Source organism: Aphelocoma coerulescens, chromosome 2 (assembly GCF_041296385.1).
Source record: "Aphelocoma coerulescens isolate FSJ_1873_10779 chromosome 2, UR_Acoe_1.0, whole genome shotgun sequence".
Classification (NCBI taxonomy): Eukaryota; Metazoa; Chordata; class Aves; order Passeriformes; family Corvidae; genus Aphelocoma; species Aphelocoma coerulescens.
This window is the reverse complement of record NC_091015.1, coordinates 68,340,732-68,405,511: the sequence shown is the minus strand read 5'-3', so window position 1 is coordinate 68,405,511 and position 64,780 is coordinate 68,340,732. Positions and strand designations below refer to the sequence as shown.

At 40.3% G+C, this 64,780-nt stretch overlaps 3 protein-coding genes across 5 annotated transcripts; 2 read left to right on the top strand and 1 right to left on the bottom strand.

Moving 5' to 3' along the window:
- Positions 1-6,658: 6,658 nt before the first annotated feature.
- Positions 6,659-10,140, top strand: CCDC201 (coiled-coil domain containing 201). Of its 3 annotated transcripts, XM_069007906.1 has the most exons (4): positions 6,659-6,797; positions 8,504-8,815; positions 8,930-9,072; positions 9,977-10,140. In XM_069007906.1, exons 2-4 carry the CDS (start codon positions 8,524-8,526, stop codon positions 10,061-10,063), a joined length of 522 nt encoding a protein of 173 aa, XP_068864007.1. In that variant the 5' UTR covers positions 6,659-6,797; positions 8,504-8,523; the 3' UTR covers positions 10,064-10,140. The 3 variants fall into 3 exon arrangements, with proteins under 3 accessions (XP_068864007.1, XP_068864006.1, XP_068864005.1); XM_069007905.1 differs by having other exon boundaries at positions 6,676-6,806; positions 8,504-9,072; XM_069007904.1 differs by having other exon boundaries at positions 6,681-6,797; positions 8,504-9,072.
- Positions 10,141-24,274: 14,134 nt separating this feature from the next.
- IGFBP1 (insulin like growth factor binding protein 1) lies at positions 24,275-30,384 on the top strand. Its single transcript, XM_069007903.1, has 4 exons — positions 24,275-24,710; positions 26,412-26,590; positions 28,183-28,311; positions 29,466-30,384. The coding sequence occupies exons 1-4, from the start codon at positions 24,320-24,322 to the stop codon at positions 29,595-29,597; spliced, it is 831 nt and encodes a 276-aa protein (XP_068864004.1). The 5' UTR covers positions 24,275-24,319; the 3' UTR covers positions 29,598-30,384.
- Positions 30,385-38,076: 7,692 nt separating this feature from the next.
- On the bottom strand, positions 38,077-55,777 carry IGFBP3 (insulin like growth factor binding protein 3). Its single transcript, XM_069007902.1, has 4 exons — positions 54,785-55,777; positions 50,360-50,586; positions 47,657-47,776; positions 38,077-40,783 (listed from the first exon to the last, which is right to left on the bottom strand). The coding sequence occupies exons 1-4, from the start codon at positions 55,167-55,169 to the stop codon at positions 40,658-40,660; spliced, it is 858 nt and encodes a 285-aa protein (XP_068864003.1). The 5' UTR covers positions 55,170-55,777; the 3' UTR covers positions 38,077-40,657.
- Positions 55,778-64,780: the final 9,003 nt, after the last annotated feature.

Genomic DNA, 64,780 nt, shown 5'->3' with positions numbered 1-64,780 from the left:
TCTCATTTGGGCCATTATGATGGAAAAAAAAGAGTCATAGCTGTAAAGTGTGCCACATATTAGAGATTGTGACATTTTTGGCTCTCATGAAACCCTCTAAACTGTCAAGAGTGCATTTAAGGATGGGGATCTTGAGGTATAGTCAGGCTGCTGAGGAGTCCTGGTATGATCCTAAATATCCAGTCCTGTGCAGATTATTTCTGCTGTCAAGTTCAGCAGTAGTTTGCATAGATTTCCAGCTTCAAAGCTCAGAGAATAGATACTGGTTTTTAATATTACATTAATATGAGTCTCCCAGGTTTACACTGTTCCTATATTTATAATCAGACATTGATTAACCGTTATTATATTTAGCCATAGAGAGCTAGAAAGGAAGAAGCTAGGATGAAGTAGTCATTATTATCAAGAACATTTACCTTTTCATTTACAAGGCACACTCTGAAGATGCAAATGATGGCTTTCATAGAGGCAGTGTAACATATAAATTACTACACCATCACAGTTGAAGCAGATGAGCTTGCCCATCAGAAGTGCTCTGCTTCACTAATTCAGTGGCACTCTGATGAATTAATTAGCTTTCCTTGAACTTAGACCGCCTGGGGACTGATCTGCACAATTCTAATGCAACGAAAAAGAGCCACTTATATTCACCTGGCCTTACTTCCTGCACAGGACTACACTCAGTCTGGCCATGTGACTGCACTGCACAAACACAGCACTTTTAGTTTATTACTGGATGTAATAAAGTAAAATAAATCCATCATTTTCTGGTTGCTGAGAGATTTGAAGGTAGACATTTGTTTGGCATTGGCCAAACTGGGCTCATACTATTGCCAAAGGTCGTGAAAGCAGCACCGACTGTTTTCCCCCAAACTCTATAGTTACTCTGTATGTTTATTGAACTTTGGCAATACTGTTATGTGCTCCTCAGCAGCTCTGCCAACATAATTAAAAAGGAGCAGTTGTATCAGAAAGACACAGCAAATTACTGAGGAAAGGTCCCAGTTGAACATTAACTCAGATTGACTTGTGGGATGTAGAAACACGTAGAATGTGTATAGGACACCGACTAGTGAATAAACAACATGCAGACAGAACATTGTGGCATTCTGGTAAGACAAGAGTGTATAAGCATATAATGAAGTGGAATCACTGACGCAATTACAAAGGCAGTGGTAACATATTGATTTCATCAAGGTCAATGACCTCTGCTGCTATTAAAGTATACCTGACTTCTTACTACTGAGGTAATTAGATTTTTTGAAGTCAAATAGGGATCCTCCAGACTTCTATATAAAAAAGCTAATTTTTCACAATTTGACATCCGCTGCAATGGTTTTAGACTGGCTACTTGTGTATTATAACCTCATTTAACAAAGAGAAACAACAGTTTTTAATGCTTTAAGCTTTTATAATTTATCTTAATATTGTAGCATCTTTATATGTGTACAAACAAATCTTCCTCTCACATAGACACCAAACACTGTATCTGAGGGCAGAGCTGGTCTAAGCTGAGGGAGGATGTGGCACTGAACTTGCCTATAAGGTGCAAGTTCCTTAAGGAACTTGTTTCTTCAGTCCTACTATTACACTAAAGCAGAAAAAAAAATTGGCTGTTAGAATACTACTTCCAATTGCCTGCAATTGGTGGACCTTGGTGAAAAATTTGTAACACCAACACCCATATTAAAAGCTTTCAAGACTATTTGAAATGGTTCAGAGACAAAGAGCCAAGTCTCATTGTTCCTCAAATTCTTATGGAAATGAATCATATGGAAGATGATTGAGACATTTAAATAAGGGTTTGACTTTCTGAGCAGCCATGAAACCCAGTAAGTATTTCAAGACTGTGGTTTTAAATGCACAAAATTGGATTTGTTGTCCAGTTGGACAGGTCCAGTCATAGCAGTCATAAGCAAAACCTGTAGAAAGGTATAACCTGAAGCACACATCATGACCCAGTGTATTGCTAGTTCAAAGCCTTTTTTTTTCTGACAGGTTATGAAATCACTAAACCTATTTATCCAGGATTCCCTAAAGCCTTACTCTCAGGCTTGTTATGAGGTGCTCCTATGATAAGATTGGAATGAAAATTATGGCATACATAGGTCTGTTCCTGGACACTGTAGACAAAGACATTGATCTTGCCTCTGGCCAGGAAAAAAAGTCATTGTCACACTGAAAAATGGGAACCTCCAACACTTGCAAAGGTACCACTTTCACATTACCATCATAAATAACATGAAGAAAGTCTTCCAAATGGCAAAAACTTTAAAATTGCTGAAGAGCAAGATTGTATATAATGCTTTTCAGGCACTGAAAAGTTTGTTTAACAGACGACAAAGGATTCATATTTTCCTTGGTTTCTGGGGGTTTCAGCAAAGGTTTTGCTGGTGAAGGGGCTGGCAGACATGTTAGCTGAGGACACTGGATTTGTCTAGTTTGGAGAGAAGGAGCCTGAGGGATGATCTCACTGCTCCCTACAGCTTCCTGAGGAGGGGAAGGGGAAAGAGAGGTGCCAATTTCTTCTCCCTGGTAACCAGTGCCAGGGCATGTGGGAATGGCTCAAAGCCACATTCATTGGGGGAGGTTTAGACTGGACGTTAGGAAGCATTTCTTTACCAAGAAGGTGGTAACACATTGGAAAAGGCTTCCTGGAGATGTGGTTGATGCCCCTTACCTGTCAGCCTTTAAGAGTCATTCAGACAACACCCTTAATTACATCCTTTAGCTTTTGGTCAGTCTGAAGTGTCAGGCGATTGGACTGGATGAACATTAAAGATCCCTTCCAACTGAAATATTCTATTCCTTTCTATTCTAATCTGTTCTTTTCTATCTACACTAAAGTGTCTTCCAAACACATATATAAAATGCCTGTCCCCACTGTTAACCTTGCAACAAAACTCAGGACTCTCAGCGGTGTCCAGACATGTAATTCCCACTAAAATAAGTAGAAATAGTGCTGAGGTGCTTTCGAAAAGTTCCACTGGATTCCTCTGTGCAGCTTTATGCACCTGAAGAGATTAAGTCCACAGAAAATCTTGCAGTGTTTCCATTTCAATGTCTGGCTGCCCAAGAAGCTTACTGGGACAGAATCAATTCTCCTTTTGCCCACTGTATCATAAATGCTTTCCTGTACCAAAGGAGGCACTATTCTGCAGAGGTTACTTCATTATGAGGCTCTCTGATCATTTTAGACTTAACATTAGCAAATAAAATGTTTCACTCCTATTTTCACTAAGGAGCTTGGTCTGATCAGCAGCCTTAGAGCATTCCTGATTGACTTGCCTATATACAAAACTCAGACACGGGAAGAATAGTTTATGTGAATTTGAATCAGATCTGTGTTTTTATGGAGTTTCATCCATAAACAACTTGTAATTTGGGCCCAAGTCTTCTAAATCACTTAGGAAACAATTTAATTTCCTTTCTTTTTTTATTTGTTTCTTTTGTTTTGCCCACTCTTTTTATCTTTCTTCTAATTTATTCTTTCTACCTGAGTCTAAATTTAGGAAAGCATTTTCACATTTGTGCCCTTCTCTTAATTTCTTCTTTTGCTCCTCACCACAATTTCTGTGCTTTCTCTGGCTCTTCCTTCTTCCTTCTAATGCTTTGAACAAGGGTTTTGCCACCACAGGTGATCAGACAGAGTAAAATACTGAGCTCTACTTACCAGCTCCTCTTTCTTATTATGTACTCCTTTGTGGAATCACCCTCTATGCCTGAAAACATCAGACAAATTGCAAGAGCAGAGAGAGGGCCTCTTAGTGTTCCACCCAGGAAAGACTGCACCTAGCTCTTGCAGAGCACCTAGCTTAGAGAATTATGCAAGATTGGTGACTTCACAAACTAGAATTATATATCCAATTCAAGAAAATATGTTAGGGAAGCATATGAGCAAAGGATTGGTTCAGAATACAAGCTGTCTTCAGGAGAACTGTTTAGTGACATCCTCAGAGTGGAAAATGAAGAGATTAAAAGAGCAGCAATTGAAGAATTGCAGTCTCTCAAAACAAACCAGAAGACAAAGGGAGAAAGGTGTCCATTTTTGTCCCCGTATGTCTATTATTCTTAGTAAACTGAAAAATAATTCCAGTTTTGCCCTTTTCCAGATGAAACCTTCTCAAAATTCCATGTCTTTGAAGTGAATTCAGGTATTTGAACTGGAATGAAAGGGCCGAAATTTGAACAAAACACTGTGTGCTGTTATTGTATTCCCCACTTTTGTTGTTTTTGGAAATAAAAATTTCAAGAATTAATGTTTCATTTACAGGAAAGCAGTAACCTATGTAGGTTTTATATTTTGGAACAAATTTAGAAAGAAGATGAAATTATCTCCTAAAATGAGATCAACAAAAGAATCTTTCAAGATATAAACATAAAGCAGTGGGAGGTTCGATATACTATATATGGAGATATATAATAACATTGCTAGAATTGAGTGCCATCTTGCATTATGCAACAAATGAGAGGAATATTGTCTAAATATTGGCCAAAATGCTGTATCCAAATCTTTGAAGTTATTGCTCAAAATGTCAAGTAGGCAATTCTAAGGATGATTATTCCAAGGAATGTAAATTTAGTGAAGGAATTATTAATAATGAATAGTTCTGAGTGCAGGACACAGTATGTGCCATTCTCTGAAAGTTGCAAGAAGCTTTCAAGGTGTCACTCAAGTCAGAATTTGGCTGTTTCCTGTTCAGATATAGAACATGGCTACAGATACACTGAGACCAAGATAATATCATCACTGCAGATGTTCTGCTGAGCTCTGATTCTTCCATTAATTTTGGACTCTTATCTGTTTTATCTCTGCACAGTTATGTATTTCCTATTCTCTGTAACATCCTGTCACCACCTGATAAATAGATGAATCTGTAGGACATAAGATAAACATTATTAACAGCAAGAACAATTTGCAAAACCTCTTAATTTGTATCTTGAGAACATTTAGCAAGGTTCTAGAGAAACAGAAAGTAAAGGTTTCTTAGAAAAGGGAAAGGTTGTTTTTTAGGAATTTTGCAGAAAAGGCTATGGAGGGTAGACATAAAGATGATGAAGCTACAGATAGCACTTGCAGACTGTGAGATACCAGTGAAAAGGGCATAAAAAGTAAGGGCAAGCACAGCAAGGAGTGCCAAGCACCAGCTGGGAGGCAAAGCCATGAGTTTTTGAAGGGGTCCAGTGAAATTATGTCAGTTTTCTCAGCACCCCAAAAAGCTTCTCACTCAGGTTCATGCTGCTCATTTTTGTTTGCACCACTGCCTTGCTGGGAGAGGTGATATTATGCCCCACAATACAGCAGGACAGCACAAACATTGTGACACCATGTCAAGACATGATTCTGTGCTCTGTACTATATAAGGAACTGGCTTGCTGGACCCTGCAAGACACATCATGGCTGACCTGGTGGGTTTGGTCACCAAGCCACAAGGTATGAAAACTAACTACAAATACTCAAAATGAGGTAAAGGTTGGTCTATGTTTGTAAAGGACTAAGAATTTTTTTTTTTTTTTTTTTTTTGCCCAGCCACAAGTATCTCAAAATAGTTTTGTTTAATTCTCAAAATATTCCTGTAGGAACTACCCCTGGGAATTCAGAAAATAAATAGCTTATCCTGGACAGACTATTTATTTCCAAAATGTTTACTCGTGCAATCCATGTGATTGTAATGTGCCTCCATTTCTCAAGCTCTCTTTCAGCTCCTTAGGGGCACATAACTTAAGCCTAGCAACTTTACCCATATACTGACAGACTGTTACTTCTAAATATTCAACTGGTAGCTCCAATTCTCTATTCATAGTGCAACTATTAATGTGGCAAGAGAGAGTGGTTTATGATTAAGTTCGAAATGCCCAGACTCCCTGGAACCAAAAGTTCAAATCCCTGCGAGATCAGTGCTTTGCCCCTCTGTCTGCAGTAGATGCACTCTACAACCCCAGTCATCCCCATAAATCCCTGAAATTAGCTCTGTCTGATCAGCTTAAAGGTCCACAGGTCATGCTTTGTCAAAAGGGGCTACCCCAATATTTGTGCACATGCTCCCTCACACCTGTTCTTGCTCTACAGCATTGTGATAACAGCTGTTTACTGTCAGCTACCACAGAGCTGACTTGCAATTCAGCAGGACTGGTGTAGTCCAGCTGCTTTTCTGTTGATAAAAATTACAGTCCTCCATCTAAAGCATACCATTTCAAACCAATGGAATTCTAATCTAAGAGCTGATACTTTGAAAGCACATGCTTCAAGATAAAATGCTGTCATTAGCTGTTAGCTGCAAACACCATGAAATTCACACTGAAATTTACAGTTTTTCAGTTTATTCTCACTATTTTCCTAAAAGAAGAGCTTTTTCATGGTAGATTTAACATTAATTTCCAATTTATTTTTTGAGCAAGGAAAGCAGTGAGAAAATAAAATCAGGATGGCAATATACTTCATCAACATACATCCATCTTGCAACAGATCCTCAATGTGCCTTAAGCAGGCATGTGAAGCCAATTAACCACTAGAGTATTTTTGTGATTGAAATAGGCAGCAAGCAGCAGAGATTAAATAGCAATAAACATAGTACATAGATAAGTTGGGTAGCCCATTTTCCTATGATTAATTAATCCTAGATTTCTATTTATTTATTTAGAAGCACTGCTGATACTCCCAAAAAATGCTAAATGCCTTAATTAGGGAGTGTCTGCAGCAAAGGATAGCCAGGATGAACAGGTCTATAAGAAGGGAAGTAGCAGCTAAAGCTAGATTGCCTAAAAGAGGAGGGAAGGAAGATATCAGCTAGAACCTGGTAGGTCTGGTAAGCCTGCTATATTTTGTCAAATTTCCTGCAAAATGTGTTCTCTGTGGTAACTTTGATATTCTTAAATATTTTATATTTCTCTTTTGTTTTTAAACTTCTCTCTTTTATCTATAGTGGTGTTAGAGCAGAAGAAAATCTGTTGCTTATATGTATTTATCCTTCTAAAGCATGGAGAAATGTGAAAGAAAAAAAATTGTTGTTTTCCACAAAAGGTTTGGTTTGAAACATGTGTTAAAAGCTAATTTGAATAAGAAATAGCTTTTAATTGACCATTTAATGGTGAAGGGGAAAGCTTTAAAATAAATAGCTGAGGATAGATTTGGGGGAGGAGCAATGGCTGCAAACTCCTTCTTCCCTTTCTAAGCTCAATCATGTAAGCTTACTGCCAGTAAGCTTCTATGATAAAGATTAAAGAAGTCAATCTGTCTAAACAAGAAAGGAAAAAGGCAGTGTCTGTAGATTGAGTGCTGCTTATGTGTCAAGCTCACATGGTTAAAAAGTGAGAGAAGAAATGTGTATCCAAAGAAAAATTATTATGAAGTACTCCTCCCTCTTTCTAACGAGAAAAAAACCCCACAAAACACCTGACTCCAGCTGTATTGACGAGTCAGTGCTCTGTCTCTTGCTGCCTTTGTGTTTAGAAACACAAAGTGGATGTGAAACTCTACTGGAAAACTTAGATACTACACAGGTGCAAAACACCGACAAGGAATAGAGAGCTAATGCCTTTTACTTCAGAAAATATACCTCTCTGCTTCATCATATCCCTGTTGTCTTGCCCCTCCAAGGCCTTGATCTATATACAGCTTAGAATATGGGGCAATCAACCTGCATGAAATATCTGAACTACCTCATGAAAGCAAAGAGTTCAGTAATTACTAGAAGTATTTAACTGCTTACCTAATTGAGATGTTTATCTTAAATTGGATATCTTTATCTTGGGCTTTTCTGCCCAAGAAGTAGTAAGTGTAAGAAATAGTGTTTCTTTTTGTTGGGGGTTTGCAAATGGATAGGGATAATGCTACTAGCAAAAGTAACCTTGCCATTGTAAATTCAGTTGAAAATAGACTTGCAGAGAACATATTTTTTTTTTAGAATCGAAGCTTAGGATCAGCTGAAGTAAGACAAATGTCAAGTAAATAGGAGGGAATTAGAGGTTTGTGAGCCCCCTTTAAAGGAATTAAGGGAAATAAAATTCCAATTTGACTAAGAGACAATTGGTGAATCCAGAAATTCTCTGCCCATCTCTTTAGAGAACTTGATTTTTTGCTACGCTATGGTAGTCCCTCTATCATCTAATAGTTGTCAGCCACATACAGTTGAACAGTTAGCAGCTGAAACCCCAAAAATATATTATTTATATGCTTGGAGGGAGAAAACACTATCTTAATGATATTGCAGTTAATGAAAGATCTTTTAAAATTCTGGCATACTTGGACCTCCTCATGCAGAAGGCTGTGAGAGGAGTAAGTGTTGGATGTGTGACCAGCTGTGTTCTCATGGTCTGTTTCCAACATGGCTCTTCCAAATGCTTGAACAGTGATCTACATAAAGGATAAATTCCATGTAAAGACAGAATGTAGACAAGAAAATAGGAACACTTTGGATTTGATTTATCAGCTTGCTGCCAAAAAGCAGCTTCCATCGCATCTCTCACAATGTGAACAATGACACAATCTTCTTATTTTCTTAAGGCAGTAAACCTGATTTCAACATGTCAGAGGAAGATGATTCTTTTCTGAATGTTAAAAGATCTCTGAAGAAGAGAATGGTGAAACACAGCACCCCAGTGGACTCAATGCTTTCAAGAACAATTCCATCTCTTACAGATCTGACAAATCAGTCAATCAAGGACCAAGATGCCACAAAGAGAGTTTATGGATCTCCAGTGCCAAAGCCAAATCTAAGCAGATCATTATCTCAAGTATCATCAGTATGTGTTGATGCATACTTCCCTCATATGTCCCCAAAAAGGCTTTCAACAACATTTGATTTGCAAGAACTAAGTAAGGAGAAAAGCCAAACCTCTCGGCTTGTATTTTCTAGAAGGAGGCTTTCCACTGTGTTGGCCTCTGATGAATCAAATCAAGAGCCAGCTTACAATGTTGTCCCAAACACAGAAACTCAAGCTACCACCAGAGCATCTGTGGATGCTGCAGTAACTCCCAAGAGTGGACCTTCATGGCTTGTTTCTGGAATGCCAGGGATAAAAGATCCCCCGCTACCAAAATCAAGAAAGAAGAACATTGATAAAGCTCTTCAGGTAAAAACTTTCTTTTAGTTATGCAATAGCTAAGTTACACAAACTTCTACCAATGCTGAATATATACAGATCTTTCTAGTAAAGTGGGAATAGTTTACTAATAGAACATTTCCACAACTTTAGCTGTGAGGACATCTGTTTATGAATTGGGTCATAACCTGGTAGACTCTGTGTCACCATTCCTAATCACAGACAGAATGCCATGCAAACTTCCAAACTAGCATTTGCTTCAGCTTGTGAGCTGGTATGACTCATTGTGTACCCTAGTGGGAAAGTATATTTTTAAAAATATATCTTTATTTAGAAGATATTTAATAGGAAGAAATCAGTAATTTAAATTCTAAAGTTTCTTAATGCTAGCAAGTCAGCTCAAACTAGAGAAATAAATAATCTACTCCTTTCTCTGTTTAATCCAAATTGTAGTGCTTTATAAAAAAGAATGCCAGTCATTGCAAATGGGATCTTGTGAGCAGTCCTTTTGACTGATGTACGGTTTCCTGGGGAAAGCTTAGATTAATAGAAGTTCTGCATGTGTTGGTTGTCTGTGAAGCACAAGAACTCAATTTTCTGAAACTTTAATTATTAGCAAAGGGCCTGTGGAAAGCCCACAGAAAGGATAGGAAGGCAGCAGAGTTAGACTCTGAAGGTTGTCATGTCAGAGTGAAGCGATCAGGTTCCATTCTAGTTTGGTTTTTCCTCTGTACCATATTGTTCTTGAGTGTGTTAAAAACTCAAGAAAACTTGCCATCTTTGAAACTAAAAGCTTCTTTGCTTAAAACAAATGGAAAACTTCAGCCAAAATCAAGTTGGATCATAAGTCCTTTGTGTATGTTGGTTTTTTTTGAAAGCAGGTGGCATCTAAATGGATTAGCTTGATTAAATAATATTTTCTCTTCTATAACAGAGAAAGAAAGAAAGAGAATGGCTGCTTCGTCAACTTAAAAACATTGAAGAGGCAGCTAAACATGAGCTGACAATTGAAGAAGCTTGACTGGGCTACCTGTGGGTAGTGCTGTCGTGTCCATCATGTGGGAATGGCTAGTTCCAATAAATCACACTCTTCATTAAGGTGTCTGTTAGACCTCCTCTTTCCTTCCAAAATTTTCTTCTTCTGTCATTTATTTGTTTTATCATTCTTTCCTCTTAAATCTAAGAGAAGTCAGGTATAAATTAAGAAGAGTCAATGTTTACTCATAATGGCAGAAAGGCCTAAAACAAAGAAGGGAGGAAACACTTTCTGTAAGAATCATTCTTCACCCTGCCACAGCTTTTCCTGCCCATATTCTTTCGTGTAGCATTGAAGTCTTATAGGGTTGCTGATGTTTCTTAAGTGACAAAGTCCTAGTGGTCACATAGAGTGTAATCCTGGTTAGCCAAAGGAGAAGCTCTTCATCTTAAGGGTAATCAAAGCTGATGCAACCTGGAATGTTTTTGCTGCTACCTGGCGAGATGAGGAAATACTGAGAGGCATCAAGGAGGGAGGCCATTCTTTAGAGATTACTAATTAATGACAGCTTATTTTGAAGTTTTGGTTCCAAATCAGTTTGTCCCAGCCTTAGATTGTAAATGCAACTCACTGGTGTATTTGAGATACTTAATGCTTGGCTGTGTGTTTTGAGCAAGTATGGGTTTTCTATTTGTTTCTTTCCTCTGGAGCGGCTGCATGGAGGTCAAGGAGGGTGTCTTACCTGACAGCTGTATTGTCAAAATAGTAATTCAGCTCAAAGGAACTTTCTGAAGCATCAGTCAAGAATTTATGCAAAAGGCACAATATTCAAGTTAGTTCCTACTGCTGTCTGTTATTGAATCTTTAAACAGGCAGAGTTTATCACTTCTAAGTGATATGTGGAGTGTCAACAGCTGGAATCCACAATAGATTTACCACCTACCTACACACATTTCTGCACTTGTGTGGCTCTGGCATGTGTGCTTTCCTGGCTTATACTGGTTTTGCAGCTGTTCCAAGCACTCATTACCCCAAAGAGGAGAAGTCACATTCAAAAGAAGCTGCCATTAAGAATAGAGGCAAGGGACACTTTTGCATTTCCTTTCCAGACACTGTAACTTGTAATCCCTCACATCCAAGGTGGCAGAGGAGAAGTATGTCCCATGCCAACATTATGAGGCAGGCCAATCAATAGCATCTCTGTTACACTTCAAAATATAAGAGTGGAGTTGTGGTTTTACAACCTCTCTCAGGATTTAAAAGGAATTAAGATGTTTTTGCTAATGATTCTTGAAGTGAAATTCTTCAGAATTCCTCAGGAGAACAGCCTTATCCTCAGACATGGGTTTCTGTTTAGCCAGGCAGTGGGGTGATGCTGTCCTTCAGGTCATGAGCCAAGTCACGCTCACTTGGTTTCATGTTTAGTTAATGTTCTGGAATTTGTTTGTGTGTGTTGCCCAGGCTGCTTGTCTGGCCTCCACAGGTTCCTCTGGCAACCAGAGAGCTCCTGGCTGGTGTAGCTCCCAAGCTGCTTTTGAGATAAAATAGGCATGGTTGCAGATGTGCTGCTATTCCCCTTGAGCCTGCAGGCATTTCATCAGTATCTGTGATTTGTGCCAGGAGCTGAACTAAGATCAGGCAAGTGCAAGGTTAGCGTAAAACCCTCCTCTACCCCTGGGACAAGCACAGATTAGTCTGGCTGCATGACCCAATGCTTAATCCAAATGACCCAGTTCTGCCTTTTGTTTATTTGTACCTTCCGAGATAGTCAGTTCCAGTTGTTCCTTCTTCACGCTTCTCATCCTAGTCTCAGGAAGTCTTGATACTGTTTCTGCTTTCCTTTCTCACAGTTGCCTCTCAAGTCACTCTTGGCTCCTGCTTATTGAGTTTCTTGGTCTTCAAATGTCTTCTTCTAATGTCTTCTCCAATTTGGCCTCTAGTTGCTTCCTTCCTTATAAGACATAGAGGTCTTTTGTCTTTAGTGCCTGGTCTTCACTGCTGGATTCCTTGCCCATCTGATACCCTCTGATATCTGACACTGGTCTTCTGCCAAAACTCAGACTCTGTTGTCATACCCCAAAGTGCCTTTGTCTACTTAGGCTGATGCCCTCCATGATGCTAGGCCAAGTGGGAAGGTCATGTGGGACAAGTTCCAGACATTAGGAGGCCAGGGGTGTAGTTGCTACAAAATTCCTTCTAAGGCCCTGCTTTGGGCTACATTATATGCAAAAGGGATCCAGGGACTATGGCTACTTAACATATAAGACATCTTTGGCTTCATTCCAAGTGCAGTGCAAAACTTCTGAAATTCAGAGCACAGTAAATGATGGGAAAGTCTTTCAGGGAGCAAGGTGCCACCCTGTCAGGTTCATGGAAAGAGTTGGTGTCAATAAAATCACAAAGACTTTCCTCGGTGAAGGAAAACAAACTGTAATGAGAGGTAACACAGAACTGACTTTGGGTCTTTCCAAGTTTTCAAGCTATATCAGGCAGACAGATGCAAAAAACCAAGGGGTCTCATGATTTTGAAAACTACTTCTATTTTCTCTCTCGAATGGTTAAACACGAAAGACTCTATAGCATTTGTTTTGGAATAATTTAGGTGTTCATGAGTTTGCAAAAGTTATAAAACTGCTTATAGTATTTAATGAAAATATTAATACAATCAACTGGTTCTTCAGCAGTTTTTCAACATCTGTCTTGACATTCTACAACCACAGTATCAACAGTTAATTGCATGTAACAATCCCAAGGGACTTCAACCAGGCCTCTATAGTACAGACCTTAGTGAAAGGTGTTCCCAAAGAAAGGTTTGTCTCTAATTTATAAAATCAGGATGTTAGAAAATGTGAAACTATATGTATCAAATTGCATGCACAAAACTAAGCTGCTATTATTATACTTCATGTGTAAGCATATCCATAGGGCAAAAATAAATTTAAAAAACAACCACAAAAAAACTAGTATTCCTTTTGTTTACAGAGCTTCAACTTCCTTTCATTTCTCCAGTAGACTCACAAGTCTACTGGAATTAAATTTTTAAGTTTAAATGATACAGTTAGTTTTGTGTTATACTATGTATGCATACTTTGAAAGGAATAGCCTTTGGGAGGAGCACTAGTAGTATGCAGTTTCACTCTTGTTTAATCCTCTAGTGGCAACAATGGCAAATTACTTTTTTGTTAGTGCTTCTCTTCATGCACAAAGTTCCCTTATGAATATTTATAGTAAAATATTATGGTGTGGAAAAAAAGAATTCTTAAAGGGAGCTGTAGAGTCCAACACCTCTAAAAAAGAAGTCTTTCTAATTATTAGAGACCTTAAGGATGGATTTCGGGTGCTGAGGCTGAAATAGGTTGGGGACTACAGACACCAGATCCTTATGAAAAGATAATTCCCAAGACGTCCTGTTCTGTAAAATAAAAAGCCCTTTCCCTGCACGAATGAATGCGAATCAGAGTTGCAACATGCTCTTGAGCCTTGGTGTTGTTCTGACTTTCAAATGCAACATGGACCCATTTGTAAGTTCAGAACAGCCTTCCCATTGAGAATGTTCTTTTAGGGCAGTATTTTTTGTTTTGGAGTGAAGCTATGACCTTGACCTATGGAACTGTTTTCAGTACACTTGTCCCTGAATAGATATTACACAACCTACCTGCTGATGGTGACTAAGCATGATGTTGGAGGGAGAGAACAAAAACATTACCAAGAACAGAGGGAAGAGACAGAAATGTCTTCACCCTGGATTTATGAGCTCAGCCTTGTTCCCACTGAAGCAATGCTAATACTCCTGTTGACAGCACTGGGAGTGCTCTGCCCAGCTGCAGTACTTCTGTAGGAGGCCACTTTGAAAAATGCTTAGCACATATATTTAACATATGTCAAATTTATGTAACACACAAATGGAAACTAAGTCCTTCCTTTGCTGATCACAGCTGAACAATTTTAGAATAACCAGGAAAAGTGGAAAACTTTTAAACAAAAACAGATATTTTTTTTCCTCTGAGTTACAACATCATTACATTCCTGCTATGGACAAGACCCTTAGTAATAAATCACACAACAGTGTCACTGACCTATAAGACGTACAAGCACAAAAGTCTCCCTTAGCTCCATCTGCTGATGCACTCCACCATGCCTATTAAAATAGCTCATTCCTCAATATTTTCAACTTACAAGAAAAAAATGAACAAACACTGAGCCTAGCAGCACCTAGAAAAGTTAGACCAGTTGAAGCAATTGGGTAACATTTTCAAATGTTGCCAAAAACTTGAACTAGGCAGAGCTCTTACCACCTCCTTTAGTTTGTAGACCTGAGCTGCCCACCCTCACCCTGCCCAAATCTTGCTCAGGCTTTTGTGCTACTGTGTAGGTACCTAATGCTCCTATGCAATTAAATGGTGCTTAACAGTGCAGTCAGTCCCAATAGGCACGCAAATCCTGTAGAGCTTGACAGTTGCCAGTCTCTTGGGTCTACTCATACATGTGGCTTCACAGCACTCACAACAGCCCCACCCCTCCAACCTGAAATGGTACATGTGCATGCAGATGGGCAGCAGACAGCAGTGAGATAAGAGTTATATCGATCTGATTTTAATTCCAGCAGTCCACAGTATAAAACTCTGGGAAGTACAGACTGCATTTCAAATCCCCTACTCACCTGAGATAGGAGCTTGAAACCAAATGTCCTAACTCACGAGGCAGTAACCATTGTCTCTAGGCTTACTATGAAGTCAGTGCTTTTAAGTGTTACCTGTCAAAGTAGCTCCACTTTGCCTAAGCTTTTATTAAAAGTAAGATTGAACTTGCATAATTGTTCTGTCATTCACTGTCCTCCATCTGTGTTTTTTTTATTTCTTGGCAGGTTTGTGGGAGGTTTTTTTTCCCTGGTTTTCTTCATTTTTATAGCAGAAATGGAAAGAGGAAAAATATCCTCCATATCTTTTCTGCTTCTTACTGTTGCTGCCATTTTGATCCCTTTTGTTGTCCTCTACTTCATACTTTTGGCCTTTCCTTGCTCTACATGTCCTACTATAACTGTCTTCTGCTTTCATCTCTTCATATTATTGCAGGTTTGTCCCTTGTAGTGACCTTCTTCTACAAGCAGATACCATAACCCTCCTAAAGCTTAGATCTTCTCCTAAAGAGGAAGTGCCAGCAATGATAGGGGAAAAGATGGTTCTCTTCCAAGAAATGGAATATTTCCATTTTATAGTATGGAAAGCTGACGTGAATTCAAATACAGGAAAGAAAGTATGTGCAGGATTGCTAACAAATTTACTCGGAAAGGAACTGAATCCAAAAAAATAGCACCTATAAGATGCCCAGGTAAAATCAGTTTCAAAGTATACTTCTCAGCCAAGAGAGCACAAGCAATTCATTGCATCATACGGCATGCACTTTAAATCAAATTGGTGTTGTGTGAGAGTATTCAAACAAAGGTCATGGATGTTTTAGTGTTTGTTACTCCTCTCAAAGAAAAAAGCCACACAAAGCCCCAAAACCTGCACAAACCATAGCTCAGCAACAGCAAGAAGCTTTGCCACCATGAGAGGGAAGACATTGCAATTAGATGGAAGGCTTGCAATTGTAATCAAAAGATTTATTTGCAACACATGCTAATGTGGATATGTGTTAAAATTATAACTGTGCTAGAAGGAAGAAAGAAGGGGTGGAACTGGAATGGTGGAAAAGAAGTACGGCATCCTGAATTCCTCTGGGTAGCTGAGAAAAAGTTCACTAAGACTGTAGGACTGGCAATTATACCACAAAGGTTATGATGCAAGCATGCAAATCAACAGTGTATCCTGACCTTTACTAGTATATTCAGTAGCAGATGGGTTTTTTGGCCACAGCTGGGCGACGATAAAAATTGATTAAAGAAAACAAATCACAGAGCAAATTCCTTGTGTAAGACCAGCAAAATGAGAAGTCTATGATGACCATATTTGGAGAAGAGATGAATAAGAGAAGCAAAAACACTATAGCAGACTTACGACACCTAAAATGTCTGTTGGCTATTACAATTTCTGAGAAATCAAAATCAGTGAGTTAAAAGAAAATAAATCTTGAACTTCATATTTTAAAACGTGTCCTTTTTTTGCATATACTTAATAAATCTGTAAAACAGGTTTTTTCACAAGATGGGTATCTTTGAGAAAAATATCAAATCATAGCGGAAATGTACTATACATGAAAATGTAGAAAATAACATTATAAAGAAGGAGGTGCTGAGGGGGTTGTTTATTTTTATGTTGACCATTTCATGGTCACCCAGTCATTGATTGTAATAACAGCAGCAACAAAAATAAAATTTAAGTCCTACTTTTACAGTTATCCATATAAGCATTTCTAAAACAGCTTGATTAATCAGATTTCTCAAGAGAAAATCTTTTGACACATATAATAATTCCTCTCTGTGTCTATCTTAGTTTTTGCAACTGCTCCATCATCACCAAGCTATGGGTCACTAGAAGTTTCATTCTCTTCCATGTGACTTTGTTATGGAAGGCAAAATCACAGTGATTTACCACAGGTAGTCAAATCTTATTTGTAAAGAGAGGTACTCTGCTTTCATCTGTAACAACATGCTTTAACAGTCTAATCTTAGCTTTTTGCTTTGTTTCATTCTCATTAATTAAATTGATTTTTTTTTTAATCCAGCAACTCTGCATGATCTTTGTGTTTGATGGCAGAGACTATTTATACAGTAGGTAGGCAAATATTCATGCGACATTCAATCTTATCTCCAGTGTGATTTTGATATAATAACAAGTTGCATTAACCCCTTCACATCTCTAGTTGTCCTTCAAGGAGCCCTAAAACTGCTGACCAGTACAGCTGGAAGCTTCAGTTTTCTGTAAAATGCTTGTTGAGTTGTATTCAGTAAAGAGTAGGTATCACATAGGGTGACCCGTCTAACTGAGGGTGTTGTGCCACACACTTACTTTGTCTTTATGCTGTTCTCCTACCTCTTCCCACAGAAAGTAAGGTCTGCCCCACTCACACCAAAAAGTTCAGGGTTCCCAAGCAGAGTCTAACTTCTTCAGAGAATTTTTGATCCTCTGGACAGTGTGAACTTCTCTATAGCTCACTGTGGATCCCCTGCAAAGAATTTGAAATACTAGATGCTTTTAGGTTAAGGCAGCAGTGAGTATCAAAAGCTTTCCCACTTGATAACTATCTGTGTTGGTTTTACACAGCCTGGTTTTTGATAGCGGGGGTGTCACAGAGGTGGTTTCTGTGAGAAGCTGCTAGAAGCTTCCACCACGTCTGACAGAGCCAATCCCTGATGGCTCTGAAGATGGACATGCCACTGGCCAAAGCTGGGCCAATTAGAGAGGCTGGTAACACCTCTGTGATAACATATTTAAGAAGAAAATCAAAACAAAGGGACACAGTTTTAATTCCAGCTAAAGAAGAGGAGGACGTGAGAACATGTGAGAGAAACAACACGGGGACACCAAAGTCAATGAAGAAGGATGGGGAGGAGGTGCTCCAGGAGCCGGAGTTGAGACTCCTCTGCAGGCAATGGGGGATGCAGAGATCCACCCGCAGCTTGTGGAGGAGGTGCTCACACTGGAGTGTGTGGATGCCTGGAGGAGGCTGTGATCCAGTGGAAGACCCAGTGGAAGACCCAGTGGAGAGAGGGGGCCCCTGCTTCCAGGCTGGAGCAGCCTGTCCTTGGAGGACTGCATCCTGTGAAGAGTGACCCACGGCACAGCAGTTTTGGGAGGACTGTTTGACCATGAGAGGGACTCACATTGCAGCAGTTTTGGGGGGACTGCTGCTTGTGAGATTGGAGCCACGTTGGAGAAGTTCACAGAGAACTGTCTCCCATGGGAGGGACCCCATGGTCTCACAGGGAAAGGACTCCTCTCCCTGAGCAGCAGCAGCAGATCTCAGGTGCCAAACCGACCAAACCCCCATGCCCTGTCTCCCTGTACTGTCAGTGGGAAGGAGGGAGGGGCTGGGGGAAGAAAAGATGTTTTTATGGGCTTATTTTACTTCTTGTTATCCTCCTCTGATTTTGTTAGTAATAAATTCACTTTATACATCTAAGTCAAGCCTGTTTTGCCCTTGGAGTGTTATCTCAATTCATGAACCCTTTGTTAATTTTTTCTTTCCTCTGAGCAACTTTCGTGAGTGTCTGGCATTTGGCCAGTGTCAAACCACTACACTATCAGACACTAAAGCTCAGGCAAACCTGATTCTCAGCAGCAGCTTACCTGGTTTCAGCTCTCTGTGCAAACCTCAGGCTTTCTAGAACTGACTGAAGTCCCAGAGTCCAGTGTCTTGACCTCTGAGAAAAGAGTAGAGGCTCTGAAACCTGAAAAAAGTACTCTTGGTATTACTGTCAACAATATAATAATAATTATTATTAATACAAATAATACTGCTGAAATCAGAAATGCCCCAGGACAAAAGGCAAGGACAGATTTCCTGACAGAAGCAGCTGGGCAAACTTTTATTTTTGTAAGAACCAGTGCAAATTGAATAACCTAAATGTGAAAAAGAGTTTTAATTGATAGAGAGAAATGTGTCCTCCTGTTTTATCAGCATTTATTACTTTGCTGTCAGTAACAACCCTCTTGTTCTCTTGCTAAGAATTCCAGACTGCTGTCTTCTGCTCTGCCTGCAGCCCAGGCCCTGTTCATGTAGCAAGCACAGTTCTGGCATGTTTGTACCCCAGCTTTGGCTTTCCACTTATGGGACAGATGACCAGAGAAAACAGACCTCTTGACTTACTCTGGTCTGGATCCTATGACTATTCCTATTTTTATTAGCATTTTAAAAAGATAAAAAGATGAATGAATGGCACTTTAGGTTCAAGTATTAAGAGCCAAATACATGCATGGAGGTTAAAAATCTCCATAAAACCTCACCAGAAAAGATCAGGAATTTGAAACATCAGGAGCTCCTCCAGTTTTGGGTTAGCAGTAAGTTTCTTTCAACATCCAGTCTATCTACTGTCAAAGAGAATATCTGCTGTTGCACTTAATAAGGTAGAATCCAATATAAATGAATTTTTGCTGGCTGTTGTCCTCCGGGCACTTTTCCTCTAATTTTTGCAACTGGTTGTGATTATGAAGGCCCTGGTCTGGGTCTGGATCACCCTTTTTCTGTTAGAACTGCCTACTCTTCTCCCTACTACATGTGGAAATGCTTGTGCCTAGAAAGTCATGTATTATTGTTATTAGTTCAGGGAGAAAGGGGAGCTTCATGTGAATCCTGGCATTTAACCCATGTGACAGACCCAGACATTAAAGTAAGTGGTAATCTTTTGTTACTGTCTCAAACTTCACATGAGATGCTTTAATATGTATTTGAAAGTCCTATTATGTTTAAATTGCTTTCAGATTAAATCTCTGGGGAATTTGCCTTTTCCTTTATCAGCATGAGATAGCAACAACTTCAGCAAGTAAACCTAATGGTGGTGAGCACTGGAGTCTCACTCCATCAGTGTCTACAGCCCTCAGGGACTGCAGTAAAGGGCATATCACATGGTTAGTGGTGTTCTTTTCTGTTTCTGGGCTCTGAGAGACACAGTGGCTGAAGAATACAAAGAGATTTAAACAGCTTATCCTGGTTTAGATGCCTGGAGCCAGCACTAAGGGGGTAATTTACATTTTTCAAAGTCCCTTCTAAGCTATAGCTCACTGTGGTAGGCACTGAATAGCCTTTATTTCTATGGTTTATCACAGAAATACCCCTACCTGGGTTTAGTAATGCTGACTACAGCAGAAGCCGTGAAGTAAAAGTTTTTTATATTAACTGTCCACACAGGAACTCATACTCCACAACATGCTTTCAGCTTTGTCATACCACAGTAAGTCAAAGGGTTTCTGTATTATTTCTCCAGCTAGGCAAACTGAGAGAGCAGCCGCCCCATGGAAGGATGGCTAAAGGACTTTAACCTCTCTTTCCAGAAGAGTGCAACAGTTTGTAGAAAATAGTTTTCCGGCTGGTCTATGTATGCACAACATTGCAAACAAGGTGTTTTGCTCAGTGCCCAGACACTTTGGGTGCCACCAAGGATATAAACGACTTTTTTCTCTGTTTTTTTCATGACCCATGATTTAATGCAGAAAGTCCATAGAAGCCTTCCCTTGCTAGACTTGCCATGAGACAGCCTCTCACTAGACTTTCTGCAGATTAAGTTTTAGGTATTCATAAACTATTTTCCACATTTTAGCAAAATTAATTGCTGGGGGAAAATAGCAAAAGTCAGTCTGCATCCAAAAGTTAGAGCAACACAAACTTGGAACATCTTCTCTGCATCCAGAATTTAATTCTAAAAGTCATACCTCTCCAACCAGAATACATAAATAATACTAAATGGCTTACATGTCACTGCCACAAAGTGACAACTCTCAACAATTGTGTGAATCAAATGATTCATTAATAACCTAAGTACAATCAGTTGACTAACATTCCCAATAATCCACACACCTGAAATAAAGCATTTTTTTGATATGGAATAAATGCAGAGAAGAAACTAAAGGTTTTTTTTATTTCTATCACAGCTGTTTCTCTTCATATACTTGATGCCGTGTGCATGCGGTGTGTGTGTGTGTGTTCATGCATCATAGTGGTTTTGGATATTAAGCTTAAAATTCAGAATTATTTTCTTACCTAAAAAAAGATACTGAGGCTATGCCACTGGTTATTTGGGGTTTTTTTAAAACATATCCAGAGAAGCAGTCCCAGTAGAAAATTATTTGGCAAGTCACTTGCATTTTTGGTAATTAGTGGATAAAGATCACTTGTACCCAAATGTATACAAAACGTTACATTCTATTAATCCCTCCATATGACTTTAAAGAAGAAGAATTTAAAAATACCAAACTTTATTTATCATTCAAAGTGAGGTCATTGACTAAGAATTATTGAGAAACCAATGGGAAAATCTTGCAGAAAAAGTAACCCTTGCCTAGGATTCATGTGGTGTCTTTTGAAAAGTGGTTCAAATTAGGAGTCAACAGTTGGAACACCAAAAAATTACCGTCAAAAGTCTTTAGTAAACACAACTTTACATCATGAATGTTTTTAACCTCCTGACTCTTATCTGTTTGTGTTCTTTAAAACAATGTCAGGGTCAGAGATGAGGATTGGTAGATGAGTTGTAGTATTACATCAAACAGAGTCTACATAAACATATACACTACTTTCACTTCGTTGATGTCCCATGGCCTATATAAAAGCATTGCCTGGTTGATTGATACTGCCCTAAGTTATCATAATCTGTTCTAACACATGTTCATTACATTTACATAAATTAAATATGAAGGGACTGATTTTTTATGGGTCTACCTTTTGTACTGAAGAACATCTCACAAAGTCTGCTTTAGCAGACTTCTAGGTTTCCTCAATTTGAATTCACAAAAGATAGCAAGGAAAAAAAGGGCTGGGCCACCATTTCAAGTTGACCTGGAACTATAAAGGAAAAAAACTAAAACCACTTTCAAAATGTTTTATAATCTATGGGGAGGAGTGTTGTTTATCTTTTGTTTATCTTACTGGGTAGACTGAAAAGATCTGACTTCTAAAAGGCTGCAAGTTGTTAGGAATTGCCTGAGCAGTTCAGATACTGCCAGCTGCCTGACAGGAAAGAAAAACTTGCCAAAGACCTGAAAACATGATGGTGCATGGGAAGAATGAGATTTTTTTTAAACTAATGGAAGTTTTGTTATGTAGGCCTGTACATTATACAAGCACGTTGTTCTTGCATTAAGTGTCTCTATCTGGTTGCTTAAAAATGATGGTGATGTGTGGGGTATGCCCAGCCCTTGCCCTGGAGGGATCTCTGCTGAGACAAGAGATTTCACAATCGCCCAGCAGGACTCCCTGGAAAGGCAACCACTCCTTTGGGTCATGTCGAGGAAAGGTGGACCCACAATCCTTTGGAAGACACTATGCTGATCTTTCTGTAACCCATTGGTCTGTCCCAGACCCTCTGTAACCCACTGGTCCCCCACTGATCACCTGTATCCCTATAAAAGGAAGCCCCCTGGCTCTGTGGGAGGGAGGGAAAATCTCATCCCTAGCTTCCCTTCGCCAGAGGGGACCAACAATAAAGCTACCTCTGTGCGGAACCAGCCACACGAGTCTCTTGTCTCTCTCTGGTCTGGCTTGGCCTGGAGGTGCCCTGCAGAGCTGAGCTGGAATCACGAGCTGACAATCACTAAAGAGCTGACAGCTTCTGCAAGGGCCCCTCTGCCAGCAGCTGAGAGGAAGACACCGGACCTCGGCAAGGCGATTCCTTTCGGGACCATCTCCCCGGACCAGTCATCTCTTCCTGGGTCACAGCCTCGGACCCCATCACCAGCTGTAATAGTGATGCATTAAAAAAACCTTTTTAAAAATAATTTTACATTTATCACCAAAAGATATTTACTCTCAGTTCACCTCAGTTTTCTTAGACAAAAAAACTGCAGGCAGGACAGTGGCAGTCTAGAGCAATTTGAGAGGCAAGTAGCTTATGTTAAGCAGTCAGTCAATGATCCTCAATTCTGCTCATAAAAAGCTGTCTAAACAGCAAAATCCATAAATAGATAACTGAAGGAATACATGCATACACATATACAAATGCATATGCGTTCTTTGAGTCTTTGTCATTTTTAAAACTTGGTCTACTTTCCATTCGTAATTCTTTTTCATGTTTCGCCATGAATGGGACTTTGTTTTGCATTGTTTCCTTTTTCTCTTTGGGAGAGGAAACAGACATATTTCTGTATATTTTTTACTTCATTTTGAATGGTAAGAGAGTCGTAGTTTTCTAAGACCGATGTACAAGAAAAAGTAGAAATTAAAGGGGGGAAAGAGCTTGAAAAGTCTAATTGCAATGTTCTGTAGAAATTGTTGTGCCCTAAATTTTCAGCTAAATTTTACTCCCAGACATGCGAAGTCCAGAGAATTGTTTTAAAATCTGTAAAATCAGATTTCTTTAAAGTACTTAAAAATACTAATGAGTTTCAACTTTGGTGTATCTAGATAGGGATCCCCAAAACTATCTGAATTTTTAAAAAAAAAAAGTAAAGTGAAAATGTGTCAAGTCTGTAATCAATGAGAATGCTTTTGAGAACTGACTTATGATATGAGGGGTAAAAGATCACTATATTGTAAATAAAACCTTTAGCATCAATATCAGAAAACAGAGTGAATAACATTAAACATGCTCTGCAGTTCTGCTTCACTTTCTTTCCCATAAATGATGTATTTACAAAAGAAGATAAATAAATGTAAAAAGAACCAAAGAAACAACTAAATGAAAAATCATGCTGCATTAGATGACTTTGCAGTGGAATGTGCTATTTCAAGCTTGGTACATACTGTGCATACCAGAATAAAATGATCTGTTCAGCACAGTGAAGTCTGAGTACTTTTTCTCTTACTGGAGTGGCAGCTGTTGCAGGCAAAGGAGAAAAGGAAAGATTTCCCACCTACACCTCCCCTAGGTGATACGGGAGGAGATGGAGAGTGTTAAAAGGACAGACAGGTATCTCATTTATTTTTGGACTGTTTGACAAATACTGGTTTCCCTGAAGTGTGTGTTTTGAGGACTGATCCTGCTCTCATCCCAGAAGCAGTAGCAAAACTGAGCCCAGGCACAGGAGATCCTGCTTCAGCTGCACAGCCCCTCCCAGAGGTTAATATAAGGACTCGTACGTGCATGTGTGCAGTAGTTACAAGATCCTGATGGCTTTATTACCCTTGAGGCCTCCTCTTTGGCATGTCAGTGTACTTCTAAGCTCCAGCCACATGACGAAAATTAAACAAGGGGTTTTGTATTTTTTTTTGCTCTGGAAATATGAATTCAGTTGTTTCAGTTTCAATGGGATTTCCCTCCTCTCTCCCCCGCCCTCGTTTTTTGAACTTTTACATTTTTAGGAAATGTCAAGAACAGGAGACATTTGTGACAGGGAAAAGGGGAGGGAATAGCCCCCGTTCATCCATTCCCCTCCTCCAATTTCACCTCCAGCCCCCACCACATTTTTCCTTGTTAACTGTGTTAGAGCAAAGAGGTGGGAGTGAGGGAATAAAAGCATTCCTGCATGTCTGGAGGAAAGAAAATAGATAAAGGGGGAAAGTGAAAGAGGAGGGGTAGAGTGACCAGGGACTTGAACTGCCAGTGAAATGATGCTTCTCCGGCCCTCCTGTTCAGATAATAGTTAACTCGGGGTTAAAGATTAATACCCAGGCAAAGCAGTGTATAAATGGCCCGGGCAAGCGGAATGTATGTAAAGTGCCTCCTGCTCCCCAGGCCGCCGAGCTGCCCTCCCCCGACCCCTGCTCAGCGGCATGAGTGGCCCGCGGTGCGCGCTGTGCCACGGCTGGCTCCCCGCGCTGCTGCTGCCGATGCTGCTGATGCTGCCGGCGCTGCCGTGCGCCCGCCTCGCCCGCGGAGCGCAGCCCGTGCTCTGCGCCCCATGCACCCCGGAGAGGCTCGCTCTGTGCCCGCCCGTCGCGCCCGACTGCCTGGAGGCTGCCCGGCAGCCCGGCTGCGGCTGCTGCCAGACCTGCGCCCTCGGGCCGGGGCAGCCCTGTGGGGTCTACACCGCCCGCTGCCGCCTGGGGCTCCGCTGCCACGTCCCCGCCGGGGAGCCCCGGCCCCTCTCCTCCCTCATCCAGGGGCACGGGACGTGCTTGCCCGCCAGCGAGGTCGGAGGGATGCGCACAGAAGAGCCAGCAGGTACCGCGCCATCGCGCCCCCGCTCCGCGCCGCCGGACGGGCCGTGTCGGGAGCTGTGCGCCGGACGCTGTGGCATAGCCCCTGCCGAGGGCAGCCGGGGGCATTGGCAGGCGAAATGCACCGCAGCTGGAAACGGCACTGCGGGCTCTGGGAGACAGAGGCTGGGAACAATGAGCGAAGTTAGGCAGGAGTTTGAAAAATAAGGAAGCTGGAATGCACTTTCCAGGGAAACGTGCTCTGACCTGTTCGAGGTGAGGTGCATCCTGGTGCCGGGCATAGGATGTTAGCAGCAAGCTGGTATGCTACAGTCTTGAGAGCACGAAAACCCTAAAGCACAGTGATGGGACAATGCAGAATAACCAGAATAAAGTATCTGGGAGGCTGCAGACAGTTTTTCTTTAGTACTAAACAGTAGCTACAGTAGGACAAATGTTTTATAGGCTTTGCTTATGTCCTTCTCTAGAAGCCATGAAAGAGAATGAAAAGACTAAATGGGCTTTGTGCCTGGTTTCATTTCAGGAATAAAATGTATCTGGAGTAGTGGAGTGCTAGTCAAACTATCTTGAGGCAAAAATGCATCTCAAGTATCTTAGACTATATGATGGGCAGGAATTTCTTCAGTGTTATTTCTTTATCTTTCCATTTATTATGATTATTATTATTATTTTCATCATCATTACTGCTATGTCCATGAATTGATGATGAAGGTGACTTGGTAGCATTACAAAAATAATCATCGTTGACTCAAAATAACAATAGCCATCAGTAGATGTAAGTGGAGTTTCTCTTGTGCTTGAGGGGGTGAGGAAGGGAGAGACCAGTGACTAAACTGAGTATTTAAACTACCTGTATTCGATTTGATTCTTTCCAGAGTTTTCTTGCTTGCTTGCTTCTTTCCTTTCTTTCTTCTTTTCTTTCCCTCCTCAATTTCTCATCTCCATTTTTTGTTTAATATTTTCAAAGGGTGCTTTTTAGTCCATTGCCCGTTTACAACCTTGATCCAGCAAGTAATTTAGACACATACAAATTTTATCCTATGATGAGTCACCTGCAATTGCAAAGAGCTTCTGTTGCTTTCAGTGGAACAGTTCACACATGCTGATTTAGGAACTGGCAAGCAGGCAGATCTGGCAGATCCAAATATTTTCTGCCAGTCCTTTGCTATTTGGTCTACTGCAGGCCAGCATGAGCTACTGCTGGCTCCTGTGAATTGCTACCCCTTCTTATTTGTCAGGCAAGAACAAAGTACAGGATACCATGGGATGAGGTCTGGAGCAGTTGGTCTCATGAATAAAACCAGAAATACATCACACTGATAAAAATCTAAATTCATTACAAGTTTAGCTTCAGTCTTTTCTCACTTAGCCAAGTTTCTACAAACCACTGTGATCAAGAAGGTTTTTTAATTTCTAACAGACTGGCTGCAGCTTCATCTTTGGTGTTCAAGTAATTTTGATGGATCGTAAAATAACCAACTTGTTAGAGAACATCTGCTGAGCCCTTCTATGAATTTGTGACCAAAGTATAATTTGCTGTGCTGCACATGTAATCTATTCCTACAAGATCTACTGTAATGGATCTGTCTTAGATGCTACTTTATTTTTTTTTCTTTTGGTTGATCTTTTTCTTCATCTTTTTAACTTTGAGAAATAAACACAAAATTTCACTGAAATTTCACAAAATTTCACCATTCATTTCCAGATTCTATTGAAGGTGATGGTATGCCTTTGGAAAGCACTGAAATAACACAGGATCAGCTGCTGAACTATCAGTTGATGTTTCCCATAGACCAGGATAAATCCATCCCCTGGAATTCCATCACTGCATATGAAAACATGAAAACAAAGAGAATATCTGAACTCAAGAAATGGAAAGAGCAGGTGGGGTTATTTTTGGAAACCTTTCAGAGACGATTTCAGTAGATCCTTGCAAAAAATTCTAGCAGCAACATTGAGATGTCAGTATTTTGGGTAGCTGGCAAACCAACTTTTGGAATGTCCTCATCAGATGCTTGAGGAACAGGCAAAATGTCTGGAGCAATAATAACAGGCGTGCATCAGGTATGTCCTACACAGACTTCATCCAGAGGCTGAATGTTTCACCACATTTACAATCAGATTATAACCTGGTCCCTTAATTTACAGGAATCCATATTAAATTCTTGGACTCCTTTTTTGTTTTAGTTAAGAAAAGGCATTTGTCACTGGTCTGACACACAGCGAAATAAAAGGGAGTCCTTCCATGTAGTTATTGATGAAACACCAATTCAAACCAAAACTTGATTCTCTCTGATCACAAGGAAACACTTTTAAGTACATTCATGTAGAAAGACAAAATGCTCAACAATTATAGTGGTGTTCGACACTGCAAAATCCCAGCAGGTAGTTGGGGTGTAGCGCCTTTGCAAGCAGGTTTCTGTTCCACTGGAGGGCACCAGAGAACCACGCTTAGACCCGCCCCAGGCAGCAGCACCTGTGCATTACGGAGCTGGGTTAGTCGGGCAGCACAGAAGTCTGGGTTCGTAATGGTCGCAGGCAAAAAAATGGTAAAGAAAAAGCGAAAATATAGTAAGCACCACCCTACCTTAGGAAGCCTCATTCCATATCCAGAAAAGGATTTAATCACTGATTTAGTTTGAACTGTTATGCACATGCGCTGTTAACTTCAGTTCTGATTTTAGGGCTTCTGCTTTTCTCACTCAGAGCCACAGATAAACCCACAGACCGGAATGTGACAACTTATATGAGGGAAGATCTTTCAAAAGCAGAGGCTATGTTTATTTTCACTCTAAAGTAGAAATATTTTTCTGTGACTTTTCCTTTCTTGCACTGATTCAAGGTACTGTTGAAGTACAGAAATTGTGACTTTGAAACAAAGAGAGACAGCAAATTGTGAAAACAGTGAATATTGCAAACAGTTCTTCATTCCCAGTTCCAAGAACTTTGGGGTTTGGTCCCAGAGCTACAGAATAGCTCCATGTTACTTTGGCAACGGTTCTGTCCTGTGCAAAAGATAACAAACATTCAGATGTTTGTTCTTGCACCATCTATATATGTCTTGCACCTATCCTCCATATATCAACACAGCAGAAGGCCATGGCAACCCAGAAAAACCTGGCCAATCTCACATACCAGTCTTCTAATGTCCACCTCCCCATAACAGGCTAGATTGTACCCTCTGAGCAGTAATGTGTTTACTTAGTACAGGTTAAATTTCCTTGTGTGGCAATTTAAGGACTAAAATCCCCATGTTTATGAGGACAGAAAATACCTCAAAGAATTAAAAACAAAGGTCTGAATGCAACACCAGAGTTTTCTGGCTTTGCTCCTGAAACAAGAAAAACACATACTGGTGTAGATTTTATGCCTAATAAGTATTTTCAGCTTTTTACTGTCTATATTCTGATCACCTTGTGCGTAGCTGATTTCCTTGTGATTTTGGTATTCACTACCTGTGCATGGTATTCTTGCAGGGTCCTTGTCAGAAGGAGCTCTACAGAGCCCTGTATAAATTGGTGAAGGCTCAGCAGAGAAGCAGAGGGGAGATTTACAAATTTTACTTGCCCAACTGCAACAAGAATGGATTTTACCACAGTAAACAGGTGTGTGTGCCTTTTTCCCCTTCTCTGCTCCCAGCATTGCTGCAACTAGCCTGATACAGCCAACCCTTTCACAGCTCTCTGCTCCCAAACTCACAAGTTTGTGAAAACAGGGATACTTAGTAGTGAGAGCAGATGGTTTGTCCTTCTCTTCAAGGTGATCCACATGCTGGGAGCTGTCAGCAATAGAGGCAGGAGTCTTTTCCCTTTACAGAACAGGTGCACTCAAAGCCTCTTCCAAAATATTTTAACCCTGTCTGCTCCCATGCACTTGATTTGTTAGCATACTTTCAGTTAACATTAATTCATAATATTTGCCATACTACCTGACAAAGCCCACTGAATATATAATAATCACTTATTTAAAAGTGGGCTCTCAGCTCACAGGCAGTGGAAAACCTACATAGGCAGTGAAAGAAAACTTTTTGGAGCAAAATTAACCTTTTGAAAGCCAAACAAAAAAACTGATTTGTGCCACCTGTGGATTAGGTTATTTGTTCATTTCTATTATACTGTCAAAAAAATCTGTTGCAAGTTACAGTGAGAGTAATCTGCAGAACGAACTAAAGCTCTGAACCTTAAGCCACACCCTGCAACCACAGGTTATGCACACAAATTTAGTATGTCTGCATAAATCTGTGTCACCAAGACTCCTTGGTTTTGGGGATAGCATCACAGTGTGACTCACACTGTGACCTGGGACCTAATCAAGCACAAATAGAAATCTGTTTAAGCCCCTCCCCAAGAAAAAAAACCCAAAACATACCAACTTATTTGTCTCCTTGTGTGAAGAGGCAGACAATTCAGTCACTGCTCTCGCCCTACCAGATTGTATATTCTGCCATCCTTCCATTTCTCACATTGGCACTGGAAGATATTGCTGTTTTCTACTGCAGTTTACCAAAGACTGGACAGTTTTAAATCTGAAGTTGCTCTTGTGATAGCTGAGCTTAGGTCTTGGCTCCCTAACTAAGTGTGTTGTTTAGAGGCTCTGTAGACCACTGCATTCAAAACAAGCCTGTGCATGGCAGGTCCCCACCTTCTGATCCTAATTCTGTCCAACACCTCTACTTGCAGTACCTCACAGGTAATCTTACAGTTACTTATTGTGTTGTTTTATTTTGTTTTGTTTTGGTTTTTTGCTAATAATATTCTAGTGTGAAACTTTACTGGATGGAGAATCTGCTGCATGCTGGTGTGTCTATCCAAAAAATGGTAGAAGAATTCCTGGATCTCCAGAAATTAAAGGAGACCCAGAATGCCAACAGTATCTCAGCTCACAAGAATAAAACTAAACACCAAGGTTTTTCACACCAGGTTTTCTGTGGGGCCTGTTCTTGTCAGGAGCCATTCCAGTCAGGAGCCATTTCACTAAAATAGTCTTTTGCACCTGATTTTTAGTGTATGAGTAATCCCATAAAGTAACATTTTTACTGCACTGAGATTGCCTAGATGTTTAAGTGACAAATATGAGCAACTGCAAGATCAAATCCTGTAATTTTGTATATTTTGTTTGTATAATATTATATATATCCTCAAATGTAAAGCTGATGAATTATTTATTTTGCAGTGCATGTATTTTTGTCTCTGTGTTGTTACTAATTTATATTCTCAAACACTTCATAACTTTATATTTAAATACTTAATATTATTGCACTTAAATGTATGCATCACGTTGGAGGAATGTTGCTACTTAAGACTTCAAATGGCATAGATATTGGGAAAAATGGCTTGTAAACTTGCATTTTTGTACTACATATTTCTAGATATAAAACTGAATTTTAAAAAATAGATTTTAGTAGAAAGCATGCTTAGAAACTTATTTAAAACCTGTTTTGTGTACATATTATGTTACTTTTGCACTTCTGTTTCAATGCCAAGCTGTTTCTTAAAAAACAAAGATTATATACTGAAGTTCCTGATGGGACAGTATTTGTATCTATTTTTTAAACATTTGCACTGGATAAACGGCAAAACATAATATGATATTCTGCAACACATTGGACAGGTGTAAGTCATTCACATGTTGACAATGGCATATTATTTAAAATGAGCTATTAAAGTCTTCTACTCTGACCTTGTCTCTTGTTTTCTGCTTGCTTCCCTTCAACAGGAAAACAGGCAAAAGTCTTACAAATCTGCCTCCTGAATTCTGCACTCCTTTTTCCTTCAGTGAGTTTCCTTCTTTTGGTCTCCCTGCCCTGTTCCCATAGTCCTGTCCTCTCTAGTCCCAGCTGTGCCATGCAGCTTCCAAGGGAAGTTATTAAATGATTTTCTGCATAGGAAAGCTGGATGCTTTTCTCCGCTCAAAAGCCCAAGGCAGAAGTATTAGTACACTTAAAAGATAACATCAAGACTAGAAAGAGCCATTTCCTGCACAGAACGTCAGAGGTTATAAAAAGGAGGCTGGAAAAAAACCAGCCTTACACTTTTTTCTGAAAGCAGAGAAGAGGGTACTCTTGGCTTGGGATATGGTCCATTTCCCTCCCCTACAAGTTCCTTTGACTTAGTGATTGTAGAGAAAAAGAGAATGCAAGTGACTGCCATTGCAGCTTCAAGCTGATTTTGTCCATGGAGAAACTGATGTGGGAGTAAGTCCCACAGGTGAAAACAGTCTGCACCAATCCTTCCTATGAAAACAGCCTGAGAGGAGAGTGATAACATTTTCTAAGAGTCTGGCAGAAGTGAAAGCCTAAAATCCTCCTGACATTTGTTGGTACAAGATTTGCATTTCAAATGGGAGAGGGAAGCAGCTTGTAGAAACTGCAAAGCCAAAGCCTGTAGACCTCTGCTCTCCCTGTCACATTTCTGTGGCATCATATGTTGCACTTGCTGACTGTGTTGGCTGTATCTGCATGCCAATGTCTGCCGATCTGATGGGGGTCTATTAAACTGCTCTAGATTTAAAAGTATGGATATACTACTGACCTCCTTTGTGAAGTCTTTTGAGATCTTTCCAAGGAAAGCACTGCAAAAAATTCGTTGATGGTATTGGTATTGGTATTGGTATTGGTATTGGTATTGGTATTGGTATTGGTATTGGTATTGGTATTGGTATTGTAAGTAACTAATTACAGACATCCCTGTAATGAGTTACTGTGAGACCTGGCTAAAACTGTGTCACAGCACCACATTCACTATCTCCAAATGCTTGGCAATCGCTGTATCAAAATAATGAAGAAGCAGCAAATTTGGGCATAATTTTGGAGCCCTTTTCAGGGAGTCTACTCAGCACTGAACAATTGTCATGGCATTGCCATGGGAAAATGGTGAAGAGAGGAAATCAGTCTCTCAGCTACAGCACACTCTTAAGAGCACTCTGACTTCTCTCACCCCATAGACCTTGTGTAAAGTTTTATCTCTAAAGAGAAGAAATTGATTCTTTTTGTTGGGATAATTATATATAGGGGAAACATTCATAGCATTAATAATAGTCTATTTGCAGAATAGCAATCCAGTGGACAGCTACTTCCGATGTTTTGCAGGGTGGAAGGTACCCATCCTTGCTGTAAGAAATTGGGATTTTCAGTAGGTACAGGGATTTAGGAGACACTCTTTCCTCTAATTGTTAAGTACCAGAAGCAGAAGTTACTTTGCACAACATTCAGGCATGACAGGCCAATTTCTTAGAAGGGTTTAGCCCCTTACATCCCACTGAAAGTTGCAGGGGAGAGGTGCCTCTTTATCTGCAATCTGGCCTCCTGTGACATCTTGCCAGGACTCACCAGGACAGACATCTGCTGAGCTGCTCTGGGATGAGCTGTCTGAATTGGACCAGACTCTTCCATATACTGGGATTACAACTAATGCAAGGAGGCAAAGCAGGCAAATTTTATCTCCCCTATGAAAATGCTGCCAGAATCTTGGACTACATTTACGCCATAGGTGACACACATCATCCTTTGTCCTAATTCTTATATCAACCTCAAACATCAGGGTGAAAAATTAAAGGTCTGCAGTTTTCCTTTGTTTTATTTTTTCTGTTTGTGGAGGATTTTGGTTTTGCTTTTTTTTTTTTTTTTTTGGGCATGTCTCAGCTGGCAGTCCTGGCTTCACTGTGTGCCTGCTGCAATGGTTCCTCCTGTGCTGGCAAGCCAAGCCTGGCGGGAATGAGTGGGCAAACAAGGAAGGTGCCACAGGATACTCTTAGTAGCTCAGGTCACCTAGCATGTAGCTGGATGTTTAAAGGGGATGTACTGATCCTTGTTATTTCCCTCCCTTCATACTCACTTGCATTCCTCCTACTCTACCTAAAAAGAAGTTAGTTGGTGGGAAGGTCTTAGATGAGCATCTGTAATGTTTGGTTCATGTCATCTCAGACCCCTACCTACCCAGTTTGTGCTTCTTCCTGCCAAAACCTTGTCAGGTTTGCTGCAGCAGGGTTTCTTCCAGACATGCCTCCTCCTGCCCATGGCCTACAGCCAGCTGCAAAAATGCTCATAGCACCGAAATGAGGTCACTGTCCTCTACACTTCATTTTCTACCTACCATTTCCCCTAAAGCTGTCCAAGATAACCAAAAATCACCTGGTATGGGGCTCTGCTCATACTGAGTCAGTTCTGCTCATTGCTTTGGTGTACAGCAGAGACACATTTGTGTCAGCTAGAGCAGGCAGAAAGTGAGGGGAGAGAAAGGAGTAAAAAAAATGGTGGTGAAGGGCAGCCAACCCCAACACTGAAAGCTCGTCAGCATTTCTGTCACTTCTCTACCATAAGAACACATGCTTTGGAAAAGCAAAACTTAGGGAACAACTTCCTTCAGACCCAGTCCAAAATGCAATTAGATATTAAGCACATAAAAATTTAGCCTTTTACTTTACAAACATATTCCTTTGATCTTGCACTTGTTAATGTGAGTCTTAAACACAGAAAAAAATTAAAAGGTAAACAGAAAATGCATCATATATAGCTTTCTTTCCTCAGGGAGAAGAAAAGTGGGATGAAAAAGAATGGCACATGGCAAAGACTCATCACAGGATTTACTGCATTTCTGGAAAGCACTCAGTTCCCACAGCTCTAGATATTACAAGGAAACCCTAACAAAATGCTAATACAGAGCAGGTTTTTTGCTGCAAAGTCAGAAGTAAAGATGTTTGTGCTTTGCCAGTAGTCGAGCAGCACTGACTTTTCAGAATTATGTTATTTTTCTACACACATCATTGCTTTGCTATTGCAGAACAACACCAATATCTAACCCCTGCTCAACCCATCATGATAATAATAATAATAATAATAATAATAATAATAATAATATTTTTTTAAAATACACTAAAATAATAAAGAACAAATGCCTTTAAAAAAAAAGATCCAAGTGACTCACTCCAAGCTAGACTCTGCGATCATGCTGCAAATTGAGTGGTCAAGTCGTATGTGTATCTTTAGACAAAACTTTTGAAGTTGGTCGACTTTTTCTCGGCTGTCACTCCACTGATAAACCACTATCCTAAACAGTCTCCCCAGGCTGCACTGAAAACAGGTCTCATGTTTTCTGTTTGAAAACACATTTCACATTTATGGACCAATTGTCGCTGTACATTGCATTGAGAATTGGGCAGGTATCCAGACTACACAGGAAAGTGGGGTATGAGCATCTTAATAAACATTTAATTGTGTTTATTTGACTCTTTGAGATTTGGGTAGGTGGTATATATTGAGTAACAGTAGCAGAGTTGGTGCAAGTGGAAGGCTTCTCTTACTGACATACCACCCTATATTACCTAGTAATTCTTAGGTCAAAGGTGGGAGGGGACAAAGAAGAAGGTGATCTGTTAGGAATACAGCCCCTTCGTTCTGTATTACCAGTAAGTACCAAAAACAGCAGTGGAGCAGGAGCCCAGACATACCAGCACTTGCACTCTGAATAATGAAAAGAGCTCTGCCAGTGAAGGCTTTATCTTCCTACTTTTCCTCCTCCCTTGACTGACATCCTCCCCCAGAGTGTAAAGTACATCTGCAAGGAAACTACTGTGAGGGTTCAGGAAGAGGGGAAGCATCCCATGAGAGAGATGTGGGAGTAAGGGTGCTCGTGGATGTTGCAGTAAGGTGAAATTAATAAATTTAAACTTAGTCTATTCCAGATCATGGCTGTTTTATTTTGAAAAAGTTTCTGCTCATCTTTTCAGACTCCCTCTTGTATTATCAAGTCTGAGTGGCAGCATGGGCAGCCCAGCAGAGACAAGGGCACACAAAGGAATGCAGCATTGGGCACATGCTTACCTCCTCGGTGCTTTCTTACCAGCCACATTTCCCATCAGGGAGAGTGCCTGATGAGCAGACACAGCTCTTCTAGTGGAGTTTTTGTGCTGCAGTTATGCTATGCTGAACACAGCATAGGCAGTCTTCCTCTTGTTCTCAGTCTCCTCCAACAGCTGTTAAGCTAACAAAAAGCCTATTTGTGGCTATACTGAGGCTTTTAGTTGCATAATTATGTGAATGGTGACAGGTGATTTTTTCTCTCTCTCACTGACAGTGCTTTGTAGTTCACCAGACTGATGTGGAGATGCTGAAGTTCTTTGGAAAAGCATCTTAGTGTGGGATGTCTGTGGAGGCCTAGAGCAAATAATGGCTACATCATCATCTTCTTTCATATTTTTTCTTTGCTTATGGTTTCTGCTTATTGCTGCTTTGGCAGCTGAGCCCTTACCATTTAGCCCCAGCAAGGGAACAGACAAAGATCAGCAACGTGTTACTGGTTGCTTGGTAATAGCAGTGTAGAAATGTATGGCAGGATCTGGGGGCTGAAGGTTGCATGCAGCACCCCTGTGATAAAACAATAATCAACTTTCCAAGCTCAGTCTGTTAGGTTTTTTTTACTGAGTGCAAGTTATATGACACATAGCAGACACAGGAAACAAGTTTCACCTTGAATATTCTCTATATGGCACAAGCAGGCAAAAACAGCCTCTGCTCTCCAGTTGCAGGGAGTGACGGAAATGCACTCTCAACCTGGCTCTTGTAAGCAAGTCCCTTCACTACTCCACTTTTGGAAGGAATTACCACAAATGGCTGTGGGAAGCAGTCCTTCTCAATGACATTTTCTTTTGAGTTTTTCAGGTTAGGTGATTTTCCTGGATGAAACCTCAGCTTCCCTCTGCAAGGATAATTTTGCTGCCGTTCTTTCCATCCCAGCTCATGGAGGGAGTAGTGGGGTGAAATTAGCCTTCATGGAGAAATACTCTTTAGGAATTTGGATAGGTCAGCAGAAGTCAAAAGCCAGGATGCATACACCAGCAGGACACACATTCTGTAAGGTTAAACTGAGATTTGCAGCATTACCCTCTGCTTTTGCTAATACCTCGTCTCCATTTTTTTTGTGCAGCAACATTCTGCCTTGAAGTCATTTACATTTTTTAACATATGTACAGGGTAAAAGCAAAAGGAAAGTTTCTTTCAATGGGATTTTCTCTAAGGCTAGTATATATACTTCTACCTCTCCAAAATTTGAACTGGAAGAAGTAAATAAAATGCAGAGTTTTAAAACTAAAGCTTCTTCTGGGGAACAACAAATTTGTACTACCTGGCATTTTACCAGAAAATTTTCTTTTGGGGAAAAAAAGTTGTAACATCTTCTCAATCAATTCATTGCATAATGTAGACAATCTCACGTGCTGGAACTTCGGACACCAAACTGCTACATCTTGATAGGCTCATAGGCTCAAAGGATGCTTGGGGTTGGAAGGGATCTCTGGGGATGACCTGGTCCACCCTGCTCTGCTCAAGCAGGGCCACCAGGGAATGGTTGCCTGGGATTGTGTCCAGATGGCTTTTGAGTATCTCCAAGGATGGAGACTCCAAAACCAAATGCCTAAATATGTTCTAGTTAGAAGATACTCAGGTCCACTGGACATACCAGAAGACTTCTCTTCTAAAAGCCTTGAACCTATTTAGCATGCTTGCTGATGAAGCCATTACTGATACCGATCACAGAAATCTTGTCCTTGGAATACTCTGATATCCTTTTTGGATCCTATTTTTGGATCTCTCAGAAAAAAAGAAAAAAAAAGTGGGAGTTGGGAAAGAAAAAGGAGTCCTTTCTAATGTGGAAGCAAGCATATTTTTTTGTTAGAAATTAATAGAAGTGAAGGATTTCTAAAGGCACAGGAGGACCACATAGAAAAGAGCTACCTATGTAAACATTTCATTTTGTATACTAATATGCTTCGGCATCCAGGAAAATTGCTCAGTACTTTTCATCTTTTAAATAAAATTCCTATTGCTAATACGTGAAATCTCTGTGAAGCCATCCTTGCTTACACAGTTTTAGAGTGACTAGAGATACACAATTCCTAAAGAGTTTGAAAAACCAATACTTAACTTCAGAGCTCAGTTCAGTAAGGAATTATGCTGTGTAGGGTTTCTATGGAATTTAGTCATAAAAAGTTCAGACTGTACTAAAAATTAATTCCATGGTTTTGGTACTCAGTGAAGTATCCTTCCCTTGTGCACAAATAGCTAATACTATGCCCTGAAAGGAGGGCGTGTCAAAAAGGTGGAAAAGGACATTCTGAGCTCCAAAAACTATAGCACAGTATATCTATTAAAAAAGGGAACTTTCTCAGAGTTTGTATGAAAATAGAGCTGCCTGCAGGCAGCTTTAACTTGTAATCTGGTCAACTTGTATTCTGCATAGGGATTTATGCAGCTATTTACCACCCTTGTTAAAATAAATACTTACAACATTCATCTGGGTTACATATGGTACTCATGTACCATCTAGAGACAAAATATGCTCAAGAAGAAATCAGCAAGTTTTGCAATACATATTGTGATCTTTTGTAGTGCCTTGCCATGCTAATATTTGAGGTGTAAATAATATTATCAGTTACAAAATTTTTTCTGAGGCTTCTTAATATTAACTCAGACTACCTTAGTTTCTTGAAAGAGCTTATTAAAAACTAGAAAACAGCTGCAGATGTTAACTTAATAAAATACACCACTTGAGCTGAAGACAGTGAAAGCACCAAGACATAAGGGATTTTCTAATGCATTGGTTTCATTTCTGTCACCAAACCCAAAGTTCTCCACTCACTGCAGCTCTTAGCAGGAATTATTTCTAACCTGTACCTGGAGAGAACTCACCTTCCTCTTAACTGATACTGACCCATACATTTGCTTCATGCTGCCCACATTCTGCTGCTTTGGTGCAGACCACAAACATATATTTGTTTGAATTGCAGTCTGGCTCCCTTAGGCAGGAGAAAAATGTTTGAATGACAAGTACTTTTGTCTATTGAATTGGACTTCTGTCTTCACAGAAATAGGAATGCTAAAAAAATAAAAAAGAAAAAAAAAAGAAAAAGCCATCACTGATTCTTTCATTTTAAAGTTATATTTTTGAAGAGGGATAATAATATTATTTTGCATTTCATACCAATGTCAACTGACAGGGACATGAGATTAATGGCAAGTATCCAATACTAGTGCAAGCAACTGTGCTTGTAAAAAATATTTAACAGGCAACTTCTGAAAAAGATGAAGCTTTAAATTACAGGTGAGACTTTATTTATGGGGGCTATTTTTAAACATGATTTCTGTTTTAATGATGTCTGTTGGAAGCAAAATAACGAAACTGACTTACACACAGATCTTTTTTTTTCCCCTTATGACTGTATGTTTTCTCTGTTACATTACTAAATACCATTAGTACTAATAAAGGAGCGGAATGCCATTTCTTAAATATTCATGTAACAGAGTGCATGCTTGACTCAGGTTTAGCTCCTTGAGATGTACGGGTTTTGGGGTTTTTTTATAAAATATGTGACTTAAGGACTTCTACTAGTCAGCTTCTTCTAGATTTATTTGTTTTTAATGGTAGAAAAAAACATTAAAAAGTTTAAATACTTGACAAAATACCCAAATCATAAAGCCTGTCACAGGCTGTTAAAACATCTTATATTCTTGCAAAATGTGTCTTGCAAAGCAGCTATCTATCAGTTTTGGCAAGAAACTGATTTTTGTTTTCAGAACACTCCCCAGATTGTTAATAAAAAAAAAAAAAAAAGGAGGCAAAATAATAACTCACTTTAATGAATCCAAACCTTATTTTCCTAACTATGAATATGTGCCCAAATATTGGTGTGTATATATAACATTCTCTCTGTGAAATTATTTGAAAATAGCTAGTTTACAACTCAAAAAAAAAAACAAAAAAAAAACCAGCCCAGCATTTAATATTTTGCCAACAAATCTTTGCAGGCATTAGATTTGCTTTAGCAATAAAAATATTGCAATAAACCTTCACCTCACAAAGCTTTCTGTAACCATGTGTCAGGGAATCTGTATTAGCCTGGAATAAGCATCAATTCAAGTACAACTTTTTTCTTACTGTGAGATTATAAAATTTCAGTTTTAATGATGATATGAACTCATTTCATTAGACAGAAATTGGAAAGATGTGCAGAATACACATAGTGCTGTTCAGCTAATGCATTTCAGGGTAAGGCTTTAAACATCTGATTTACGGTGATGGGCTGCCTCAATCCTGGCAAGCTGCATATCCAAATCTTTCCATGCCAGAGTTTCTCGATATTTGCCATTGCTGGCAAGAACAAGGATGGTTGTAATTCATGCAGTAGGAGAGGAACAGGCTTCTCAGCACCACAGTCTCTCCTCCATCAACCCCTGGCTGAAAGCCTACTGTCCTTAGTCTTCATGGAGTTCCCAACCCAACAAGAAATTACAGTGTTGATGGCTTCTTTTTTCTACAGTGACATCAAATATTTATAGTGACACATATAAGAATATATATATTTATATAAATATATAAAATATTTATATAAAATATATAAATAAATACATATACAAAATACGGCATTATTTTCCAGAGAGATTATACATTTCACAGGCCACCTTTCCTTATCCAGATCTCATTGTCATACAGAACTTTTCACAAAGTACATTAAACAATCAGCCTCAAAAAAAAAAAAAGTTGCCAAAGCCTTCCTTATGTGAAAGCATCACATACCACAACAAAACCAAATCACTTCTCTTCCAATTAAAAAGACCATATAACACCGTGGCAGACAGTGAGTTTAACTATTTTAACCCAATGGCTCTTATTATATGCTTAGATGCAGGCAAATGACTTCTACCATAGTCAAAGCAAGAAACAATTTTGTGTAGAATAAATGAAACATGTGGGTCTCAACACCCAGGGTCCACAATCCCCCCATCTTGTCAACACTGTTTTCAAAAGGAGTTCCTCACACAGAGTATGTGCTTTAGTAGAATGCATCAAGACAACACAGAACAGATACATCTTTTCAAAATAAATAAGCAAATACAAAGGGTAGTAATGTAATGGCAATTTTTTGCCCATGAATATTCTGTATTAGTGTGAGCAGTAAATGGAGGAAATGTAAGCCCTGCTGCATGAACTGAAGCAAAGGATAGACAGAAGAAAGCTTTACCAAGAGCTTCAGTGCGACTGTTACCCTTTCCAGTGGCATAATTCAGTGATGGGTACACTACAATTATCGATAAAACAATTTAAAAAAATATTATCTTGGTATTTGTAGTTATATCGAATAACAAAACTCAATCCCTTCTGGAAACACTTCCTTTGCGTCCCAAATTAATTTCTCTTACCTAGAACAGGTCAGTGTGTATGCATACAGACTTATATATATTTGTAAATCATTCCATACCCTTACTTTCTCTTTGCATACAGATGTATATACTAGAATTACTGTGTAATATTTGGTATTCACATGTTACATTTAAATAAGGTTTATTAAAAAACAATTATATTAAATACAGACTAGCAGAATATTCATAATATATTTTACAGAAAAAAATAGCTATGTCTTTATTTTAGAAATACATTTCTTTAAAAAGTTCTTTGAGATTTTTATAAAACTTTTTACCCGTGAAGACAAGTTTCCCATCAGACCTGTTAAAAAAGCTTTACCTTTAAATCATTGTGGATTTGTTTGGATTTGTTTTTCTTTTTAATATTTTTACAAGCTTAACATCTATAAATTCTTTAAAATAAAAAACCCAGTATCTTTTGGGATCAAATTGGTCACAGGTCATTCTGACCATAAAAAGTCAGTGGATACTCCCTGAATCCATTCTGAAGTGCCTTTTGTTTTTCTCTCTCTGGATATCAATAGTGCAGGTTTACATGGGAATTCAGAGCTCCTTACACATCCCATAGGAAGCTCAATGTGTGTCAGCGGCAGGGTGCAGCTGCAGCAGCATCCACAGGGGCTGCAACTCCCCATCTGCTGCAGGAGGCAGAGCTTGTTACTCCACGCACAGTGCAGTCCACAGCGTTTGCCCAGCCCCTCCAAGGTCTCTGTGAGGTCCAGTGGCCATGCACAGATGCCAGAAGAGCTGGCATCCAGACCTCATTTGCTTTCCAAGTTATAGCAGTGGACATCTCCTTTTCCCTTCCCATCATACCCAGGAAGTGGCTGTCCATATTTATCCACGCACCAGCAATAACCTCTTTTTCGGCCTTTGGATGGGCGACACTGAAACAGAATAAAAGACCCAGTTAGCATGATTTTCATTTTCTGCACCTGTAGTGTTAGACAGCAGGGATTCCTGCTCATTTGATAGCTGCACTTCAATATCCTGACCATATCTGACAGAATCTAACAGAGTATTTGTTACCACTACAAAGTATTTCAATAAAAACTTACCTCCTCTCCCAATCAATCTCTCTGGGTCTAACTACTCTGTAATAAAACCGCACTGAGAACTACCAGAAAATAGGCTTATGAAGTGTTCCCTATTATATTTGGCAGCACACCTGCCCCCTTTGAATACAACATAACAGTATGGGCTAGTGACTGGGACCCATCTTTAGAAAAAAAATTTAGCAGATATGTTCTACACTAAAGCACAGGTCTGGCAAAGATGACCATTGCAGCAATAAATACACTTGGTTTGCATCTGTTTACTGAAGGAAATTCAACAGTGTAGCTGACATTTATTAACAGATACATAATCCTTCTGTAGTGTAGTTATCATTGAAAAAACTGCTAAGTGGACTAGAACTTTACATGTTTTTTCTTTACATGTATTTTCCTATAAAAAAGTTAGTGTATCTACTGGTCTATAACATATTATCTTTAAGTTAACTGCTGGAATTCGTCAACAATGCTGACCAACCTGAAACTATCACAGGCAATAACACTGAACCTCTTCAGAAGCAGTAACGCAGTAAATATGTTAGTAAGTAAGGCTCCTCCCAAGGAACCAAGAATAGCAAAAAGTAGACTAAAGGAGGTAACATGCTGCAGGCTGCATTCAGTATGCAACTGGACACAGTTGCATACCATGAACCTCTGTGACTTCTCAAGGTTTTAACCCACTCAAAAGACATCTCCAGAATCTCACTAGGTTTGCAATGGTCAGCCTTACTGTCAATTCACAGCCTCCCAATCAGCTCATATTTTGAGATTTGCTGACACAGGATTTGCTTCAAATGCAAAACAAAGGTGGCTGTTTACTTGGGACATATTGACAAAAGAGGCAGTGACACAAGTATACCCAGTTTCCTGAGGTTTCACCTGTTGCATTACCAATATGAAGGAAGATTGGCTAGACAGGTGCTACTTATGGCCCTCAACACTGTCAAGTCTATCATTCAAGCAGAGCAAGTACTGCCTCTGAGATCACATTCAGAGTAATTCAAGTTTTTCAGAGGTTCAGGCTGGTACAATCGGGTAAACTTCTCCATTACCCCTCAACTTCTTGTTCTCCAGAGTCTCATAGGCATGGCCCCATGTCTCAGGAGGCTGTGGCAGTGGTTCATATAAGTATCTTTTCCATGCGCAGGTACACAAGGAACATGAAGCAAGTGTTGGGCTCCACATGCTGCTCAATGTGACTCATCCTTTCCATGTCTAGTTTAGTATCTCAGGTGCTATTTTGGACAGAACTGGGAATACAGACCACTCTGGGACAGCCTGCACTGGCACACTGGCCCAGGAGCCAACTAATTTGGGGCAGCATGGAGTAGGGTAGACAGTCTTCACTAAGACCTTGTGAAAGAGAGATGGAAGCAGGTCACACATTAGATAAAAATTTTTCAAACAAGTCTTCATCTCGTTTATTTTATTTTACAGTAAATTAAGTAATGTTATTCAGCATAACTGCAAAATAATCCCATCATAATTTTGTTTTTGAGACAAAACTTCAGGAGGAAACACTCCAGAATAAGTGTCTCCTCCGAAGGGAAAAAGGCCTCCCCTTTTCCTCCATCAATGAGACAAACGGGTCACAAGAAGTGAAAGTGGGAAAAAGAAACCAAACTGTTTATTAACACACAAACAAAACAGGGTAGAACAGGATTTAAAAAAACCCTCAAAATACAACAAATTCCCAGAGAGGGAACAGACACACGGGCTCGGACCAGCCGGGGCCACCCCACAGGCCCGGTGGGGCCACCCGCAGGCTCCCCGGACCGGCGAGGAGGGAAGGGAGGCAGTGAGGCAAGGGGAAAGAAAAGGAAAAAAGAACAAGAAAAAAAACCCAACAGAACCTTTTCCCAGCTAGCTCGAACACAAAGGAAACCAAAAAGCAGCACAGCGCTCCCGGCGCACTCCCTCCCGAGCCCTTGGGCCGAACGGTTCATCTGGCCCCTTGGTCCGTGGCTCTGGGCCCGTCCCCAGGTCCATCTTAAAGGCACAGCGTCCTTGGGCATTGAGCGGACGGTTAAGGAATAAAGCGGCTTCATAACGTCACCCCAGGACAAGGTCACACATTAGATAAAAATTTTTCAAACAAGTCTTCATCTTGTTTATTTTATTTTACAGAAAATTAAGTAATGTTATTCAGCATAACTGCAAAATAATCCACCCTTCTGATACATTATTGAATAAACAGCCCAATGCAGAAATAATGCAATGTTTTCTCTTCTACAAATCTGCAGTCCTTCTGCATTAGCCTTATGAAAATGGACAGCAGCAGGATGACAAGATCCAGCTTAATGTACATAACCCCTTACTTTTAGAAGAGGGTGAAGAAGTTCAAACCTACTGAGAGAACAGCTACATTAATAATTCACTAAACTAAATGATTACCCACACTTCAGTTTTTATCTTTACTAAATCTTTAAACATAAATCCTACAACTTATATTTATTGTCTCAAAAGCCTGACTAGAATTTACATGTATTCTCCAGGATTTCCATGGATGACAGCTCAATGTCCACTGATGTCAAGGGAAATTTTTCATCAACTTTGGCGGTGAATGGACTGGACTCTAGCTTAGGTATTATAAACATTTAATGACTTAAATCCTTCATGCTCAAAACAGAGGAATTAATAAACAACAGCCTTCGCACAATTTAATTTTACAAAAAAGGAAACTGAGGCAGCACTTCTAGAGTTGTTTTTCCCAACAAAGTAGGCACAGACAGAGCGCAAAGAGCATAGGGTTTCTGGCTGCCAGCCTGGTGCTTTGGCAATGAAACTACATTTCTGCTATTAATAGTAACATAGCCTCCCCTTTTAGAAGTACTATATGAAGTATGTTACACAACTCTCGCTGATTCATAGGCTTGCATCACTCTCAAAACAAATGATCAATTAAAGTTCTCATGTTGTTGGAGGGTTTGGTTGCTTTTAACAGTTGCACAACCAATTTTCACATGAAGTTAATCTGCAGAAACACCTTTTCTACTAGTAGTATATATTTTTTACTTCTTCTGGACAATCCATTTTAAAAGCAACATCCTTAGACCATTCTACAGCTGAAAAATTACACTCTATGAGAAAACAACTTATCTTTTCCAAACTGTGATTTTTTTCACCCACTCAGCCATACTGTCAATCGCAAAGCACTTCTGATCGAAAAGCAATGCTTTTATCCTGAAACAGCCAGCATGCATTCCCTACAGAAGTGGTAGACAGGTCACATGGAAAACCATATATATCTAAATATCTGCTCTTATGAATTTTGTATTCCACATACATTTCTAGGCTCTGCCCAGCTATTCTGTATGACTTCCTAAGTTTAAAAAGTTGGAAAACTGCTCAAGCGGTGGAAACAGTAATAACTTCTGATAGAAACACCAGCTGCCAGCTTCCATGCCACCTGCCCCTCTCCCTTCCACAAAGAAATGCCGCAGAGGCATTTGTGGGGCACAGCAAAGCATATGGTATCCCACTGAATTCCTGATCAGTCCAGAGGGCTCCATGGAGCTACAACCATGGTGTTCAGGAACAGACTGCAGACAACATATACCTCAGGCCATTTTGGCTCCTGGCAAGTGCAGCTGTGTTTTCAGTGGAACGATGCCAGCTCACATTTAGGTGAGTATCTGGCTCCAGTATACAAACAAGGGGCAATTCTAGTAATTGCCCCATATAATAATTCTAATTTCATCAAAACCTTTTTTCCCATGTTTGAGGTAGGAATGTGCCTGTATCAACTAATTATGCATAAATATACTTATATATCACAGTTGAATAGTACAACCTTACATGTGTGATTTATTAAGACAAAGAATTATAAATTTTAATAGGTCTGATTTTAAAGTTTATATATAAACACAAGGTGTGAAATATTTTTCATGTTATAGCCTAACAGATAAATTTATGTTCTTGGAAGTGCTCCACATAGGCAATTTTTTCTCCATGGTTGTTCCTGAAAAGTCAGTTTCTAGGTATCCACAAATGTCATGAAAAATAAGTGCTTTCAACTGGACAGGAAAAGCAGATGACCAGGAAGGCAGAATATGAGTGCCTCCTGAATGAGTTTTAATGGTGCCAGGGTGATCATAATTTATCAGATTCTTACCATCCCAAACCTAATACAGTCTCATCCTAGACAGTGGTTTTGGCAACTGTTTCCAGAATTCAAGATGCCTAGCTTGCATTCATTTTTTAATGGATTTACTGTCTAATTCACAGCCTATTACTCTGAATTTTGTGACAATAGAATATAATTTAATTACAAATTGAACATGGCTGATAATGGCCTGAAGGGACTTAATAAAACAGCATAGCATTCTGTTAATGAGATTAGACATCCATGTCATCACAGTATCTAAAATACCAGACCTACATGTTGATTCTTCAAAAAGAAAACCCAACAAACACAATTGTCACAATTCCTTGCTGACAGCTCATTTGATCTGGACAGGACTCACTCACTTCTCAAACTGATGTCTTTTTCCTAGGAGTTAATTCTATGAGGGCAACTATCATTTTTCGTTTGTATTTTGTTGGTGAGAGAAGGAAGCTGCCTCTTGTAAATCCCATCTCTGAGGTCTTGTTCCCAGGGTTGATCAAGGTTCATCTACAGAATCAGCAACCCAAGTGAATTTCATGTAGAATGTTTAGTCATGTGGGCTCCATTTGTGGGCATTGCCTGCAAGACCGTTAGTCATCTCAAACTACCATAGAAGTTACCGGACCTGTGTAAATGGGCACAGTGCTTGACAAGGCTGGCTAGGTATGAAAGTGTCCCTTCATTCTCTATGCATGCTGACCGGATGGGCTATTGCACATAGGGCCGGAACCTTTCCTAAAGAAGTTTTAAAAGTCTCCAGGCAGCACAGACAATACACAGAGGACAAAAGTGCGTATTTGTTTTGTACCAACACCTTATTCTTGTAAATCAGCTTCTAGGAACAAAGGCTAGGTAAGATTATTATCTTTCTTATTTTTTTGCCTTTGTACTTCCTTTTTTTTTGCCTCGGTGATAGAACTACGACTGCACTTTAAAGTGCAGACCTCCTTTCAAGTAAGCTGCTTTAATACATCTTACTGCAGATCTGATTTACTACACACAATGCCAGAGATTACTTGCAAACCACCACATTTTTGCAGACAATGCAAAAACTCAGAGTCTGAAGAGAGATGAAAGGAAGATCTACTCAACAAATTAAATACCAATCTGCAGTCTTCTATAATATATAGAGAAGGAAAAGGGCTACAGCACACTTGAGTGCCTTGATGTGCTGTTATAGAGCAGCTAAGAAAATACTTTCATGGCACAGGCACAAAACACAGTCCTAGCCTCACTCTGCATAGCAGTCCAATGCATTTTCTGAAAACAAGCAGATTGAGATGTGAGCATTGCTCTTTGCTAGTTTACACACAGCACAACATGGCTGACACTGGCTTCTCAAAGCTCCAGGCAACAAAAAGAAACTTCCCCTGCTTGGGAGTTGCCACCACCTGCTCAGGAAAAGCTGGGAAGCATAGATAAGCTCAGCAGCACGTACCAAAGGTCAAGCAGCACTGTCAGTGTTGGACTGATGGCAAAAAGGAAGGCTGGAAATCTCACCCCTGTTACAAATGCCTCACCTGACACTGACAGCTTATTGCAGAGCTCAAGGGAATACTAGAAAGGGAAAGACTGTTTCTAAGAAAGCTGGAAGCCAAAAAATGGAGATACCATTCCTAAAATAAGGTTGCCTGGTCAGAGATTGGCCTCTCACTTTCAACCAATGAACTGCATTAGCTATCAAGAGAGAGTCAACCACTCCTTCAGTTACCAGAGACAGAGAGGCTGATTTGTGTAAACACAAAGGGAAAGACATGATGGTCCACAAAGAAAATCTGTCCTTGAGAAAAGTCTTAAAGAAACCTTTGAATTCAGGAAATTTTTGAATTATACTAAGAAATATATATTTGTAGGCAGGCCACTAACTAAACACTGAAATTAGATGGGATGTGTGCACTAAACAAAGAACCTGGCACAACTTGCCCTTCCCCAAGTTGTGAACGAGCTTCAGTGGCAGCATTGAATGGAGAATGCAGCTGTAGCTCAATCCAACACAACTAAAGCATAAATACCTGCAGTTTTGGTTGGCATTTGTCAAGAAAGGTCACAACCCCAGAACCAGAAAGGGCTGAGAAGCCATCCTTGCTGCAGAGTACCTACTGAAAGTATCACTTTCACGATAACATGACTTGGATTTTGGAAGCAATCTGTGTAGCACATAAAGGACAGATACATACCTTTCTCAAGTTGCTTTTTGTAATATGATCCGGTATAGTTCTTCTAGGAACTCTCAAGCAGCTATTTACAATTCAAAGCATTGATCTATTGCAGTCATATGGTGACTGCAACTTTAGCTCTGTGGGTTATTGTAGAGGCACTGCTTTTTTTAAACCAAAGGGCATTAGTTTCTAGGACACCAGTCAACCCATGTGTGACTAGGTATGAAGTTTCTCAAATGAATCTGTTGCCATGATCAACAGAAAATAAAAATACTATCCCCATTTGATGAGCTTCAGCACTATCGGATCAGGTTCTAAAACTGGAAATAAACTAGTTCCTCTGCAAAATGATATATAATGCACCTTGTTGGCAAGATCCTTCAACAAAGATGCAGAAAAGGTGAAATGCATTCATTGAAATGACCAAAACTCTGTACTTACTTGCTTTTTCTTGTAGAATCCCTTCTTGTCACAATTTGGAATATGAAAGCCTCTGGGACTCAAGACATTCAGGATCTTTAGGTGGTTTAAAGTGTCTTCCATTTCTCTACGACATGGACCCTGTTAACAAGCATATTTTAGAAAACACAGATGAAACTTCACTCCCAAATTCCATCTTTCACTCAAGAGTTAATAAATCTTTAAAGGGCAAGAAAGCACAAACCCAAACAAATTCATTAAAACTAAGAGATGGCTGAACATGTCAAAGGGCAGACCATTCGCAAAAAAAAATCTGATTTTCTGATCTATTCAACATAAACTGATTTCTAAGCCTTGACGGCCCTATGCTATGCTGAGGCACATATTGGCATTTCCAGTTGAAATCACAGTCACATATACGTTTGGAAAGGCTTAACCAGTATGTAAATCAGTCACATATAACATAACTTAAGTTTGGAAAAGCCAGCCTTGCACCAAGTGAGAAAAGAAGAAAGTAGGCCACTGGAAATACACTACTAGATAGGCCTTCCCCAGTGACATTTGATTTTTGTGATTCTGCTGGATTTGAAAGATTAAATGAAATTTATTCAATTGAAAACAAGTGGTTTGGCATAATGTATATATAAAATTCCTCAATTTTGGACAACAATTCCCAATTTCAATTGAATCAAATAGATGCAGTCATACAGCAGATCAGTTGCACACAACAGTCTCATTAGATAAGTATGTCACTTTTTTCCTCAGTTTCTTCATCTGCAAAAGGCTAACAACAATGTAGTGAGGATTAGCTCTAGGACAATGAGCCAAAAACAGCTTCCAGAAGCTGTTATAAGCATGTCTCAAACACCAACTAATTGTATCTCACAGCAGCCCTTCAGGGTAGGGAGTAAAGCATTATGAGCCTCACTTTGCAGTCAGAAAATCAACAGCAGAGGAGTTCACATTTTGCCAGAGGCCAAGAAGGCAGTCAGCAGGGGGATCAGGATTCAAGAGTCACAGCCTACAAATTCTGTGCTTAGCTACACTCCTGTCTCGGTAGATCACTGACTTGGTCCACCAGCCCACTTCTTTAGCAAAGCCATGAAAAAATTTCTTTGCATGGTTTCATGGTTTAAAAATATTTAAGTTGTTGAATTGACACAAAGACTCATTTGATGCTGGTTCTAATTAGTGAAGTAATGACATGTATACTTTCAAGTGGTAATATTAATAGTTTGCTCATGTAAGATACCTTTTATTTGAGTGTCTGAAAGCATACAATCTCCATAGTACTACTGGAGATTAAAACGGAGTTTTTTGGTCAGTAAAGACCTTCCTTGTTGCCTTCAAGTTTTCTTTCTGTATTGACCTCACAAGCTCTAAACACAGGCTTTAGATGGCTTCTCTTACTGCTCAAACACACAGAATGCAAGTGACAGAGATTCAGAGATTTGCTCCCAAATTAGGCCTACACAAAGATCAACAGCTTTTTAAAAATTTTTATTTTGAAGCAAGCTTCCAAATTCAGCCAGGCCAGTGTCAAAAGCTAACATGCAGACACAGCTAGAAGAGCATTTGCTGACCAAGGCACCTGTCCCTGATGGACTTACTTCAGGTTTTTAAAGACACCAGCAGCCTTGGTAAACTGGTATACATTTGCTCATGGACCCAACTATCACTACTCCTCCTAATTAAGAATCTATTTCCTCAGAGTGACCAACCTTCATTCTTTTATTGTTGGCACATTTACTTCACATTTTTGGGAGGAGGACACACTGGAAGGCAGATACTGAGGTGATATTACCAGATGGCTGGGCATCAGTGACAAACTAAAAATGAAGTTTCTCTTGGAAGGCATGCTCTCTTCAGGCAGAGGTTTTCACCTCATACAAGTTTCAAAACCTTCTTTTGAAGATGAGAATCCATATCTGCTTTTACCATGCCTGTTTTGGTGAAACGCCAAAGTATATACAGATGTATTTTTCAGGCAATCTGGCCTCAGGCACAGGTTATCAGCTGGATGTCCAGGAAGAGAATTATTCTTGCCCTCAGATTCACCACACTCTGACTGCCCTGCAAATTCACTGGGCACAGTCACTAGGAAGCAACGGCAGCTCATGTGACCATGAGACTTTGCACTTAGGCAGTAGCACCAAACAGCAACTGCAAGTGCAGGCGGTGCTCAGCATGTCATACAGTGACTGACTAGTCAAGATCCTAACTCTCAGCTCAGCCTAAATTTATCTCCCTTGATTTGCACCAGGAAGTGTATGAACACAGTGCCACTATACACAATGTGAAACATCTCTTTTCCATTATTGCAACTCAATTACACTGTTTGCAACCAAGTTTAATGATGACACTATTAAACCTGCCCCAAGTCCACTCACACAAGAGTGTGACAATTACAGGGGGGCACAGGAGTTTTTGACCTCTAAGAAACTTCAGTGAAAGTCATGCTTGTATTGATGTAAACATCATTATGTTAGTCCTGTGTTTCCTGAACACAATCTTCTTGGTCTGCTGATTGCGTCTGCATTTGCAGAATCAATAGATCTACCAGTTAAACTGCCAGAATGCCCTAAAAGGCTGCAACAATTACCACTCATTAGCTATTTACTATAATTATTTATCTTGTCATATGCACAACAAGCATATATATATATATATACACACACACATTCACATGCTGGCAAATGCCTGCCTATTTACAAAAATACTTACATATTCAGTCTCTTGTTTGGATTCAGAAGAGAAATTCAATGTATCTGTACTCTGCGAATCATATTCCACTTTATAGCGTTGTGTATCTTTGGCTTGCACTTTCCTGATTATATCTATTTTGATGTGTGGTGGTTGCAATTTGGAATCTGGCACCCTGTGAGAATTTGGAATGGCCTGATTTTCTATGCTGCTGGTACTCCTGTCTTCTTCTGAATCACTGAAATTTCCTTCAAAAAGAACAAATGCAGAAGAAACAATGTTACTTGGCTGCCAGCTGTGTCTGCAAGGGCATAGAAACATAGAATCATAGAATATCCTGAGTTGGAAGAAACCCACGAGGCTCATCAAGTCCAACTCCTGGACCTGCACAGGACAGCACCAAGAATCAAACCATGTGACTGACAGTATTGTCCAAACACTTCTTCAATGCTGTCAGTCTTGCTGCTGCAACCACTTTCCTGAGGAGCCCACCCACCCTCTGAGTGAAGAACCTTTTCTCAATATCTAACTTCTACCTCCCCTGATGCAGCTTCATGCCATTCCCTCAGATCCTATCACTGGTCACAAGCAAGAAGATATCAGCTCCTGCCCTTCTGCTTCCTCTTATAAGGAAGCTGTAGACCACAATGAAGTCGCCCCTCAATCAACAAGCCACTAGATTAGTGTATGTGTTTAATTTTCCTTTTTACAAAATACCAATATAGAACAATGTAGCATTCCACACGTGTCAGCACCTTTGTTGCCAAGCGATGTTTTGAAGCATTCCTATGCTCAGCGCGGCCTCGCAAAGTGCGCAGCTGCACCGCCTGTGCAGGCTGTACCCAGGACGTGGAAACGAGCCACGGCCACTGCCCCGGGAAGCACGGCCGCGCCGGCCACTCGCCCCTGGCTGCCCGCTGCAGTGCCGCCCGCCGGCGGCAGGGTGCAGGCCTCCACCGCAGGAGCGGAGCCCGCCGCAGCCCCACCGGCGCCGGGGCGCGGATCCCTGCCCTCCGCCACTGCTGACTTCATCAACCCCTGATAAACGCGGTCGGCTTTGGGCACTTAGGGGCTGCGGTGTGGCTCTGCCTGTCCCAGGGCCGTAATTTCGTAATTTTTTTTTTTTTTTTAAGAGACATTAATACTATCAACTCTAGCCCGCTGAGTTTCCTGGTTCTAATTAGCCATTTCTTTTTTTTTTTCCTTTATTCAACACACAGAACAGGAAAGAAAAAGAACAGCACGCTTTCATTTCTCTGCTATTAAAATGAAAAACGTTTATTGGTGTACAAAACACATTTTAAAGTTAATGGTCAAAAAACGCCATTCATTCTGTAATGGTTCCAAGGAAAACACTGTTTTCAGCTTGAGCTTCAAAAATATTTTCTCTTTAAACTACCATCTAAAAAAAGTCAGGGGAAGTAGATTTTTCTAACATACTCCATAAGTTCAGTGTTCCTGTACCTTCTAAGGTATTTGTCTATGCTGCATTTCTCTCTGATAGGAGACTCCTGCAGTGCAACTGTAACTACATGCATTTCCTCCAGGGAATTTTTCCAGTTAAGGTATTCCTAACAGCTAAGTATCAGCTAAGCCCCACTAGTTGTTGTCTTAGCTGCTGACCACCTTCTTTTTTCTTTTTTTTCTTTTTTTTTTTTCTTTCTTTTTTTTTTTTTTTTTTTTAAGGAAATCCTACTGGGAGTGCACAATGATAACATCCAATGCTAAAATTATACTTGGTGACTCACTAAAAAAAAATCACAAAAGCTGAGAAATTCAGTGCTAGAAGTCCATGTTCACATAGTTCATTGATGCTAAATATTTCAACACAAGGGAGTACAGTGGCACTGCCAATACACAGGAATGGGGAAAGGAACATAAGAGGAAGAGGGTTCTAAGTTAACATTTTGGTACTGGTGGTTTTAGTGCAGCCACAGCTGGCAATGGACTTAATTGACCAGGAAAATCCAAATCACAGTGCAAATGGATTAAGGCAGTTTAAGTCCTAAGTCCAAATTTCCTGGCTTTTGTGGGTTTAACTCAGATTCTCAGTGGTATTTGAACATATTTCTGGTAGTTTAATGTCCTGTTTTGAAACAGTAGTATTTTTCCCCCCCACTCTCAATGAAATTTGCAAGAAATGAGTCACTAAAATGTTATAAACCTGAATCTAGGTTTTCTGCAATCAGTCCAGTTCATTAGTTTTTCTCTTCTACCAAAAAATAAGTAGAAAATATCTCAACATGCATTGAGTATCCATGACAATGTCTGGTCATCTGGTCATTTCAGTTTAGATAGGCCATCATAGTTCAATAGCACTTCTTACACTTCAGATTAAAATGGTCATATTGCCACATTTTAAACTGTAAAGCATATTTGACTAACTCAGTTTCACAAAACTTGGTGCCACACTAGCTTTACATCCTCATAAGAGAAGCAGAACTGCCATGAGAGTTACCCATTCTCTCTTTTTTAAAGAGATTAAACGGGTTGCAAATGCACACTACTATTTAACACTTTTGTGCTCAATAAAAACAACTGGAAAGTCAGTGGCCTACTACAGTTTCTGTTACAATGCTACTGTAACATACTCTACCCTATACCAGCTTCTAGCAATTTCTGTGAACCAGGAATGACCAACAGCATAGCACATGATGCAGGACGTAGCTGTGTGTAAAGGAGATGATGTGATCCTGCCCGGAGAGGGTGTATACCACTGACTGTTGGCTTTAGAGCTGGAAGTGAAGCGGTCCTCATGAGGAGGTGGGCACTATGTGTCATGTAGGTTCTGGGTACTTCTTTCTTGCACACCAGGTTTGCAACCTTCACTCCTTGAATGTGAACTGTAAGGGTCCTACTATGCATTTTTTTAGGAATCAAAAGTTCGTACTTATTTCAAAATTAGAGTCCTTTCTCAGCCAAGAATGCAGAAATAAGAATTCAGATGAAAATGGAAAGATTTTCAGCTAAGTACAACTGTCTTTCCCTTTCTCCTCTCTAACAGTCACTGTTGAAAGCACTACCCCTAGATTAAACACCACCAATGCCTAACTACTGAGGAGATGCCTCATTTCCAGTGTTACTCCAAGGATGAATACGATGAACCAAGCTCATGTAATGAAGGAAGCTGCTCAATGTTCCAAAGAGATTAAAAACTTCAGTAAACCTCAAACTCTCATTCAAATTGTCACAGCTTGGAAGCAGCACATAAATAATTATTATAAGGCATCTCCTATTCTTCTAACAGGCAGTTAACTGGAGCACTGGTGCCACTTTCTCTGCTAAGGAATGGCTACTCAAAGAGCTCCCACAATCTAGCAGAAAATCTTCTGGCTTTTTAAAAATGCAAACAGTGGAAAGCCTTTTGACACACTTTTCTATTAAATAAATGTTAACATACTTGCTGTTGGTTAGCAAACAGTTTAATTAAATGCTTGCATAGAGGGACTGTGCTCTCTCGATCTGAATCCCAACTTTCCCTAAGTTTCAAAATGCGCATGCTAACAGAACTTTTTCCAACCATCCCTTCCTTTTCAAACAAAACCCGTTCTGTGAACATCTCACTTAAAAGACATGCAAGAGGCACAGGAAATCTTCGTTTGACCGAAGATTTACTTGCAGTGCAGACAAAAAAAAAACCCGTCCTCTTAAACACTGTTGTGCAACGCTTTGTTCTGAACAACCACCTTTCCAGGCCAAGGGGACATTTAAATTTAAATTGTGTTTTGTTTGTTTGGGGGTTTATTTGTTTGGTGGGGTTTTTTTGTTTTCTTTTTTAGCTCTTTTCTTTCTTTTCCTCTCTGTGTTTAGACTCCCCTGACTTACCCACGCTGCTATGCAGGAGTTAGAGCCCACTCTCTCAAGTTTTTTGCTCACTCTCTTTCCAGGCACACCGGGGACAAACGGCGAAGATTTCACCCTCTCTCTCTGTCTCCATCCAGGCTCTGTAGTCTAGCAGTCCCATGCACCCGCAGAAGTCACATGCAATCCCTCCCCCCGTCTCTCTCTTTTTTTTTTTTTTTTTAAAAAAAAGCAACTCTGCCTCTTTTGCGAGGAGCTACTTCTCAGCACGGGTTGAAGAAAATCAGTATATACATAAATAAGGTGGAAGAGGTAAATTGTCCTTTCCCTAGGCCAAAGCACACCTCTTTCAAAACGATCCCAGGCTCGGCTACGTGGCTGCCAGCAGAGCCCCCCGCCCACGGGCCGGCAGCAGGCGGACAGAGAGCGAGGGCCGTTTCCGGAGACAGAGCTCTGCCGCGAGCAAGCCCACGCCTCCCCGCTCGTGCTGCTCCCTTTGTAACTTAAAACAAAAGAAAGCGACACGAAAAACAAACAAACAACCAAAAACAAAACCAAAAAAAACCAACAAGAAAGCAGCGAAGAGGGAGAGCGGCGAGCAGGAAAGCCACCCCTTCGCCTCCCACCCCGGTCGCAGCCCCTTACCTGCAGCATGCGGTCCCGGCAGCAGGAAGGCCCGCAGTTTGCCGCCCGCCGTAGCGTTGGTGCAGAGCCCGCGGCCCTCGAGCAGCGCCTGCAGCGGCCGCGCCTCTTGCCGCCGCGGCTGGCAACTGAGCCCCGCGCCGCAGCGCTCCGTGTAGATGCCGCAGGGCTGCCCGAGGCGCAGGGCGCAGGTGAGGCAGCAGCCGCAGCCCGGCTCCCGCACCCGTTCGGCGCAGTCAGGCTGCAGGGGCTTGCACTGCTGCAGCGCCCGCGAGTCGCAAGGCTCGCAGCGGACCACCGGCCCCGCCAGCACCGCCGCCGCCCGCCGGACCAGCAGCGCCAGTGCCGCCGCCGCCACTGCCCACAGTACGCCGGGCCGCGGCACCATAGCAACCGGCGGAGGGGGCCGCCAGGAGCCGCCCCCGCGCACCCCGGCCGGGCGCAGGACGGGCAGAGCTCCGCGCGGGCGCTCACACGCCGCCGCGGGCGGAGGGTGTCGAGCGTAGCGGCGCAGCCCGAGCCGCCTCCGAGGGGGCTGCGGGGAGCGGAGCCGCCAGCCGCTCGCAAGCCTGCGGCGCGAGGAGGCGGGGAGCCGCGCTGCCGGCACTCGCGCTCCGGCCCTCTGCAGTCGCTTGCCCGCAGTCACATCAAGGCAGCAAAAGCCCGCTAGCAACAAAGGCAACCTTTTTCTTTCTCTTCTCTCCTTCTCCTCCCTGCAGAGCGCCTGAATTACTTGGCTCGACAGTAACTTTTTTCTTTTTTTGCCACACACAACACTCAGAAAAAAAAAAAACAAAACCTCTTTGCAAAAGTTAAAAGAAAAAAAAAGCCAAGCCCAGACGGCCTGAAGAAAACTTAGTCCAAAAACGTTTCAGAAAAGAAGGAGAAAGTACCGAGAAGGGAAAAATAGAGATGGGGTGAAAGAAAAAGCGAGGTTTCCTTCATTTTATTCCCCGTGCCGCCTGGCAGCCGCTCTCGCCTGCTCCGCCACTCCACACCCAGCTGTCTCCCGCGCTGTCCGTCCGCCCTATATAGTGCCGCGGTCGCCGGCCCGCCCCGCGCCCTGAATAACGCGCGGCGCGGCAGGGAGTGCCGGCCCTCGCCGGATCCAGGGCTCGGTCACGCAGGGCTGTGAGGGCGGTGCGGTGCGGTGCGGTGGTAGTAGGCGGGGGCCGCGGCGATGCCGGGGGTTTTTGGGTACTTCTTAGAAATCAGCCGTGAGTGGTGTGGCCCTGGCGAGAGGGCCACGTCGTATGCCTCTAGTTTCAAGAAAAAGTTGTCTCTCTGTGCGTGTGCGCGTCCCCGTGTCCGTGCGTGCTTCCTTGGCACCGAGAGAGGCGAGAGAAGCCCTCGGAGAGTGCCCTTTTTGGACTCCTGGCCACAATCCTGTCCACTTTGAGGCTTAGAGCCACGACCCTGGAGAAGGCGCGCATGTGCTCGCGCTCACACACGCCCGCCAGTCAGCCTGCCCGCAGGCTCGGGGCATACCTTGAGACCGGCTTACAGCTCAAATGGCAGCTGCGTTTCCAAGGAAGACTGGGGGGAAATGTATGTGCATGACCACACCCACACACGCACCTCACCCACGTTTGCCCAGATGTTGCTGTCTGGCCCAGGACTCAGTCCGTATCTTGCCCCATCTTCGTGGATGTGCCTCCTTTAACATTTTTTTTTAAGTGCTCTCTGAACTCTTAAAACTTTTCCTTCCATCTATAAGAAAACGGTTTCCATTGCAATGTCCTCACAAATCTAGGAAAAAAAAAAAAACCAAACAACCCATCCCCCCCAAACCCCAACATCGAAATTCTACATGGATTTTGCACAGTTCATGTATTTGTGTTCAGGCCACTGCAAATTCTGTTCCCATTTTGCTAGGCATATTTTGGTACCCCTGTTAACTTGGCTTAGCTTTGATTGAGAAAATCTGAATTGGCAATGCCAAAATTTGTGACCATTCTTTCTGAAGCTCTACTGCACTCTCATGAGGAAGAGGATGGTGAGATGTATATATAGACAAATATATGGTGTTTCAGTCAGAGAAGCTTACTCCTCATGAAAAATAAAACCAGCGATGCTCACAGATACTGGCTTATACAAATATGTTCTGCCATAGGAATGATAAGAGCCAGATTACTGTTCTACTTTCAACCCCTTCATCATTAACACTGAATCTCATCTTCCGGTAATTCATCAGCTGTTCAAATGTGTCAAAATTCAAGTGGAAGAGAGAAGTATATATTTTATTGCTCAAGGTACTGGCCATGATACTGTTAATCTTGAAAACTGCACTTTTTACAAGTCATATTTTTATATAATTAAAATCACCTATTCAGTTTCTCTATTCTTAATTCAATATTTAAACCTTTCAAATCGCATCTTGAAAGGAGCATCGTACATAGCAGGATAAAAAAAAGAATTATTTTATTTGAGAATAATATAGTGTAACAGTAGACACTTTTCGTTGGGAAATAGAAGATTATTTAGAAGAGATCAGCCTTCCTTAACTCCCCGATGGGTGACTACCAAGGCTTTTCAGTCTTCTTTTGTCTTCGTGATCATTTTATTAATTGACCAAAAGAGGTCGCAGGTTGTCCAGGACTGAATTACAGACTGCAGGAACCCATCTACAAAGCGGGAATTGATCAAGCCCAGTATACTGCATGTTTGGTTTCACGGTGGGTTTTTTGTTGGATTTTTTTGAGGTTTTGTTTTAGATTGGTTTTGGTTTGGTTTGGTTTGGTTTGGTTTGGTTTGGTTTGGTTTGGTTTGGTTTGGTTTGGTTTTTCCTCAGACTATTGCAGGAAATCTTGCTGTTACTTTGTCATAAATTTTGGTTTTAATAATTGTTTGTACATGATGAAGTCCAAAAATCCTTGGGATTGTCTGGCAGCATGTATCAGATTAGGTCTAGCAGAAAGAAGAGGCCTTCCTGCTTTCACACTCTATGCATACAGGTAGATTTTCAGTTGGGGTGAGCATTTATAGCATGCTTTCAAAACTGAAATGAAAATGTATAGGAAATGCTGTGAAAAATTAAGTAAAATGAGGCAAAGGGAATTAGGGGATTGAATGAATAAAAGAGAACAAGTTTTTCCTTCACCAGAGTTGTACACCTCTCACACACTAATACCAGTGTAAGTTGTATTGCAGACTGTGGCAAGAGCATTTTCATCAAGCTGAATTTTGATTCTCACAATCAGAAAGACTTTTTTTCCTTTCTCTTCTTTCTTTTATAATGTTACACAAGATATGGTGCACCATTTTGAACTCCTGTTAGTACAAGGAGATATCTGCAATGTCACAAAATAGAAGTAATCATCCTTTTTATAAATACACAGTTATTGAACATAGTATTTATTTTTAAATAGCATTAATCAAGATTAATGCAACATCAAGGCACTTTGACCAAAAGCACTGTAAATGAAAAATTAACACCAACAAAGATGTAGCTGGATCACCTTTGCAAGTAGAAAGCCAGTGATGTGTCGAAGGTCAGGTTGGTCTAACAGCTGTTGCTAAAAACATAGCAGTCTGCACTGTCTTAATCAATGGGCACCACATGAAAATACAGTTATATGAATGACAGAATTTGGTTCAGAGCTGTACTGGGCAATCACACGATGGATACCAATGTATCTGGAAAGCCACATTAGAAATTTAATTAAAAAAAACAAAACTAAAATCTTCAACATGTACCTGTAGCTAACAGCTGAATTACACTTACATCCCAAACTTTAGTATTATTGATGGAACTGTTCTACTTGGACAAGACCAAGTGCTAAATATGCAAAGTAGCAATGTTTGTAAAGCTGTACCAAATCTGAATTGTCACATTTAAATGAGCTGTTTATTCTAGAGCTTTTGCATTTTTTTCCTGTTTATTCAGTTTTACTGGGAGGAGAGGAAGAGACAGAAGTCATATACTGAATCTCTACAGTCAGTTCTAAACAATAGAAGACAGAAGAGAAACAACTGAGAGGTACTGTGCTTCAGAGAATCCCGTGTCTTCCCATATTATGGAAGCAGAAAAAGAATGTATTTTATTTCCCCTTCCACTTCATCCTCCCACCTTCTTCATATTCAGCTCTCTTCTCTAGTGCCTTAACTGAATTCATACCTTTTGGTATGTTGTTGTGGTGGCTGTGTTTGCTACAGGGACAAGACATGGGAAATAGAGTTGTCGTTGAAGTAGCTGTACTTTCAGCTTCATGGTCACTTAATGAAACAATCCCAACATTTTCGTGTAATTCCTTGTAATACATGTGGTTATATTACCCAAAATATAACTGTCAAGAATGTGAGCTTCCCTTATAATCCCATTTTAAAACTTGTGTTACTTCGCAACACTTTTCCTTCTTCAGAAAAAAAAAAAATCATCCAAACAACCAAATGAAAAAACCTTCACAGAAAATCTGGAGATACATAGCTCATCTTGGGTTGAGGGCTAAATCCTCATTTACAAAGCATCCCTTAATTTTGGTGTCTCTGCTCTTTTTGCCAACCTTGAAATTTTATGTACAACAAACTTCTGAAGTCAAGAAAAAGTTGAATTTCCTCAATATGTTCTTGTTTTTTAGAGGAGGAATTCTCAGATTTACAATGAAGTCAGTTGATACAATACTTAATTGAAAAGAAACTTTGTAAGATCCCTGCTTTCTCAAAGGCAAGTATTAAGGTCAGCATTATTTGTCAGCTGTCTGTAAAAACATAGTTTAATGAAAATTTCCTGCAGACTTCCTTCTGATTTGGAGATAGACATGAACATTTCAGATGTTTTCCGGCTCCTTAGACTCTTATGCCAGGTGTTCAGGCTTACAAAGAACAAAATTCTACTGGATTCCTCACAAATGCCACCCTGTGCTGCTTGTCTGAAGATGCAATCTGAATTGAGCGTGACAGAACAAACTGAATTTGAAAGCAGATAAAATTAGGAAACCAAAGCAGAAATAACTAATGCTTTGTTGGGAAGTCAACTGAAATGAGACATTTCATTGCTATCAGAGACATACATAATGAAAGGACATATATTGACAGCATTACAGAAACAGTTACCAAACACTTCCTTTACTAATTAAGACATCTTGTTAAACATAATAGAGGAAGGGTAGATAGCTGATAGGTTCCCTTTTACAAAGCTCTTATCCAGAGATGTGTTCTTGTCTTTTATGTACTAGTTAGACATTATATAGTGGTCTGGCAATAAGAATCTTATGGAATTTAAAGAGAACAGGGGGATTAGAGGGAGGAGGAAATGAAGGAAAAATCTAGCTCCCAGGACTTCTTCATAAAAAGAGAAGAGATTGCTACTTGACCGGATGTTCTCCACACCCACACTGCAGTCAACAATCTGGGTATTGTGTATGTTCCAAAATGCAGGTGTCAAAGAGATGAAAGGAGAAAGGTAGTGTACAGTCATCTTGAGATTGACTTCCTGACACAGTTGAACTTTTGTCCACAAGTATTAAAAAAAAAAAAAAAAAAAAAAAAAAAAAACAAAAACAAAAACAAACCAACCTTAATAAAAAATCATATCCTACCTTAAAATCTCAGTGAGGTGTTGAAGTGGAAAGGTTTTAGATTACTGAAAGAAGGAGACACCTAAGACCGGAGTGAATGGAGAACTGACCTTTATGCATATTTGATTTTGAATAAATACATTATGGTTTAGGTCATTCTAAAACTTAGCAGGTCATGAACACACCTTATGTTAAGGTCGATTTACATACAATCAAGGTCAGAAGACAAAAAGTATAAGAAAAGATGTGAGAAATTAATTTAGCACAAGCTGATTCTTTTCTCTATTCATCAATCTCACAGCTTCATGACACTATGTTACAGTAGAACAATATCTCATGTTTATAAAATGTCACCTATATTATATATGGTATAGAAAAAAAAGCAGTAATTTTAATACCTGTAAATCTAGATGCTTTTTTACCATATGGCCTTCAGAATAAAACAAAAAAACACTCTTAAAAATTTTGCAGGATGTAAGCTGAGCAAGAAAAATACCAAGTTGTAAAATTGTCTGTCACAGACTGGTGTTAGAGCTAAAAGCATATGCTGTGAGTTGTGTTGAGAAGTTTCCTCCTACAAAAAGGATGAAGTGTTCTGGGACAATCTGTGTGCAAAAAAAAAGATAGCTTGAAGTCCATTTTATTATTTATACAAGTTGAAATCACATATCTCAACCATTTCCAGGTGAGAATGGTATTTCTAACACCCTATATATTGCCCTAGCTGATGAATTATTGATTGTAAATTGTCCATATTTGTCATACCTTCTCTCTTTACAATTCTACTGTTTTGTTTTATCTTGGATGGCAGACTATGCATCTTAGTCCAGCATTGGGCAGTATGGAATACCCAAAGCCTCTTTGGTCTCACAGAAGTTAAGGTCCATCCTTCTGTTGATCACACTGGGCAGGTCTCAGGTCCATCTGAATGCCTACTGTTATGTATCTCAATCCTCTGGCTGCTAATGCCTAAGAAGGTTACAGGTTACAATCTTTAAATAACCAATTACACACATAATTTTTACAAGTAACTGAGATACACCAATAATACCAGGAAACCCACTCATATTATTTGCCATCAGTTCCCACTTTACTTCAATTTACTTCCCTATTGCATTTCTTCAACTTGGATTTTAACTTCTAGGAAGACTGCAGTACTCATACTTTCCATTTTATAAGCCATTCATAATTTTGAGTACCTCTACTATTTAGTTAAATAATATTGATGTCCATCATGGATAAACTGACAGAGAACAAGTAATAAATATTTTCTGATTAGCAAACCCCTTTTAAAATATCTCAAATATTTATTCTAAATTGACAGTCTATTTTTTTTTTTTTTTCACAATGTAGGCCCATATTTTTAAGAAGACTTCAGAAATAATATTGTTCTCTTGGACATGCAGGGCATAATTTCAATAAAATATACTAATTTGTATATTCTGAAGCTTTATGCACTTCGTAGTGTGTATTGCACAATACATGACCAACCAGCCTGTTAGGTTTTCAGTCTGAAATCTATTTTCTTTATAATAGCTTGCAACAAGAGTTGTGCAGGATCATGCACAGAATTATAAAGGAGCCAAATCAGAGTACAAAAACTGTAGCTTCCTGTAGAAAATTAAGTTTCCTATACTTATTAAAATTAGTGTAGATATTTTAAAATGTAAGATAAAGTCTTATGGATAAAAGGTGCTTAATTGCTTGTCTCACAAGCAAGTTTTGTTTGATAGATGGTTTGATAGGTTGTTTTGCAAATATGTCTTCAGTGGGAATTTCTACCTATCCCCAAAGCAGAACAGGAATAAAAAAATCAAACCATAGCTAAGTTCAATACTTGCTGGAAAATTCAAATGATTTCACAACAGTACAACATCTCTCGATAACAGAAGATTGGTGCAATGCAGTAGTACCACTGTGAGTAATCTGATCCTAAATCCATGAAGTATAATGGGGATCTCTGTCCTTTCAGAAGCCATTAGTTAGGGTCTCTAGCTGGAGCATAGCTATGGGCATGAATCTGGCCTCTGGATATGGAGACTGCAGAAAAGTATCCTCAGATTTGCTACAGACTGAAAGGAAGAATTTCACAGTAAAATGACAGAAAAACACTGGTTTTTTATTTCAGAAAACCCATTTATTTCAGAAAACCTAGAAAGAGAACAGAAACACATATGACATATTTGGTAACACATGCTTAATATCATGTGCTGTCTGATGATTCTTCTTGTTTTTCTGTTTTTCAAAATTCCATCTCCCTGAGGGTTAGTCAGAAATTAGTGCGCATTTTTAAACATCTTAAATAAGGCTGGTTACAAATTCGAGCACAGTTATCATTGCACAAATCCTATCTCTGCAATTCACAAGAGTGTTGTATATCTTGGTTTTGGCTCTGACTCACAAACTCAATCAGTTCTTAGGAGAATCTTGAAAGTCAAATCATAGCATGTAAACAAACATTCTGCTTCTTCTGTGTACAGTAGTTTCTCAGAAGGATAAATGTCACAAATGATGCTGGAAAGATATGTACATCTCCTTGTTATACATATGGGTGTGACCAGAAAACAAAGGGACTAAATCAAATCCCATTCTTGCTGCTGAAGTCATTGACAGTATTCCTGATGACCTGGAAGCATTTGGGTCTGAACTAATGAGTGGCCGTTTGTCATTAGGTTCAGCAGACTAGTACAAAACAGAGCTTTGAAGTGCACCCAGTGCAGAAACAGGAGCTTCTTTACTCACTATTTCAATTTACTGATCTGATATCACTACAACAAACTATTTGATCATGCAGATTTTTATAAGCACCTGGAGTAACAACACAATCTCTGGAAATTTTCTGTGGTTTACTAGAGGAAAAGGACTGTGGTCTATTTACTGTTGAACATCATATTTAAAGTAATTTGAAAATGTGGGCATTTGAGGCTCACCTCAAAATTTAGGATGAGATGACAAGGCCCCAAGTTGTGCTAGGGGAGATTTAAATTGGATATTAGGAAAAAGGTTCTCAAGCACTGGAACAGGCTGCCCAGGGAAGTGGTTGAATCACCATGGAGGCATTTAAAAAATGTGTAGATGTAGCACTTAGGGACATGGTTTAGTAGTGAACTTTGCAGTATTAGGTTTATGGTTGGAGTCAATGATCTTAAGGGTGTTTTCCAACATAAATGATTCTATTATTCTATGATATCTTGTCAGAGACTGAAATAGCTCATGCCTCACACATTGATATAAGGTTTTAAACTGTATAAAGAAGACCATCCCCCCTAAAGGATGTCTGACTGGAACTCTGGACTGATAAACAGAAACCCACTCTTCAATCACGAGGCCTAGGAAAAAACAAACAAGACTGGGGAAAAGGAATGCATCCAGAAGAAAACCAAACCCAGCACCCATGCTGAGAGTCGCCTCTGGCTGGATTTGGGGATGGGGGAGACCACAGCCGGCAGAAGACAGGTTTACACAGACTCCACCCCCAAAACGAGGGTGGGGAGGAGGAGGTTTTGCATGTGACCTCTGGTCAGGGGCACTGAACACCCATCCTCCCTTTCACAAACTGGACCAACCCCACAGGCAACATCCATGGGACATTCATGTGGGAGGCAGCGGAGGGAGTGTCATAATCCATCAAAGACCCCCCAAAGCGCTCCCCAGAGGCCTTGCACCACAGGACTGCACAGTGATGTAACACATCCAGTCTGTTGCAAGAGACTGCCCCCTGCCCCAACCCGGGGGAGGTACCTGACATTGCCACCTGGCCTGAGCATATATTAACCCATCAGGTTCTATGCTTTTTTGGGCACCTTCACCATCAAGAAGACCAGAAGAAGAGGATCAACAGGACACCATAGGGATCTGCGGAGTGGTGATACTTTCTACCTAGTCTGTCTCCACCTCACTCTCTCCCCCTGCCACATCCCCCAAGCTCCTCTTTCCCTATTTCTTTTTCTCCCCTTTTTTCTTCCCTCATATTTATTATCAAATAAAATCCATACTATTGTCACTGCCATATGGTCTCATTTGTACCTTAATTCAGGCTGAGGAATTCCTCAACAATTTTAATAACCAGACCTTAAGATATCTGAACGGAAGTCATTGTGGAGAATGTCTACAAGAAACACTACTAGCTTTCAATTAAACAAAATAATCTCTCACTGGGAGTTAGTTTTAGGAAGGTACTCTATGACAGTCATATAACTTGTGGAATCCATTTCACCTTGTGCTCCCACTGGTTTGATTGTCCTTTCGTAGCATTGATATGAAGAATTAATGGAGCTAGAATGTTGAAAAGTTGGCAGGAAGGGAAGGAGAATGAAGTCCTGCATATCAGACTTCACTTGGCAGTAAATTTTGGTACATAACACTTCACTAGGAGATTAAGAGAATGAATACATCTCTCACCTCACTAGACAGAAAATGTAAAGGGCATTAGGCATTATTATTATATGTTGGTATACAAAGTGTAACCTGTTCAAGAATTTGT

Excerpts from the sequence above, each read along its gene's own strand:
- CCDC201 (XM_069007905.1), top strand. The coding sequence starts at position 8,524 with ATGTCAGAGGAAGATGATTCTTTTCTGAATGTTAAAAGATCTCTGAAG. Across the intron at positions 9,073-9,976 it reads ACATTGATAAAGCTCTTCAG|AGAAAGAAAGAAAGAGAATG; the intron begins GTAAAAACTTTC and ends CTTCTATAACAG.
- IGFBP1 (XM_069007903.1), top strand. The coding sequence starts at position 24,320 with ATGAGTGGCCCGCGGTGCGCGCTGTGCCACGGCTGGCTCCCCGCGCTG. Across the intron at positions 24,711-26,411 it reads GCGCACAGAAGAGCCAGCAG|ATTCTATTGAAGGTGATGGT; the intron begins GTACCGCGCCAT and ends ATTCATTTCCAG. Across the intron at positions 26,591-28,182 it reads TCAAGAAATGGAAAGAGCAG|GGTCCTTGTCAGAAGGAGCT; the intron begins GTGGGGTTATTT and ends GTATTCTTGCAG.
- IGFBP3 (XM_069007902.1), bottom strand. The coding sequence starts at position 55,169 with ATGGTGCCGCGGCCCGGCGTACTGTGGGCAGTGGCGGCGGCGGCACTG. Across the intron at positions 50,587-54,784 it reads GCCGGGACCGCATGCTGCAG|GAAATTTCAGTGATTCAGAA; the intron begins GTAAGGGGCTGC and ends TTCTTTTTGAAG. Across the intron at positions 47,777-50,359 it reads CCAAACAAGAGACTGAATAT|GGTCCATGTCGTAGAGAAAT; the intron begins GTAAGTATTTTT and ends GCTTGTTAACAG.